Genomic DNA, 72,089 nt, shown 5'->3' on the forward strand with positions numbered 1-72,089 from the left:
AAATGTGACAAAAACAGCAAAACACGACCAAAAAACAACAAAACACGACCGAAAAACAACAAAACACGACCGAAAAATAACAAAACACGACCGAAAAACAACAAAACACGACCAAAAAACAACAAAACACGACCGAAAAATGACAAAACACGACCGAAAAACAACAAAACACGACCGAAAAGCAACAAAACACGACCAAAAAGAAACAAAACACGACTGAAAAGTAACAAAACACGACTGAAAAACAACAAAACACGACCGAAAAACAACAAAACACGACCGAAAAGCAACAAAACACGACCGAAAAACAAAACACGACCGAAAAATAACAAAACACGACCAAAAAATGACAAAACACGACCGAAAAATGACAAAACACGACCGAAAAATAACAAAACACGACCGAAAAACAAAACACGACCAAAAAATAACAAAACACGACCAAAAAATGACAAAACACGACCGAAAAATGACAAAACACGACCGAAAAATAACAAAACACGACCGAAAAACAACAAAACACGACCGAAAAATAACAAAACACGAGCAAAAAGCAACAAAACACGACCGAAAAGAAACAAAACACGACCGAAAAGAAACAAAACACGACCAAAAAAGAAAAAAACACGACCAAAAAACAACAAAACACGACCAAAAAACAACAAAACACGACCAAAAAACAACAAAACACGACCGAAAAACAACAAAACACGACCAAAAAACAACAAAACACGACCAAAAAACAACAAAACACGACCGAAAAATAACAAAACACGACCAAAAAACAACAAAACACGACCGAAAAATAACAAAACACGACCGAAAAATAACAAAACACTAGCAAAAAACAACAAAACACGACCGAAAAATAACAAAACACGACCAAAAAATAACAAAACACGACCGAAAAACAACAAAACACGACCGAAAAATAACAAAACACGAGCAAAAAACAACAAAACACGACCGAAAAATAACAAAACACGACCGAAAAACAACAAAACACGACCGAAAAACAACAAAACACGAGCAAAAAACAACAAAACACGACCAAAAAATAACAAAACACGACGAAAAAATAACAAAACACGACCAAAAAAATAACAAAACACGACCGAAAAGCAACAAAACACGACCGAAAAACAACAAAACACGACTGAAAAATTACAAAACACGACCAAAAACCAACAAAACACGACCAAAAACCAACAAAACACGACCGAAAAATAAAAAAACACGACAACAACAAAAAACTCGACCAAAAAGAAACAAAACACGACCAAAAAATAACAAAACACGACCAAAAAAACAACAAAACTCGACCGAAAAACAACAAAACACGACCGAAAAACAACAAAACACGACCGAAAAACAACAAAACACGACCAAAAACCAACAAAACACGACCGAAAAATAAAAAAACACGACAACAACAAAAAACTCGACCAAAAAGAAACAAAACACGACCAAAAAATAACAAAACACGACCAAAAAATAACAAATCACGACCGAAAAACAACAAAACACGACCGAAAAGCAACAAAACACGACCGAAAAACAACAAAACACGACTGAAAAATTACAAAACACGACCGAAAAATGACAAAACACGACCGAAAAACAACAAAACACGACCGAAAAACAACAAAACACGACCGAAAAATGACAAAACACGACCGAAAAATGACAAAACTCGACCGAAAAACAACAAAACTCGACCGAAAAACAACAAAACACGAGCAAAAAACAACAAAACACGACCAAAAAATAACAAAACACGACCAAAAAATAACAAAACACGACCGAAAAACAACAAAACACGACGAAAAACAACAAAACACGACGAAAAACAACATAACATGACCGAAAAACAACAAAACACGACCGAAAAACGACAAAACACGACCAAAAAATAACAAAACACGACCAAAAAGCAACAAGACACGACCGAAAAACAACAAAACTCGACCGAAAAACAACAAAACACGACCAAAAAATAACAAAACACGACCAAAAAATAACAAAACACGACCGAAAAACAACAAAACACGACGAAAAACAACAAAACACGACGAAAAACAACATAACATGACCGAAAAACAACAAAACACGACCGAAAAACGACAAAACACGACCGAAAAATAACAAAACACGACCGAAAAATAACAAAACACGACCGAAAAATGACAAAACACGACTGAAAAATGACAAAACACGACCGAAAAATAACAAAACACGACCGAAAAATGACAAAACACGACTGAAAAATGACAAAACACGACCGAAAAATGACAAAACACGACCGAAAACAACAAAACACGACCGAAAAACAACAAAACACGACCGAAAAATAACAAAACACGACCGAAAAATGACAAAACACGACCAAAAAACAACAAAACACGACCGAAAAATAACAAAACACGACCGAAAAATGACAAAACACGACCAAAAAACAACAAAACACGACCGAAAAACAACAAAACACGACCGAAAAATAACAAAACACGACCAAAAAATAACAAAACACGACCAAAAAACAACAAAACACGACCGAAAAACAACAAAACACGACCGAAAAATGACAAAACACGACCGAAAAATGACAAAACACGACCGAAAAACACGAGCAAAAAACAACAAAACACGAGCAAAAAACAACAAAACACGACCGAAAAATAACAAAACACGACCGAAAAATAACAAGACACGACCAAAAAGCAACAAAACACGACCGAAAAATAACAAAACACGACCGAAAAACAACAAAACGAGACGTAAATGAGGAGGAAAAGAAGCATCAGGAAAGTGAGAATATAATTATAAAAAAGGAGGAGAAATAAACGTTTCCCGAGGCTCTGGAGACGCCGCTGTTTCTGTGAAGCTCAAACACGTTAAAAAACGACGTTATAATAAAAATAAAACTGACCAAGAGGAAAATTAACTTTTACACTTTTAAGACTTTGAGACTTCGAGACGGTAGTTATTGTAATCACTACAGGAATTGACTGATATTGTTTGCGTTTCTTAGTACTTAAAACCCACCTTTTTACAAAAGCTTATTTTAACAGCTAATGCTTTGGTTTTTCAGTCCTGTCTTTTAATATATGTTGTGTTGTATTTTATAATGTTTTGGTTTTAACTGTGCTGTCCACTGTAGCACTTTGAGATTTGGTGTCAAATGTAAAGTGCATTATAAATAAAATGTATTATTATTATTATTAAAGGAAACTCTGAGCCTCATTAAACCGTTTTCATGTCATTGAAACCGTGAGTTTTGTTTCCCTGAAAAAGAGTCTTTATATTATAAATCAAAAAATACAAAATGTAAAATAAGGAACAATTAAAGACGAAAACACCAGAAATAACGAAGCCTCGTCCGGAACAGATTTCACTTCATCAGAAATAATAAATTCATTTCCCTTTTTTTCCTGCAGCTTTAAATGAAATTCATCTCATTTGACTCAAAACAAGAAAAACCTTCACCATAATCCTTCATTACAATTTGTTTTTTTACTCACATTAAGGAAAATAAATAAATCCAAGTTCCAGCATTTTTTTAAATTTATTTTTCATTTTCAGGTTTTGGGCCAGTTTGGTTTCTTCACATATAAACTCTCACACACCTGATCTTCACCACAACATGTTTAATTATTAGCTTATTTTCTCAAAATGCATTTCTCACATCAGTCACAGACTCTCAATGTAATATCGTTGAAGGTTTTTCCAGAGGGATAATAATAATAAATATAATATAGTATTTAAAGTCAAATATTGAGGCGACTTTTTACATTTTTACTGATTTTTCCACAATTGTTTGAAAACTAGAAAAGCTCAAAATCCATCCTGAAAAGACTTTGAAACAAACATCAGGCTCCGCTGTTACTCAGGTTATTCATTATTCTACATTTTTGGGCTTAAATGATTTATTTTTACATAAAAACATAAAATAACCAAAAAAAACTTCTTTTTTCCCCTCATATTTATGTCATTCATGTTCAAATTCAAATCGATTTCTCTGCATTTAAAAATATTCCTTTAACCGAGTTCCCGCGGCTGGACTGGAGCCAGCGTGACGCCTCATTTGAAAGCTAAGACCTATAAAAACAGATCGACACGGATCTGTTTCCTCGCGTTGTTGCGTCGCTTTTCTCTCACCTCCATCCCTTTTTTCTTCCCTTTTTGCTGCGCGTTTTTATTCCTCATTTCCTTTTACGTTTCGTCACTTTCTTCATTTTTTCTACAAGACGCTTTTAGATTTGGGTAAAGCCAAACAGGAGCGGCTTTAACACAGACGGAATCACCTCCTGCACTTTCACTGCGGCGCATTCCGTCAGGCCGCGAGAGCGCAGACACACACGCGCGCGCCTTTACGCAAAAGACAAAGACATTACAGCTCGTGCGTAAATGTGTCCATGGATTTAGCCGCGGGTTTTGGATCAGCGCGCGTTTTGGCACAATGTTTATTTCAGAGACTTCCGTGAACAGACAGGGAGAATCTGAAATGTCACGGGACAAAAACCAGCGCCGTGATTTCTCTGCTTTTCACCGCGCGCGCCACGTGAGACCCGCGCGTAAAACACGGCCACGCGGCGTCAATTAGAAAAAGCGCAACGTTAACGCGCGAGGGTCAGAATGAACAACGTTTAATCCAAACAAAGTCTCCGCCCAGGGTCACCGCGGGAAATGCGTAATAAATGCGTAATAAATGCGTAATAATAATAATAATCATTCATTGTAATGCGAACAGGCACGCGCTGGAGGTCACGTGGGAATAAACGGCGATGGACGAAGAGTCAAATGAGCCCAGGTCAAAGCTGCGCGCGCGTGTCACTAATGTCTTCATCTGAGGAGGAAGAGGAGGAGGAGGAAACGATCCATATTATAAAGGTTTATTTTGTGCCATTATTTAATTATTGGTTATTTAGTCATTCGTGACGTTTTAATGTTGTTATTTTCCTCCGAAGCGTAAATTGTTTTTATTTTATTTGAATAAAGGACGACGCGTAAAAGACGTTAGACACGTGCTTTACTGTGAACCTCAGACTGTGAACCTCAGACTGTGAACCTCAGACTGTGAACCTCAGACTGTGAACCTCAGACTGTGAACCTCAGACTGTGAACCTCAGACTGTGAAGCTCAGACTGTGAAGCTCAGACTGTGAACCTCAGACTGTGAACCTCAGACTGTGAACCTCAGACTGTGAACCTCAGACTGTGAACCTCAGACTGTGAACCTCAGACTGTGAACCTCAGACTGTGAACCTCAGACTGTGAACCTCAGACTAAATGTTTCAAACGTATTTAAATTAAAAGTACATTAATGGTGATGTTAATATCCTTCTACATTTAGCATGAGTTTGTGCGACATGAACCTGCAGGGGCGACACAGGCAGGTTTATTTTTACTCTAACACGTTTCCTTTATTGTTAAACTCCGTCTGTTTGAATCAAAACAAATGCAGTTATTTTTAACAGAGCGGAGATTTCACTATATTTATTTTTCGAAATTCAAAATGGTGTCTTTAATGTGTCCATGTTCCCCCGTCCTTTCAATACAATTATAATTCATTGTGTCGATGTTTAATGGACTGATGTTTGCACGAGCTCGTGCGTGAATAAAATAAACTTTACTGCAGTAATACATACTTTAATAAACACGGAAATACTAAAGGTGTTAAAAATAAAATATGAAATGTAAAAGCAGAGCCTTCCCCGCGCGCACAGCAGTGTTTATATTTATAACTACATTTACAGCTATTTGTATTTGTGTATTTGTATATTTGTATATTTGTGTATTTGTGTATTTGTATATTTTTGTATTTGTGTATTTGTGTATTTGTGCATTTGTGTATATTTTGTGTATATTTCCTGTATTCGTGTATTCGTGTATTCGTGTATTTGTGTATATTTCGTGTATTCGTGTATTTGTGTATTCGTGTATCCGTGAATTTGTGTATATTTCGTGTACTCGTGTACTCGTGTATTCGTGTATTCGTGTATTCGTGTATTCGTGTATTCGTGTATTTGTGTATATTTTGTGTATATTTTGTGTATTCGTGTATTTGTGTATATTTCGTATATTCGTGTACTCGTGTATTCGTGTATTCGTGTATTCGTGTATTTGTGTATATTTCGTGTACTCGTGTATTCGCACCTGTGAAGCGGTGCGTCAGGTAGCGTCCGCGCAGCAGCCACGAGCTCGGGTAGAAGCCCAGTCCCGCGTGCGTCTGCGGCGGGATCTGCAGCGCGTGCAGCGGCGTGTGCGCGTGTGCCCCGGGCTCCTGCAGCATCACGTCGTGTCCCGAGGGAAAGAGGCGCGCGCCGCCGAACGCTCCCGCCGCGGACACCGCGTGCAGCGCGTCCGTGAAGCGCAGCGCGGTGGGCCGCAGCGGCTCCTCCTGCGCCCGCGCGCCCGGACAGGGGCCCAGACCGGGGACCGGCCCCGGGCACGACTTCCCCACGAGCGCCTCGATGCTGAAGGCCTTCCGCGGGGACGGGAACATGGTCCACGGGGGGGTCGTCCCGAGGAGAGCGAGAGAGTCCGGGGGAGACCGGGGGGAGACCCGCGTTAGTCCGGGGTTAGTCCGGAGCTAGACCGGGGAGAGTCCGGGTTTAGTCCAGCTTTAGTCCGGGGTGAGTCCGGGTGTGAGGGGAGAGACTTGACTTCAGGACTGAGATGTTTAATCCGTGTGAAAAGGTCTCTCCTTCTGTTTAAATGTTAAAATATTTAAATATACTTTAAAGCCTCCCGTAAAAGGTTTAAGGTCAAATATAAAAATAGTCCACTTTGGTCCAGGTCTGTCCCGGAGTCTGCCTCAGACCCATGCCCCCCCCGCGGCCCCGCGCGCCTCTGTGTCCGGGGGATGATGAGCCTCAGCGGTGCGTCCTCGGACTTCAGGCCGGAGAGAGCGCTCTGTGTGCGGGCGGAGCGGCAGCGGGACGAGGCGCAGTCTGAGCCCCGGAGCAGAGCGTCTCTGAGCCGGTACCTGCCCAGGCCCGCCCCCCGGAGCCAGAGGTGCGCCGCGCATGCGCACAACACGGGCCGTGCACAGCGGCGATTAATGTGACGTCATGAGGAGAGAGGAGATCCATGTTAGGAAATAATAATAATAATAATAATAATAATAATAATAATAATAATAATAATAATAATAATAATAATAATAATAAAAAATAAAAAAATAAATAATAATAATAAAAATACAAAAAAATTAATGACAAATATTTAAAGTAAAATAATAAATATAATAATATACAAAATAATAATAAATGAAAAAAAATAAAAGTGAAAATAAATGAATGAATGAAAATATATGACACAAAATAAAATAGAAAAAAATACTTCGTTTTGAGAAAAATGTTCAAATCCACAAAACCTTTAATAAATAAAACTCGACTTCTGCAAAATATTGACAAACAAAACAATAGATCCAACATTTCATTATTTCAGTCGACGCTCGTGTGTTTTATAAATTAAACCCGTGTCAGGTGTAAATAAATGTTTAGCCTAAACATTCAGAAAATGAATATAAACATGTGCAGCAGTAAAAACTTTAAAGTAAAAACAGGGTCACATTTCGACAGTGAATCCAACATTTTGGGAAAAAAAAGTGTGTGTTATGGCCTGTTCCAGTTTCAGCTCCCAGTGAGTCTGTGTCGCCCCCTGCAGGACGCTCTGGGGATAAATACTGCCCTACAGTCCCGGTTTAAAACCTCTTACCAGCCGCCAAAACCAGATGCATTCTCTCCTCTTTGCCTTTGTCGTCACTTTTTGTGTTTTTGTCACTTTTTAGTCTTTTTTTTAGTCTTTTTTTGATGGATTTTTGTCACTTTTTAGCTGGATCAGTCGAGGTTCCTCCGTTCAGTCGAGGTTCTTCCGTTCAGCCGAGGTTCCTCCGTTCAGTCGAGGTTCTTCCGTTCAGTCGAGGTTCTTCCGTTCAGTCGAGGTTCCTCCGTTCAGTCGAGGTTCTTCCGTTCAGCCGAGGTTCCTCCGTTCAGTCGAGGTTCCTCCGTTCAGCCGAGGTTCCTGCGTTCAGACGAGGTTCCTGCGTTCAGACGTGGTTCCTCCGTTCAGTCGAGGTTCTTCCGTTCAGCCGAGGTTCCTCCGTTCAGTCGAGGTTCCTCCGTTCAGCCGTGGTTCCTCCGTTCAGTCGAGGTTCCTGCGTTCAGTCGAGGTTCCTCCGTTCAGTCGAGGTTCCTCCGTTCAGTCGAGGTTCCTCCGTTCAGTCGAGGTTCCTCCGTTCAGTCGAGGTTCTTCCGTTCAGTCGAGGTTCCTGCGTTCAGTCGAGGTTCCTCCGTTCAGTCGAGGTTCCTCCGTTCAGTCGAGGTTCCTCCGTTCAGTCGAGGTTCCTCCGTTCAGTCGAGGTTCTTCCGTTCAGTCGAGGTTCCTCCGTTCAGTCGAGGTTCCTCCGTTCAGCCGTGGTTCCTCCGTTCAGCCGTGGTTCCTCCGTTGAAAATAGTAACATTTTGTATTTATATTACACCGTTTTTAAACAAAAATCACCAAACAAAAAGTGTCTCATCTTTTCCCACTCTTTTTTATTTCATTACATTTCCTAAGGCACATCTTTGTTATTTACAAAACCGTCCATCGCCGTAACAAATGTCAGAGGCAGAGGACACAAACAGGGATAATGAAGTAAAACAACAACAACAACAACAACAACAAAGTCCAAAAATGTGCCAGAGGGTTCTTGAAAACAAAGTTGTCTTTACGCTCATTAACCTCTTACCTCCCGCCAAAACCAAATGCCTTCTCTCCTCTTTGCCATTGTCGTCACTTTTTATTTCCCTTATGTGTTTTTGTCACTTTTTTGTAATTTGTTTTGTAATTTTTTGTAATTTTTTCGTCCATTTTTTTGTAATTTTTTATCACATTTTTGCCATTTTTTTGTCACTTTTTCATCAATTTTTCCTCACTTTTTTGTCAATGTTTTCTCACTTTTTTGTCACATTTCCATCATTGTTTTCGTCTCAGTTTTGTCGCTATTTTCACAGCTTTTTTCCAGAAGCTTTTGGATTGGGGTAAAGCCAAACTGGAGAAAATGTGCTCGGTTCAGGTGGGAGTTAAGGGGTTAAATAAAAAAAAAAAAATGTTTTATGACTTTCAGAGATGCTTCAATGGGCGTCAATTTTCTAACTCGAACGATGATGCATGAAGTCAAATTTGGGATAAATGTTAAATGTTGCAAAATCGCTACAACTTTATTATTTATTACTATTTCGTTTTTATTTTTGCTTCTGACTTTGACAGCGTACTGGACATGTATGTTTGTATTTGTACACTACTATTATTATTTTCTTTATCGTAAACAAAATATCCGTACTTCCGCGTTGTTAACCGGATGGTGCTAACGGCCACTTCCGGCGGCTACAGCGTTAGCTTAACTCGGGTAAACCGGCCGTAACTCGGATTCAAACCGCTTTTATCGCACCGCGGGCTTTTCTTACGGAGCAGAAACTTTACATTTCACACTTTTACCCAGAGCGCAGCCCGAGAGGCGGCGGGTCAGGGCCGTTAGGCGACACAAGGACGACTTCCGTGTTTACACATTAAGGCTTTTGAACGTCATTGGTCGGGAGAGTAACACGTGACCCGGAAATACAACAGTGCCGTTCGCGTGTTACTTTAAAACTTAAATGTGCGCGTTTCTGTGACTTAAATGCGCCGCTGATGCGTGAGCCCGGATGTTTATGTTTATCTCCTCACGCACAGCCACTAAAGCGTCGCAGGTTTAATGTTTGCGTCTGTGTGTGTTTAGCTCCGCGCGTGAGACCGTGAGTGAGGCCGGCCGCGCGGACAGTGACTCCTCACGCTCAGCCTGTCATCAGGCATCGCTTCTCGGCCTTTTGGCTAAGATCAAGTGTAGTATCTGTTCTTATCAGTTTAATATCTGATACGTCCCCTACCCGGGGACCATATATTAAATTGATTTTTGGAACAGGGAGATGGAATAGGGGCTTGCTCCGTCCACTCCACGCATCGACCTGGTATTGCAGTACCTCCAGGAACGGTGCACCCCCCGAACTGTCAAAGGAAAGAACACAACTCTGGTATATAAAGTTCTACTGGGAGCGGACCCGTACGTTTTTACGTAAGCCAGGGATGTCCAAACTTTTTTCATGGGGCCGCATCGTATATATTTCTATGGGCCGCATACTGAAGCAAACTCGGGGTGAAGGGCCACGAAACCTTGGACTAGCGGACGTTTAAACTGTGCCCCACACCTTTATTTCTGCTTAAAACCTTAATGCCAGCTCTGTCCCACAATAAAATATTAGTTGTTTGGTTAGAATTGTGTAGAACTTTTCAAATAAGAAGGACAATCTCTGAGGATGTGTCCCAATTCAGTGACAAGGCTGAGGGCCAACAAATATTGGTCTCTGGGCCGCACTTTGGACACCCCTGACGTAAGCCTTACGCAACAGTTTGAATATAATAAAAGGCACTTTTTATTTAACCCTCCTGCTACCAGTGTTAATTTCTTTGACTAAAATATGTATTCTTAATTTTAGTCAAAGTGATATTTTTGTGACTAAAATTGGACTAAAACTAATTTTAAAGTTTCTCATGAGACTAAAACTGTGACTAAAATGTCCAGATATTTGAGTCGACTAAAATCAGACTAAATAAAAATGAAAAGGAGAGACTAAAATCATCCAAACTTGTATTGAGCGTCTGAAAGAGGGAAAGAAGGGGAAAGAAAAGAAAGTAATTAAAAATTAAAAATGCAGTTTTAACCTCTTAACTCCCGCCTGAACCGAGAGGATCTTTATCCTCACGGCTTTATCCTTTTTCCATCATTTTTTTGTTGGGTATTCAACTCACTTTTTATCACATTTTTGTATTTTTTTGTCAAATTTTTGTCATTTTTTCGTCAATTTTCGGTAATTTTTTTGTCAATTTTTTTTGTCATTTTTTTATTTAATTTTTTGTCATTTTTTGGTCACATTTTTGTCAAATTTTATCAAATTTTTGTAATTTTTTTTTTCAAATTTGTATCATATTTTTGTCATTTTTTTTATACATTTGTCAATTTCTTGTGACATTTTTGCCACTTTTCAGAAATTTTTCGTCATTTTTTTTGCCAATGTTTTCTCATTTTTTCGTCAATTTTTTGTCACTTTTGCGTCAGATTTTTGTCATTTTTTATGTCAAATTTCTGTATTTGTTTGTCAAATTTTTATCACATTTTTGTCATTTTTTTGTCAATGTTTTCGTCACTTTTTTGTCACATTTCCATCATTGTTTTCGTCTCAGTTTTGTTGCTTTTTTCCAGAAGCTTTTGGATTGGGGTAAAGCCAAACTGGAGAAAATGTGCTCGGTTCAGGCGGGAGTTAAGGGGTTAAAGGAACACTTTACTTCACTGAAAACTCCAGTAGGTGGTGCTATTGAGCAACACATACATTAGCTGATGTAGAGGCCGAGTTCTCTCATTTAAACAGGTTTGTATTTGCCGTAGAAAATATAACTGAGTAACTTTTCTTTGGACCCGGAACATCTGGACAAACGACCACACGCACATCTGTCAGTTTTTTATTGAGTCGAAACCGGAGACGTGTGTGAATCCAAAGTGCTTTTTCTCGGTTCAGACACAAAAATACAAATTTGGCAAAGAGAGAAAAAAAAAAAACATATTTACAAACGTTTCTTCTCGCTCGTCCGAAGTTAATCCCAACATCCAGGCACAAAAAAGTCAAAACCGAACCTGAAAAACCTGAACGGGAAGTAAGTCCGAGTCGTGGAACTGGGGCTGGAAAAGAGCTCCCCCTAGCGGCGTAATACTGCACATACAACGCAAAGAAGAAACTATAAAGAGGTAAATGTGCCCTTGATTTGAGGAAGTTCAAACATAGAAGAAAAACATCTGCCAGTGGAAGAAAAACATGTCATCTCAAAATAAAATAAAATACAACTTGAAAAAAATGGAGGGAAAAAAATGGGTCAAATTGGAAAAAAACATTTGGGAAAAAATGTGGAAAAAGTGGAGCGAAAAACAGAAAAAAAAAATAGGGGGGAAATAAATAAAAAAAAATAGGGAAAAGAGTGAAAAAAAATAAAATAAAAATAAAATAAAACTTTAAAAAAATGGAGGGAATTTTTTTTTTTTGGGTCAAATTGGAAAAAAACATTAAAATGAGAAAAAGTGTAAAAATAGGGGGTAAATTAAGGAAAATAAAGAAAAGAGTGAAAAAATAATAATTTAAAAAAAAAGAAAAAAAAAAAGAAAAATTGAAAAAAAAAAAAAAAAAAAAGAGAAATTGGGGTAAAATTGGGGAAAAGTGGAAAAATAGGGGAGAAATCAAGAAAAATTAGGAAAAGAGTGAAAAAAATAAAAAATAAAAAAAAACTTGAAAAAATGGAGGGAAAAAAAAACATTTTGGGTCAAATTGGAAAAAAACATTAAAATGTGAAGAAGTGGAAAAAATAGGGGGTAAATTAAGGAAAATTAAGAAAAGAGTGAAAAAATAATAATTTAAAAAAAATGAAAAAAAAAAAATGAAAAATTGGGAGGGAAAAAACATTTTGGGTCAAACTGGGAAAAAACATTTGGGAAAAATATGGAAAAAGTGGAGAGAAAAACAGAAAAAAATTGGGGGAAAAAAAGAAAAATCGGGGAAAATTGGGGAAAAGTGGAAAAATAGGGGAGAAATCAGGAAAAGAGTGAAAAAAAATAAAAATAAAATAAAACTTGAAAAAATGGAGGGAAAAAAAAACATTTTGGGTCAAACTGGACAAAAAACATTTGGGAAAAATTGTGAAAAAGTGGAGCGAAAAACAGAAAAAAACGTTTGGGGAAAAAAAAAGTAAAATTGGGGTAAAATTGGGGAAAAGTGGAAAAATTGGGAAAAGTAAAAAAAAAAAAAGTGTTAAAAATGCTCCTTTTTGTCGTTTAATAAAGTTTGTTGGTTGTTTCACCTCAAAACAAATGATACAAATGCAAAAGAAATGAAAGAATAATGTCAAATGAACATTATTGATCTGTTTTATGGATCTATATGGCAAATATTTTAGTCTAAGTAAACTTCTGAGTGAAGAGAAAAACATCTCATGACACGAAAACCTGAATTAAAGAATCAATTGAGTTTTCAGGTTTTGGGTGCCTTGGACTGAACAATATTTGGAAGATTTTTTCAGAGGGATTTTTTATTATTTAACCCGTCATTAATCTCTCATAATATGCATTTTTTAAAAGGTGTTTTAAGATATTTACTGCACGTTTGTTCACTTAAATGAGCTGCGTTTGGAGTTTCATTACGTTTAAACGCCCTTCAGCAATTTTCCATCAAAGCTACAAATGTTCCTCTGCTCAAACATAACGGGGGAAAGAAAAAGAAAAGTAATTAAAAATAAAAAATGCAGATTTAACGTCTTAACTCCCGCCTGAACCGAGAGGATCTTTTTCCTCACGTCATCACGATTTTTTTTCCATCATTTTTTTGTTGGGTATTTAACTCATTTTTGGAACTTTTTTTTTTGTCACATTTTTGTCATTTTTTCGTCAATTTCTTATCTAATTTTTGTCATTTTTTTGGTCACATTTTGGTCAAATTTCTGTAATTTTTTGTCAAATTTTTATCACATTTTTTGTCAATTTCTTGTGACGTTTTTGCCACTTTTTCATAAATTTTTCGTCACTTTTTTGCCAATGTTTTATCACTTTTTTGTCACAGTTTTGTAATTTTTTTGTCTAATTTTTGTATTTTTCTATCACATTTTTGTCATTTTTTCATCAATTTTTTTGGTCAAATTTCTGTAATTTTTCGTCAATTTTTTGTCAAATTTGTCATTTTTTCCTCAATTTTTATCAAATTTTGGTCATTTTGTTGTCCCATTTTGGTCATTTTTTCATCAATTTTTTTGGTCAAATTTCTGTAATTTTTTGTCACATTTTCATCATATTTTTGGTCATTTTCTGTCGCATTTTTCATTTTTTCGTCAATTTTTTCTCACATTTCCATCATTGTTTTCGTCTCAGTTTTGTCGCTATTTTCACACCTTTTTTCCAGAAGCTTTTGGATTGGGGTAAAGCCAAACTGGAGAAAATGTGCTCGGTTCAGGCGGGAGTTAAGGGGTTAAAGGAACACTGTACTTCACTAAAACTCCAGTAGGTGGTGCTAGGAGGGATTTTTTAATTGAATCCCTTAAGCCCCATTTATTGAGTTTTGAATGTGAAAAAATGAGGCGAAAATTACATTTTTTTTTTACAAATGTTTCCACTAAAAAACAGCTTATTTTAAAACTGAACAAGAAATCCAAAATCCCCTCTGAGAAAGTCTTGGTAACTCATTTATCAATAAAATGAAATGATAAATTTGAATGTAGCTCTGTCCATTATTCAGATTTCGTCACCAATAAGACGGGAAATTTGGGGCATTTTTAGGCATAAAACACCTTGTTCTTATATGAAAAGATGTATTTTTTTCTCACATTTATTAAAAGTTTCAAATTGATTTTTGTAAATTTAAATTGTTTTACCTGCAGTGCCATAAAACAAGATGACATTTTCTCATTTGTTGAAAAAAAACAAAATTCACAGGCAGATAAATCAAAAATTTAACTCATCAAGATGCGGCTGAAACACTATTTTAAGTTTGATTGTAACAAAAATATGAGTAAACGTCTCAACCTCTGCCTTTACCCAAATCTAAGACCTTCTTTAACAAAATACACGACTACACAGTGATGAAAACGCCACAAAAACAAAAAAAAGTGTTGCCATTTGGACACTTTTTTCAAGAAGCTTTTCGATTTGGGTAAAGCCACCTGCGGCTGTGGCTCAAATACTTGGATTGTTCACTGAAGTTACGCTAAACTTGACCTTATTAGAAACTAAATGGTGTTTTTACAACCTGAATGCAAAAATATAACACATTTTTACCAAAAACGTGGCACTAAAAGGCGAGTTTTGGCTTTTGAAACACTAACCCCCACGCCGGCTCGAGGGGCCGTTCCTGGGATCGTCCTCACCGCCGGGGCCGGGGCCGGGGCCGGGGCCGGGCACCGGGAAACAGAACCAGTCAAATAAAAGTATCGGAAACGGGGACCGAAAGAAATGCAAGATCTTTATGTTCAAGGTTTGATGCAGCCGGTCATCGAAATGTTAAAAGAAAAAAAAAATAATTAAAAAGTGGAAACTTAGGGGAAAAAATAAAAATTTTGGGGAAAATTGGGAAAAGTTGGAAAAATAATAATAAAAAAAAATTAAATAAAAAAAAATAATAATAAAAAATTGGAGGGAAAAAAATTAAATTTTGGGTCACATTTGGGAAAAAATGTGAAAAAAGTGGAAAAATAGGGGGGAAATTAAGAAAAATTAGGAAGAGTGAAAAAAATAAAATAAAATAAAAAATAAAAATAAACTGGAATTTTTTTTTTTATGGGATTAAAAATAAACATTTTAGGTCAAATTGGGAAAAAAAACATTTGGGAAAAATAAAATAAAAAAGTGGAGAGAAAAACAGAAAAAAAATTCGAAAAAAAAAGAAAAATTAAGAAAAATTGGGAAAAGAGTGAAACATAATAATAAAATTAATTTAAATTAAAAAAAAACGTGAAAAAATTGGAGGGAAAAAAAATCAAAATTTTGGGTCAAATTGGAAAAAAAAACACTTGGGAAAAAATGTGAAAAAGTGGAGGAATAGGAGGGAAATTAAGAAAAATTAGGAAGAGTAAAAAAAAAAAAAAAAAAATTATGGGATTAAAAATAAACATTTTGGGTCAAGTTGGAAAAAAACATTTGGGAAAAATTGAAAAAAAAAAGTGTAAAAATTGAAAAAAATAAATCAATATATGGAAAAAGTACAAAAAAGAAAAGAAAATGTGTTAAAAATGCTCTTTTGTCATTTAACGAAGTTTCTTGGTTGTTTCACCTCAAACAAATGATACAAATGCAAAAGAAATGAAAGAATAATGTCAAATGAACATTTTTGATCTGTTTTATGGATCTATATGGCAAATATTTTAGTATAAGTATCGAAAGTATCGTTCAGGTATCGGTATCGAAAACAAAGTATGGTTAAAGTACTGGTATTGATCACATGACCCGTGCCCCTCCCTCTCGACATGTCCCAGACTCCGCCTTTAATCGCAGACGGCTCGCGGTTTTTCCAGTTTGAGGTGAAGCTCCGCCCACGTGAGCAGCAGTCCTGTCTGCGGGGTGGGAGCTTCGTCACCGGGGGGCGATCTCGGGCACCATGGCGGCCAGGTGCATGCTGGGATACGAGTCCCGGTGGCGGATCTTGAAGACGAGCTGCTCCTTCTCCTGCGAGAGGCGCTGGTTGACGTTCAGCTGTCGGTCCAGGGCGAGCTTCAGGTCCTGCTGCTCCTTCGACAGCTGCCTGAGGGGCGAGAGGAAACCAGATGTTTGGGGGACAGGGTTTGTTTTAGAGACGGGGGAACGTCAACCGGAGTTTTCTTACTGAATGAATGTTTTTTTGCTGAATTTTTGTCACTTTTTTGCTGAATTTTTATGATTTTTTTGCTGGATTTTTGTCATTTTTTTGCTGAATTTTTATGACTTTTGCCTTTTTTTTGCTGGATTTTTGTCATTTTACTGTTGGATTTTTGTCATTTTTTTGTTGGATTTTTGTCACTTTTTTTCTGAATTTTTATGATTTTTCTGCTGGATTTTTGACATTTTTTTGTTGGATATTTGTCACTTTTTTTTCTTGATTTTTGTCACTTTTCTGCTGGATTATTGTCATTTTTTTGTTGGATTTTTATGATTTTTTTGCTGGATTTTTGTCTTTTTTGCTGGATTTTTGTCACTTTTTTGCTGGATTTTTGACATTTTTTTGCTGGATTTTTGTCATTTTTTTGCTGGATTTTTGTCTTTTTTTGCTGGATTTTTGTCACTTTTTTGCTGGATTTTTGTCATTTTTTTGCTGGATTTTTGTCATGTTTTTGCTGGATTTTTTTCTTTTTTTGTTGGATTTTTGTCATTTTTTTGCTGGATTTTTGTCTTTTTTTGCTGGATTTTTGTCATTTTTTTGCTGGATTTTTGTCTTTTTTTGCTGGATTTTTGTCACTTTTTTGCTGGATTTTTGTCATTTTTTTGCTGGATTTTTGTCACTTTTTTGCTGGATTTTTGTCATTTTTTGGCTGGATTTTTGTCATTTTTTTGTTGGATTTTTATGATTTTTTTGTTGGATTTTTCTCTTTTTTTGTTGGATTTTTGTCATTTTTCTGCTGGATTTTCTTACTGAATGAGGCTCTGGCAGTTGTCGAAGCGAACCCGGAGGTCCTCGTTCTGCTGCAGCACCTGAACCACCCGCTCCTCCAACGACAGGTTCTTCTGGATCTGCAACGACAAACGTCAGCGTTCAGGACACGCCCACTCCGGCAGGACACGCCCACTCCGGCAGGACACGCCCACTCCGGCAGGACACGCCCACTCTGGCACGGGGTCAGAACTTAACGCTCGTCTCACCAGCTGGTCCATCTGTCGGAGGCGTCTCTTGTGCTCCTCCGTCTGCTCCGCCTTCATCTCGATCACAAACAGCAGAGACTCCTGCTCCGACTCCCAGAATGCACCGGGGCTGCCGTGAGCCTGGGGGAGCGGGAGGAGAAACGCATTTAGGTCGTGTCCAGTTGTCACCATTTAACCTCTTACCACCCGCCGAAACGAAATGCATTCTCTCCTTTTTGCCAATGGCGTCACTTTTTATTTCCCTTATGTGTTTTTGTCACTTTTTTATGGCATTTTTATTGCTTTTTTGCTGCCTTTTTGTCACATTTTGTTTTTGTTTTGTGCTGGATTTTTGTCACTTTTTTCTGGATTTTTGTCAAATTTTTCGTTGGATTTTTATGATTTTTTTGCTGGATTTTTGTCACTTTTTGCTGGATTTGTGTAACTTTTTGCTGGATTTTTGTGATTTTTTTCTGAATTTTTGTCTCTTTTTTGCTGGATATTTGTCACTTTTTTTCTGGATTTTTTTCTTTTCTGGATTTTTGTCATTTTTTTTCTGGATTTTTGTCATTTTTTTGCAATTTTTTTGCTGGATTTTTGTCTCTTTTTGCTGGATTTTAGTCACTTATTTTGTTGGATTTTAGTGATTTTTTGCTGTATTTTTGCATTTTTTTTGCTGTATTTTTGTCAACTTTACTTTCCCCTATTGGAGCTTTAGCTTGTCTTTAGCTTGTCTTTAGTTTGGCTTTAGCTCGGCTTTAGTTCGGCTTTAGCTCGGCTTTAGTTTGTCTTTAGTTTGTCTTTAGTTTGTCTTTAGTTCGTCTTTAGCTTGTCTTTAGCTTGTCTTTAGCTTGTCTTTAGCTTGTCTTTAGCTTGTCTTTAGTTTGGCTTGAGTTTGGCTTGAGTTTGGCTTTAGCTTGTCTTTAGCTTGGCTTTAGTTTGTCTTTAGCTTGGCTTTAGTTTGGCTTGAGTTTGGCTTGAGTTTGGCTTTAGCTTGTCTTTAGCTTCCCTTTAGCTTGGCTTTAGCTTCTCTTTAGCTTCACTTTAGCTTGTCTTTAGTTTGTCTTTAGTTTGGCTTTAGTTTGGCTTTAGTTTGGCTTTAGCTTGTCTTTAGTTTGTCTTTAGCTTCCCTTTAGCTTGGCTTTAGCTTCTCTTTAGCTTCACTTTAGCTTCCCTTTAGCTTGGCTTTAGCTTCCCTTTAGCTTCCCTTTAGCTTCCCTTTAGCTTCCCTTTAGCTTCCCTTTAGCTTCCCTTTAGCTTGGCTTTAGCTTGGCTTTAGCTTCACTTTAGCTTCATTTTAGCTTCACTTTAGCTTCACTTTAGCTTGGCTTTAGCTTCATTTTAGCTTCACTTTAGCTTCACTTTAGCTTCCCTTTAGCTTCCCTTTAGCTTCCCTTTAGCTTCCCTTTAGCTTCCCTTTAGCTTCCCTTTAGCTTCCCTTTAGCTTCCCTTTAGCTTCCCTTTAGCTTGGCTTTAGCTTGGCTTTAGCTTCACTTTAGCTTCATTTTAGCTTCACTTTAGCTTCACTTTAGCTTGGCTTTAGCTTCACTTTAGCTTCATTTTAGCTTCACTTTAGCTTCACTTTAGCTTCCCTTTAGCTTCACGTTAGCTTCGCGTTAGCTTCCCTTTAGCACAGACCTGAATGTTCCTCTGCAGATCCCTCTTAAAGGTCGAGTCTTCCACTCGTTTCTTCAGCTCGTTGTAAACCTGCAGCTCCGACGTCAGAGTCTCCACCTGGCCCTGCGCTCACGTTACACACATGTTACACACACGTTACACACACGTTACACACACGTTACACACACGTAATTTTTTATTGTATGTATTGTCTGATTGTGCAGTACGGCTTTTGTTTTTCACCTTTAGAAGATTTTCGGCTGATTCAAACTTCTCCGTCACTTCACTCATTTGCTGCTCGTGTGTTTTTTGCAGATCTGTTGGAGAATTTCAGAAACACAATCAAAACCACAGGCTCAAAGGTCAAAGGTGGAGCAGATTTGAATTACAGCGCCTTTCATGCTACACGTGGATACCAAACAGGTCGGTATTTGTGAATGAATAAACCTGGGACACAGACACGATGGAGTCACTTCCTGGATAAAAACATCAGAGTAAAAAAAACAAGCAGCTCCTCCTGAATCTGAGGCTCGATTTTAACCGATACCAACAGACTGGAGTGAAAAGTGAAGGGTCGTCTTTACCTCCTGTAAGATCAACACGATGTAGCAGCTCATTCTAACGCCTGTTAACCTCTTAACTCCCACCTGAACATGTTCTCTCCTGTTCTCCAAGTCTAAAAGCTTCTTCAGAACTGCGATAAAAGACCGAGAAGAAAATGAGGATGAAAACGCAACAAAAAAGCGCTAAAAAGTGACAAAAATCCAGCAAAAAAAGAAAAAAATCCAACAAAAAAGTGACAAAAATCCAACAAAAAAGTGACAAAAATCCAGCAAAAAAAATGACAAAAATCCAGCAAAAAAAAGACAAAAATCCAACAAAAAAATGACAAAAATCCAAAAAAAAAGTGACAAAAATCCAGCAAAAAAAAAGACAAAAATCCAGCAAAAAAAAAGACAAAAATCCAGCAAAAAAAAGAAAAATCCAACAAAAAAATAACAAAAATCCAACAAAAAAGTGACAAAAATCCAACAAAAAAGTGACAAAAATCCAACAAAAAAATGACAAAAATCCAACAAAAAAGTGACAAAAATCCAGCAAAAAAGTGACAAAAATCCAGCAAAAAAGTGACAAAAATCCAACAAAAAAATGGAAAAAATCCAACAAAAAAATGACAAAAATCCAACAAAAAAAACCAACAAAAAAGTGACAAAAATCCAGCAAAAAAAATGAAAAAAATCGAGCGAAAAAAGAGACAAAAATCCAGAAAAGTGACAAAATAGCAGCAAAAAAGTAATAAAAAAGTGACAAAAACAAATAAGGGAAATAAAAAGTGACGACAATGTCATAGAGGAGAGAATGCATTTGTTTTTTGCGGGTGGTAAGAGGTTAATAAACTAATAGGAAACATTTAACAAGGATCACTGGACTCTTTCATTGTTTGGCTCCATAATATACACAACTCTCTTAAAGGGATCATTAAAATGTGTTAGATCAGTTATTATTTAACAGCGTTTCATAAACTAAAACATAAATGTCTCCAGCAGAGGTTATTTTAATCATAGTTCTGACAGTTTCTAAGTGACGGACGTTTTTACCTTCGAGTTGTCGGTCGTGCAGCTCTGACGTCGCTTTACTTTTCTGTTCAAACGAAACATTCAGGTCGGCCGTGGTTTCAGTTTTCACCTGCCAACGAGAAAAGGTAAGGATTTCACTCTGCGTTCTCCTCCTTTTGTCCCGTACCTTCTCCCCTCTTCTCCCCCTTTTGTCCCGCACCTTCTCCCCTCTTCTCCCCCTTTTGTCCCGCACCTTCTCCCCTCTTCTCCCCCTTTTGTCCCGTACCTTCTCCCCTCTTCTCCTCCTTTTGTCCCGTACCTTCTCCCCTCTTCTTCCCCTTTTGTCCCGTACCTTCTCCCCTCTTCTCCCCCTTTTATCCCGTACCTTCTCCCCTCTTCTCCCCCTTTTGTCCCGTACCTTCTCCCCTCTTCTCCCCCTTTTGTCCCGCACCTTCTCCCCTCTTCTCCCCCTTTTGTCCCGTACCTTCTCCCCTCTTCTCCCCCTTTTGTCCTGCACCTTCTCCCCTCTTCTCCTCCTTTTATCCCGTACCTTCTCCCCTCTTCTCCTCCTTTTGTCCCGTACCTTCTCCCCTCTTCTTCCCCTTTTGTCCCGTACCTTCCCCCCTCTTCTCCCCCTTTTATCCCGTACCTTCTCCCCTCTTCTCCCCCTTTTGTCCCGTACCTTCTCCCCTCTTCTCCCCCTTTTGTCCCGTACCTTCCCCCCTCTTCTCCCCCTTTTGTCCCGTACCTTCTCCCCTCTTCTCCCCCTTTTGTCCCGTACCTTCTCCCCTCTTCTCTCCCTTTTGTCCCGTACCTTCTCCCCTCTTCTCCTCCTTTTATCCCGTACCTTCTCCCCTCTTCTCCTCCTTTTGTCCCGTACCTTCTCCCCTCTTCTCCTCCTTTTATCCCGTACCTTCTCCCCTCTTCTCCCCCTTTTGTCCCGTACCTTCTCCCCTCGTCTCCTCCTTTTGTCCTGCACCTTCTCCCCTCTTCTCCCCCTTTTGTCTCGAACCTTCTCCCCTCTTCTCCCCCTTTTATCCCGTACCTTCTCCCATCTTCTCCCCCTTTTGTCCCGAACCTTGTCCCCTCTTCTCCCCCTTTTGCCCCGTACCTTCTCCCATCTTCTCCTCCTTTCGTCCCGTACCTTGTCCCCTCTTCTCCCCCTTTTGTCCCGTACCTTCTCCCCCTTTTGTCCCGTACCTTCTCCCCTCTTCTCCCCCTTTTATCCCGTACCTTGTCCCCTCTTCTCCTCCTTTTATCCCGTACCTTCTCCCCTCTTCTTCCCCTTTTGTCCAGTACCTTCTCCCCCTTTTGTCCCGTACCTTCTCCCCCTTTTATCCCGTACCTTCTCCCCTCTTCTCCCCCTTTTGTCCCGTACCTTCTCCCCTCTTCTCCCCCTTTTGTCCCGTACCTTCTCCTCCTTTTGTCCTGTACCTTCTCCACTCTTCTCCCCCCTTTGTCCCGTACCTTCTCCCCTCTTCTCCCCCTTTTGTCCCATACCTTCTCCCCTCTTCTCCCCCTTTTGTCCCGTACCTTCTCCCCTCTTCTCCTCCCTTTGTCCCGTACCTTCTCCCCTCTTCTCCCCCTTTTGTCCCGTACCTTCTCCCCTCTTCTCCCCCTTTTGTCCCATACCTTCTCCCCTCTTCTCCCCCTTTTATCCCGTACCTTCTCCCCTCTTCTCCCCCTTTTGTCCCGTACCTTCTCCCCTCTTCTCCTCCTCTTGTCCCGTACCTTCTCCCCTCTTCTCCTCCTTTTATCCCGTACCTTCGCCCCTCTTCTCCTCCCTTTGTCCCGTACCTTCTCCCCTCTTCTCCCCCTTTTGTCCCATACCTTCTCCCCTCTTCTCCCCCTTTTGTCCCGTACCTTCTCCCCCTTTTGTCCCGTACCTTCTCCCCTCTTCTCCCCCTTTTGTCCCGTACCTTCTCCCCTCTTCTCCCCCTTTTTTCCCGTACCTTCTCCCCTCTTCTCCCCCCTTTTGTCCCGCACCTTCTCCCCTCTTCTCCCCCTTTTGTCCGGTACCTCCTCCCCCTCTTCTCCCCTCTTCTCCCCCGTACCTTCTCCAAGATGCCGTTGACGAGGGCGCACGCCTCCTCGTGGGCGTGGCCTTTCAGGAGCTCCGCCCTCTCCGCGTTCCCATTGGCCGACAGCACTTCCTTGAGCGTGCGCAGCTGCCACTCGAAACGCTCCAGCTGCTTCTCCAGACACAGGCCCGAGCCGCAGCCGGCGTCTGCGCCAACGAGACGGGGTTGGTCACATAAAGATCCATATACACACGTGCTAATGCTAATGCTAATGCTAATGCTAGTGCTAATGCTAATGCTAATGCTAGTGCTAGTGCTAATGCTAATGCTAATGCAAGTCTCAAGTCTGTCCCTGCAGGTCACACTTTCACTCCTGTTTGAGGTCACACAACACTTTTGTAGATCTTGGTCTTCCTCTCCAGTCCAGAAGCTTTTAGATTTGGGTAAAGCCGAACTGGAGACAATGAGCTTGGTTCAGGCGGCGCAGTGGTTAGCGCTCGTGCTTCACAGCGAGAAGGTACTAACTCTCTGCCATTCATTCTCAATGGTAAATATGGATGCAGTACACTTTTTGGCCACCAGCATAAAATTGGGGGCGCTGTTTCACTCCTTAAAGGAGTTATTCTGTCACTCCCTCATTAAAAACATGGCTGAAGTGTTGCCTTGGCACATTCACGTATTTCTGAGTAATCTGTAAAAACTCTGATGGCGGCCATTTTAGGGATAGGTTTGCCTGAGTCCTCCTAGGAACGCCCCCACCTCCTGGAGACGCCTCCGAGCTTTGGTCACCAGCCGAGTAACCAACCACTGCTCCTCAGCAGAACCCCCTCCCCACTGATGCCACAGACAGCGTGTGGAGGGGGCGTGTCTAAAGGCTCAGAGGTTCTTAACCTCTTACCACCCGCCTAAACCAAATACATTCTGTCCTCTTTGGCTCTTATATAGGCCTGTGTAACGCCTCATCTTGGTCACATTTTTGTTGATTTTTTTGTCAGTTTTTGTTGATTTTTTGCCACATTTTTGTTGAATTTTTGTCACATTTTTGTTGAATTTGTGTCACTTTTTTGTTGAATTTTTGTCACTTTTTTGTTGAATTTTTGTCACTTTTTTGTTGAATTTTTGTCACTTTTTTGATGAATTTTTGTCACATTTTTGTTGAATTTTTGTCACTTTTTTGTTGAATTTTTGTCACTTTTTTGTTGAATTTTTGTCACTTTTTTGTTGAATTTTTGTCACTTTTTTGATGAATTTTTGTCACATTTTTGTTGAATTTTTGTCACTTTTTTGTTGAATTTTTGTCACTTTTTTGTTGAATTTTTGTCACTTTTTTTGTTGATTTTTTTGTCACTTTTTTGTTGAATTTTTGTCACTTTTTTGTCGCGTTTACATCCTTGTTTTCTTTTCATATTTTGTGGCCGTTTTGGTGCTTTTTTCCGAAGAAGCTTTTTGATCAGGGTGAAGCCAAACTGGATAAAATGGGTTCTGTTCAGGTGGGAGTTAAGAGGTTCTTAAAGAGACAGAGGCCTATTTCAAGACATTCACTGCAGCCATTTTGAGAGAGACATTTTATACAAGGCAGTTATTCTAATTTACTGCATTTACAGACCAACAGAAGGTTTGGTCATCATTGTAGTGAGATATAGACTGGTGCTATGTGACAGAAAAACAGAATACCCCCACTTTAAGATAAATAACACAATCACAGAGCGTTGTAGCATCAATTTTCCCAGTTTTCCAACTTTCACTGCAATGGTTGTTGACGTCAAGGTGCATGTCAAAAATTGACTTTATTTATAAATGATCTAATATCACATTTTCTTTGAGTTAACAAATGAATGATTTAAAGTCACTGTAGGTGCTGTAGATACAGGTGGTGTTGGTTCACTAAAACTAGGTTCTTTGCCATAGTTAACATTAGTTTTAATGTAGCATGTTATTTGCATAGATAGAATTAAATGCAAATGTGGGCCAAAATAGAAAATGAAGTAACTATTATTATTTGCAGGTATATGTTTTTCATTCTTGACATCGCCACGACCCACTGGCACTTTTTCATTTGAGCTCTCGGCACCCCAGCTACAGAGGAAAGCAGAGCCGTGGGAAGATGTTTTAGTTAGGGGGCGCTGAGGGACAAAATGTACCCCCAAAATACTTTTCTGTGCATAAATCCTATTTATTAACCTCTTAACTCCCGCCTGAACCGAGAGCATTTTCTCCAGTTCAGCTTTACCCAAATCCTGTAGGCCAGTGTAACGCCTCATTTGAAAGCTAAGATCTACAAAACTAAATTGATCTTTTTCCTCACATCACTTTTTTTCCATCACTTTTTTTGTTGGGCAGTCGTCTCATTTTTGTCACTTTTTCGTCAAATTATTCGCATTTTTTTTGTCAATTTTTTGTCACTTTTTCGTCAATGTTTTCTCACTTTTTCTCACATTTCCATCATTGTTTTCGTCTCAGTTCTGTCGCTATTTTCACACCTTTTTTCCAGAAGCTTTTGGATTGGGGTAAAGCCAAACTGGAGACAATGTGCTCGGTTCAGGTGGGAGTTAAGGGGTTGATATTGCCTGCAGTTCACTAACTATCCACCAGGGGGTGCTGCAGCGCCCTCAGCACCCTGGGTTCCCACGGCCTTGGAGGAAAGATCCCACACATAGAGGAAAGTTCCCACACACAGAGGAAAGTTCCCACACATAGAGGTAAAGTTCCCACACATAGAGGAAAGTTCCGTGTGTTTCCAGGTGAGAAAACGGTCCCTAACTTCAGCCCCTTCACTCTCCGTCCCGTGAAGTCGTCCCGTCTCCCTGGGATGAAGTCATGCTTATAAAACATTACAGGCGGCGGGGGTGCGCTGTGATTGGCTGGCGCGCCGACAGTCCCCGGCGGGTGCTGGGCCGCGATTGGCCGGCGGTGACATCATGGGCATGTGCGAACGGGCCCCTGTTTGGGATAAATGTGACTCTGGGACGGGACTGTTCCCCCAGAAACACAGGTTCGACGTGGAAATCCATTCAGAAAAACAAACAGGAAAACTGCAGCAGGAGGATTACAGGAAAACCTCTTCACTGAACGCTTCGGCTTTACCCAAATCTAAAAGCTTCTGGGCTGGAGAGCAACAGTTGATGGGGGGTAGGGTAAAAAGTATAAACAATAAAAATAAACAAGTCAGTATTGGCAGTGCAGGTTTACAGTCATATTGTGGTTTAACCCCTTAACTCCCGCCTGAACCGAGCACATTGTCTCCAGTTTGGCTTTACCCCAATCCAAAAGCTTCTGGAAAAAAGGTGGGAAAATAGCAACAAAACTGAGACGAAAACAATGATGGAAATGTGACAAAAAAGTGAGAAAACATTGACAAAAAGTGATGAAAAATGGATGAAAAAGTAGCAAAAATGGACAAAATAAAAATGATAAAAATTTGATAAAAATTTACGAAAAAATGACAAAAATGTGACAAAAAATGACAAAAAAGAAACAAAAATGAGTTGAATACTCCCGCCTGAACCGAGAGGATCTTTTTCCTCACGTCAGCAGATTTTTTTTTTTTCATCATATTTTTGTTGGGTATTCAACTCATTTTTGTAACTTTTTTGTCACATTTTTGTCACATTTTTGTCACATTTTTTTGTGTCATTTTTTGCCACATTTTTATCACATTTTTTGTCATTTTTTTTGTCATTTTTGTCAAATTTTTATAATTTTTTCATCAATTTTTTGGTATCAAAACAGCTGGATCAGTGCATCTCTAATATCAGACTCAAACTCACATCTGTCGACCTCCAGAAAAAAGCAGAAAAAAGCAAGAGTTAGATATTGAAACGTTGCTAACAATAATCCTGTTAAAGACTGTAAAGTGTGTAAATGAGTGCAGATCTGATGGTTTTGTGATGAGTGGATATTGGGTCACCTGATTTACAACAACAATAATGATGAAATAAGGCCTTTCCGTTGATCTGAGTGAGTTTGTAAAACACACACTACAAAAAGTGAACATCAAGCATTGACTTAAATGACTTGAATTGAGGAAATGTTTCTTGTTTTGAGCGGTTTTCACTCATTTAGACACTTTTCCTGAAGTTTACTTTGCTTGTTTGAGGACATTTCAGACCAGTTCTAGGGTAAATCTCGCTTGAAATAAGAAAGTAAAATTGCCAATGAGATAAGACCAATTTTCTTTCCCCATTGGCAAAGAAAATGACCTGAAATAAGGACGAAATGTATCGAAACGAGTCAGAAACATCTCAGAACAAGTGAAATAATCTATAGGACAAATGACCAACAACTTCTTAACCAGTCAAAACAACTAAAATGTGGATTATTGTGCTCAAATTGAGATGTTTAGATGTTTTGCCACTTTTTTGTCACATTTTCCATCATTGTTTTCGTCTCAGTTTTGTTGCTATTTTCACACCTTTTTTCCAGAAGCTTTTGGATTGGGGTAAAGCCAAACTGGAGGAAATGTGCTCGGTTCAGGCGGGAGTTAAGGGGTTAAACCATAACTCAAGTTCAGGCTCATCTTGTTTCCATTCATTTAAAGCATGAAAATAAAACCAAATTGTGAACTCGATGGGGGTGAAAGTGTGAGTTCCCACAGTTGAAACAGGAAGTGATGTCACAGGAAGTGAGTAACGCACCTCCGTCTCCGCTCGGCCTCTTCTCGCTCCTCTTCCCTTTGCTTTTCTTCTGATAAAACACAAAAGCCACAGTCAGTATCAGGACGTTAAACAAACACACTTTTATAAACATACATCTGTGTTACGCTCGTATATAAGGTGGATTTAGAAGAATTTAGGAACATCCACTGTAGATTTTACTGACATAAATGAGCAAAAACATATTACAAGCTTTGTCATTGTATGTTTTCATATAAAGATAAGGAACTTTATGCATAAAAATGGCCCAAATAGCCCAACTCGTCTACGCTCAGAGACAAATCTCAGTCTGGAAGAACGGTGGCCTGTTACATAAGGGATAATGTATAGAACGCTGGTCATTATCGGGTCTTGTTAAAGCGTTAGAGATTCCACCACATTAGACACAGAGCATTGTTGTCTAGGGCTGCTCGATTATTGAAAAAATAATAATCACGATTATTTTTGTCATAATTGAAATCACGATTATTCAAACGATTATTTGTTGCCTTTAAAAAAAATCCATCAAAAAAGTGACAAAAATCCATCAAAAAAGTGACAAAAATCCAGCAAAAAAATGACAAAAATCCATCAAAAAAATACAAAAATCCATCAAAAAAAATGACAAAAATCCATCAAAAATATACAAAAATCCATCAAAAAAAATGACAAAAATCCAGCAAAAAAATACAAAAATCCAGCAAAAAAATGACAAAAATCCAGCAAAAAAAATGAAAAAAATCCATCAAAAAAAGACAAAAATCCAGCAAATAAATACAAAAATCCATTTAAAAAAAAGACAAAATCCAGCAGAAAAAAGACAAAAATCCATCAAAAAAATACAAAAATCCATTAAAAAAAAGACAAAAATCCAGCAGAAAAAAGACAAAAATCCATCAAAAAAAATGACAAAAATCCATCAAAAAAAGACAAAAATCCATTAAAAAAAAGACAAAAATCCATTAAAAAAATGACAAAAATCCATCAAAAAAATACAAAAATCCATCAAAAAAATGACAAAAATCCATCAAAAAAATGACAAAAATCCATCAAAAAAGTGACAAAAATCCAGCAAAAAAATGACAAAAATCGAGCTAAAAAAGACAAAAATCCATTAAAAAAATGACAAAAATCAATCAAAAAAGTGACAAAAATCCAGCAGAAAAAAGACAAAAATCCATCAAAAAAATACAAAAATCCATCAAAAAAATGACAAAAATCCATCCAAAAAATACAAAAATCCATTTAAAAAAAAAGACTAAAATCCATCAAAAAAAATAATTTGTAATCGTTTACCGTTGTAATCGAAATCGTAATCGAATTTCGATTAATTGCACAGCCCTATTGTCTGTTGTTGATGATTATAAACTCGAGCAATCTGCACTTTTTGACACAAACGGTGAGCAATAACTTTGAAAAGCAAAACCACATTGCTCACAGCTCCTGTTTGAATCCATGTCTGTGTAAAGTATCGTGTGTGAGGAGAGAAGGCTGTGGGAGGAGTGCCGTCCATAAATCGCCGCCGTCTCTTGCGTAAACAGAACGTCGGAGCAGCCGAGTGTTTAAGGTTGGGTAATGTCAGAGTGAGCCGCCGTGTTTACGTCCACGCCTCGCTCCAGAATGTTTACAGCTCCACAGACGCAGGACAATGGGAGAAGCTCACACTGTCCATACTGTGTTTGACATAGTTTCCACTCCCGCACACTGACCTCTGCTTCATATGTAACACACGTCCAGCCCAGAGCTTTATGTTCGGCCGCTGCTGCGAGTTCAGTCGTGCAGCAGGTGTTTCTCTGAGCCGTCACTGATAAAAGCTGCTCCATCTTAAGGAAAACATTCCACGAAACGATAAGACTCTGTTGATCTTTCAGCTCTGGATGTTGTGTCTGAAGTTTGGTGGAAAAAAAGATTCTCACAAATTCTTTGACATTCTTAAGTCAGTAGAGTCAAAGTAGAAATCGCAGACTTGTTAGTGCACGGGTTATGGACATCGATGTAAAAATACTGCTGTGGATATAGTGTGCCAGCTTTGATTAGCTGCCGTTAGCATTAGCATGACGTCCAAATTCACTGAGATTTAATGAAGCTTTAACAAACTTGTAGCTAACCAAGTTTCATCGCGATGTTTCTCGCCTCCCCTGAGACTCGTTTTAAAGCCCTGACGTTGCTCTTTCCTAGGGATACGCTGATACCGATACCAGTATCGGGTATCGGGCCGATACCACATGCTTGTACTCATACTCGTTCTCATTCATGAGGTCCCGATACCAGAAACCGATACCATTTGACGAAGAGAGAGAGGAAGAGAGAAGAAGCAACAAACTGGAGAATTGTTTAGTGTAAATCCAATAATCCACATGGATCTGACTTTATTACAGACAAAAATTCAACAAAAAATGACAAATAACACAAATGTGACACAAATTCAGCAAAAATGTGGCAAAAATTCAACAAAAAATGACAAAAATTCAACAAAAATGGGACAAAAATTCAACAAAAAAGTGGCAAAAATTCAACAAAAAAGTGACAAAAATTCAACAAAAATGGGACAAAAATTCAACAAAAAATGACAAAAATTCAACAAAAAATGACAAAAAATCAACAAAAATGTGGCAAAAATTCAACAAAAATGTGACAAAAATTCAACAAAAATGGGACAAAAATTCAACAAAAAATGACAAAGATTCAACAAAAAATGACAAAAATTCAACAAAAATGGGACAAAAATTCAACAAAAAATGACAAAAATTCAACAAAAATGTGGCAAAAAAATGACAAAAATTCAACAAAAATGTGACAAAAATTCAACAAAAATGTGACAAAAATTCTACAAAAATGACAAATAACAAAAATGTGGCAAAAATTCTACAAAAATGTGACAAAAATTCAACAAAAATGACAAAAATTCAACAAAAATGTGGCAAAAATTCAACAAAAATGTGGCAAAAAAATGACAAAAATTCAACAAAAATGTGGCAAAACCTCACAGGAAACGCAAGGAAAAGATCAGCTTTGTGGGTCTTAGCTTTCAAATGAGGTGTTACACAGGCCTATATAATGGCCAAAGAGGACAGAATGCATTTGGTTTAGGCTGGTGACCAAAGCTCGGAGGCGTCTCCAGGAGGTGGGGGGGCGTTCCTAGGAGGACTCAGGCAAACCTATCCCTAAAATGGCCGCCATCAGAGTTTTTACAGATTACTCAAAAACACGTGAATGTGCCAAGGCAACACTTCAGCCATGTTTTTAATGAGGGAGTGACAGAATAACATGATGGAAAGCTTGAAAAAGTCATTCTAGAACCTGAAAACAAGCAGTTGCATCGAATTGAGGTTTGAGCTGCTGCGGAAACGTAACCTGGCGGAGCTGAGGTTTCTCCTTCCTGCACCTGCACCGTGACAGACGTGTTCAGCAGAATCATAAACAAGCTCCACGTGCACAAGCTGCTCCCACGCCAGAAACAAACGACTGTCGTGACCTGCGGTTCAGGTTGAGTCACTGAGGTTTGGTTTAATTGCGAGTGCCGCTCTGTTTTAGCTGTTCAGTGCCAACAATCCAGACATGATATTTGTCGCACCACAGCGTGTTCTATGTCGTGGCTGTGGACACAGGCTGTGGCTCGCTTCTAAGGTGTGGATCTGAGCTCTCCGTGGGTGAAACGGTTTAATTCTACGTGCCTCGGTTCTTGAGAAATCTAAGCTAAACCGAGGAGAGGTGTGATGAAAAAATCAGATTTATTTCGAGAATCGGAGATAATGAGTGTTTTATGAAACTCTCTTTCTGATTAACTCCTCCTCTCTCTCCTCTACTCTCCAGCTTTACCCCAGTCCAAAAGCTTCTGGAAAAAAGGTGTGAAAAGAGCAACAAAACTGAGACAAAAACAAGAATGAAAATGTGAAAAAAGTGAGTAAAAATTGACGAAAAAGTGCCAAAAAATCGACAAAAAATGTACATAAAAACGACGAAAAAGTGACAAAAAATGGACAAGAAAGTGAGAAAAATTTGACGAAAAAAATTGACAAAATTGACAAAAAAGTAAGAACAATTTGACAAAAAATGGAGGAAAAAGTTGACGAAAAAGTGACAAAAACTGGACAAAAAAGTGATAAGAATTTGACAAAAAAAAATCGAACAAATTATCGAAAAACTGACAAAACATGTACAAAAAATGTCATAAAAACAACAAAAATGGACAACAATTTGACAAAAAAGTGAGAAAAAATGGACCAAAAAGTGATGAGAATTTGACCCCAAAAAAATCAAAAAACTGGACGAAAAAGTGACCAAAAAATTTACAAAAAATGTACATAAAAACGACAAAAATTGACAAAAAATGACAAAAAAGTGAGAAAAATTTGACGAAAAATTGACGAAAAGTGACAAAATTGACAAGAACGTGATAAGAATTTGACCAAAAAAAATTAAAATAATTGACAAAAAAGTGAGAAAAATTTGACGAAAAATTTTGAAAAAATGGACGAAAATGTGACAAAAACTGCAAAAAAAACTGATAAGAAAAAATTGTCGAAAACTGACAAAACATGTACAAAAAATGTACATAAAAACGACAAAAATGGACAACAATTTGACAAAAAAGTGAGAAAAAATTGACCAAAAAGTCACGAAAATTTGACAAAAATGAGACGACTGCCCAACAAAAAAAAGTGATGAAAAAAAATGTGATGATGTGAGGAAAAAGATCAATTTAGTTTTAGATTTGGGTAAAGCTGATGCTCTCGGTTCAGGCGGGAGTTAAGAGGTTAAAGCCGGGGTAAATGTATCTTTGCACTCAGAGTATGTCGTAAACGCAGCAGGAAACAGATGTTTTTTTATTGAGCGATGGAAGGTAGAGTAGAATCTAAGTGAGTCCCTGTGCTTCACTTTGCCTCCGCTCAAATCTGCACACAGGCCTGAAACGTGCAGTTCTTGAACTTTTCGGGAGTGGAAGAGGGATTGTCGCTGTTTATTATGGAAGATTAAAACTAAGAATGTGAGAAACGTGCAGCAGATCCTGGAGAAAACAAAGCCAGATCTGCGTCACGTCTGTTTCCGATCTGAATCTGACCCCGGGCCAGCGATAAACTCCTTTGTTTCGCTGTTGTTAAAGTCGTTAAAGGTTTGACTCCAGTAATCACAGAGTGTGTTTGTAGCTGTCAGTGCGGAGCAGAAACCTGCCCACACACTCATTCATGACAAACATTAATCACATTAATCACATGCCTCTGCAGCGGTGAGGTCACCAACGGCTCCGGGGTTTCAGTCTCAATAACAAGATCTGCACCGCCGTGTTTCTCAATCAGAGGAGACGCGGCAGATCTGCACTGCAAAACGTGTTTAACCAGATCAGTGTAAACATCTCAATTTGAGCACAATAATCCACATTTCAGTTGTTTTGACTGGTTAAGAAGTTGTTGGGCATTTGTCCTGGATTATTTCACTTGTTCTGGAGATGTTTCTGACTCACAAAAAAATGACAAAAATCCAGCAAGAAAGACAAAAATCCAGCAAAAAAATGACAAAAATCCAGCAAAAAAGTGACAAAAATCCAGCAAAGAAAAGACAAAAATCCAACAAAAAAGACAAAAATCCAACAAAATAGTGACAAAAATCCAGCAAAAAAGTGACAAAAATCCAGCAAAAAAATGACAAAAATCCAGCAAAGAAAAGACAAAAATCCAACAAAAAAGTGACAAAAATCCAGCAAAGAAAAGACAAAAATCCAGCAAAAAAGTGGCAAAAATCCAGCCAAAAAGTGACAAAAATCCAGCAAAAAAGACAAAAATCCGGCAAAAAAGACAAAGATCCAGAGAAAAAAAAGACAAAAATCCAGAAAAAAAGTGACAAAAATCCAACAAAAAGTGACAAAAATCCAGCAAAAAAAATGACACAAATCCGAACACAACTGTGACCGAACACGTCTGTGACCCAACACGTCTGTGACCGAACACGTCTGTGACCCAACACGTCTGTGACCCAACACATCTGTGACCGAACACATCTGTGACCGAACACGTCTGTGACCGAACACAACTGTGACCGAACACATCTGTGACCGAACACAACTGTGACCGAACACAACTGTGACCGAACACGTCTGTGACCGAACACACCTGTGACCGAACACACCTGTGACCGAACACAACTGTGACCGAACACAACTGTGACCGAACACGTCTGTGACCGAACACGCCTGTGACCGAACACACCTGTGACCGAACACACCTGTGACCGAACACATCTGTGACCGAACACAACTGTGACCGAACACAACTGTGACCGAACACAACTGTGACCGAACACAACTGTGACCGAACACAACTGTGACCGAACACAACTGTGACCGAACACAACTGTGACCGAACACGTCTGTGACCGAACACGCCTGTGACCGAACACGCCTGTGACCGAACACATCTGTGACCGAACACAACTGTGACCGAACACATCTGTGACCGAACACATCTGTGACCGAACACACCTGTGACCGAACACATCTGTGACCGAACACACCTGTGACCGAACACGCCTGTGACCGAACACGCCTGTGACCGAACACATCTGTGACCGAACATATCTGTGACCGAACACACCTGTGACCGAACACAACTGTGACCGAACACGCCTGTGACCGAACACATCTGTGACCGAACACAACTGTGACCGAACACATCTGTGACCGAACACATCTGTGACCGAACACATCTGTGACCGAACACATCTGTGACCGAACACATCTGTGACCGAACACACCTGTGACCGAACACGCCTGTGACCGAACACGCCTGTGACCGAACACGCCTGTGACCGAACACATCTGTGACCGAACACATCTGTGACCGAACACACCTGTGACCGAACACACCTGTGACCGAACACAACTGTGACCGAACACAACTGTGACCGAACACAACTGTGACCGAACACGTCTGTGACCGAACACGTCTGTGACCGAACACGCCTGTGACCGAACACGCCTGTGACCGAACACATCTGTGACCGAACACAACTGTGACCGAACACATCTGTGACCGAACACACCTGTGACCGAACACACCTGTGACCGAACACACCTGTGACCGAACACGCCTGTGACCGAACACGTCTGTGACCGAACACACCTGTGACCGAACACACCTGTGACCGAACACAACTGTGACCGAACACAACTGTGACCGAACACAACTGTGACCGAACACGTCTGTGACCGAACACGTCTGTGACCGAACACGCCTGTGACCGAACACGCCTGTGACCGAACACGTCTGTGACCGAACACATCTGTGACCGAACACAACTGTGACCGAACACATCTGTGACCGAACACACCTGTGACCGAACACACCTGTGACCGAACACACCTGTGACCGAACACATCTGTGACCGAACACATCTGTGACCGAACACGTCTGTGACCGAACACAACTGTGACCCAACACAACTGTGACCGAACACAACTGTGACCGAACACAACTGTGACCGAACACAACTGTGACCGAACACAACTGTGACCCAACACAACTGTGACCGAACACACCTGTGACCGAACACACCTGTGACCGAACACAACTGTGACCGAACACAACTGTGACCGAACACAACTGTGACCGAACACAACTGTGACCGAACACATCTGTGACCGAACACACCTGTGACCGAACACAACTGTGACCGAACACAACTGTGACCCAACACAACTGTGACCCAACACAACTGTGACCCAACACAACTGTGACCCAACACAACTGTGACCGAACACAACTGTGACCGAACACAACTGTGACCGAACACGCCTGTGACCGAACACGCCTGTGACCGAACACATCTGTGACCGAACACATCTGTGACCGAACAAATCTGTGACCGAACACATCTGTGACCGAACACATCTGTGACCGAACACAACTGTGACCGAACACACCTGTGACCGAACACACCTGTGACCGAACACACCTGTGACCGAACACAACTGTGACCGAACACATCTGTGACCGAACACGCCTGTGACCGAACACACCTGTGACCCAACACAACTGTGACCAAACACGTCTGTGACCGAACACAACTGTGACCGAACACGTCTGTGACCGAACACGTCTGTGACCGAACACGTCTGTGACCGAACACGCCTGTGACCGGACACGCCTGTGACCGAACACAACTGTGACCGAACACGTCTGTGACCGAACACGTCTGTGACCGAACACGTCTGTGACCGAACACGTCTGTGACCGAACACAACTGTGACCGAACACAACTGTGACCGAACACATCTGTGACCGAACACGTCTGTGACCGAACACGTCTGTGACCGAACACATCTGTGACCGAACACGTCTGTGACCGAACACAACTGTGACCGAACACAACTGTGACCGAACACGTCTGTGACCGAACACGTCTGTGACCGAACACGTCTGTGACCGAACACGTCTGTGACCGAACACGTCTGTGACCGAACACGTCTGTGACCGAACACGTCTGTGACCGAACACGTCTGTGACCGAACACATCTGTGACCGAACACAACTGTGACCGAACACATCTGTGACCGAACACATCTGTGACCGAACACAACTGTGACCGAACACATCTGTGACCGAACACATCTGTGACCGAACACATCTGTGACCGAACACATCTGTGACCGAACACAACTGTGACCGAACACAACTGTGACCGAACACAACTGTGACCGAACACAACTGTGACCGAACACAACTGTGACCGAACACAACTGTGACCCAACACGTCTGTGACCCAACACGTCTGTGACCGAACACATCTGTGACCGAACACAACTGTGACCGAACACATCTGTGACCCAACACAACTGTGACCGAACACATCTGTGACCCAACACGTCTGTGACCCAACACGCCTGTGACCGAAAACATCTGTGACCCAACACATCTGTGACCCAACACGTCTGTGACCCAACACGTCTGTGACCGAACACGTCTGTGACCGAACACAACTGTGACCGAACACAACTGTGACCGAACACATCTGTGACCGAACACGACTGTGACCGAACACGACTGTGACCGAACACATCTGTGACCGAACTCATCTGTGACCGAACACAACTGTGACCGAACACAACTGTGACCGAACACAACTGTGACCGAACACGCCTGTGACCGAACACGCCTGTGACCGAACACGCCTGTGACCGAACACGTGTGTGGCGATTGATACGTCCGGAGAATCCAGTCAGTTCGATTGGTCGGACATTTCATCAAACTTTCATTCAGGCCAGACCTCGGACCAGACCTCCGACCTCCGACCTCCGACCTCCGACCTCCGACCTCAGACCTCAGACCTCAGACCTCAGACCTCAGACCTCAGACCTCAGACCTCAGACCTCAGACCTCAGACCTCAGACCTCAGACCTCAGACCTCAGACCTCAGACCTCAGACCTCAGACCTCAGACCTCAGACCTCAGACCTCAGACCTCAGACCTCAGACCTCAGACCTCAGACCTCAGACCTCAGACCTCCGACCTCCGACCTCAGACCTCCGACCTCAGACCTCAGACCTCAGACCTCAGACCTCAGACCTCAGACCTCAGACCTCAGACCTCAGACCTCAGACCTCAGACCTCAGACCTCCGACCTCCGACCTCAGACCTCAGACCTCAGACCTCAGACCTCAGACCTCAGACCTCAGACCTCCGACCTCCGACCTCCGACCTCAGACCTCAGACCTCAGACCTCAGACCTCAGACCTCAGACCTCAGACCTCAGACCTCAGACCTCAGACCTCAGACCTCAGACCTCAGACCTCAGACCTCAGACCTCAGACCTCAGACCTCAGACCTCAGACCTCAGACCTCTGTGCTGTTGTTTTTGCAGAGCACAGTGTTGGCTCATACATCAGATTGTGAAACCTCGCGTTGCCAGACACACTGAGCAGATTTCAGCAGATTACGGCGACGCTGGAAACCATTTCGGAAACGGTTGCTCAAGTATGAAAAGTGCTTAATCTCATTGTTTATTGATGACGTCGCTGCTCAGGAACAGACGGGCGCGTTTGCTTCACGGTGGAAACGAAGAGTGTTTTTTACTGTGTTCAGTGACGAGGAGAGGGTTAAGTTCTCACAGAGTTCAGACACGGAGCTGCCAAATGTCTCACCGCCCGGACACAAACACTTAACTCTTTACAGGATCGAGGGAACCGGAATAAAACCACTGCGGAGGACAAAAAAAGTCAGGAAGCTTTTAGATTTGGGTAAAACTGAACTGGAGGAAATGTGCTTTTCGGTACCGATGCCTTAACAGTACTTTTTTCGATACCTATGTTATTATAATTGAGTTAAATAATGTGCAGGAAAAGTATCGTTCAGGAGGAAGTCCAAAAACAGCACGTCAGAAAACAGGAGCAGCAGCGTCACCTGGAACTTCATGTTTTTCTCAGAATTCCCACTAAAGCCGTGATAAAAAGAGAGTTCGGACATTATTCCCTCCTGAGCTGCAGGAACAGACCAGATCCACATCAGGACCGTTTACTGAAGATAAACTTTTCTAAACTCACTGAGCTGTTCCACAGTGAAAGCTCCTCACACGTCACAGATCTGTTACATAGTGAGAGCGCTCACTCTGTCACTGACAAAGCACCATAACTGTTCCAAACATGGCTAATGCAGAGTGAGCCTCACCTTTTCCACAAACAATCTTTGATCCCAAACGCTCCGGTGCAGCTGGAGTTTAAACAACAGCAGTGACTTCAGGCTCTGCGGCTAAAGCCAAAGCTAAAGCTAAAGGTAAAGGTAAAGGTAAAGCTAAAGCTAAAGGTAAAGGTAAAGCTAAAGGTAAAGCTAAAGGTAAAGGTAAAGGTAAAGGTAAAGCTAAAGGTAAAGCTAAAGCTAAAGGTAAAGGTAAAGGTAAAGGTAAAGCTAAAGGTAAAGCTAAAGCTAAAGGTAAAGCTAAAGGTAAAGCTAAAGGTAAAGCTAAAGCTAAAGGTAAAGCTAAAGGTAAAGCTAAAGGTAAAGCTAAAGGTAAAGGTAAAGCTAAAGCTAAAGGTAAAGGTAAAGGTAAAGCTAAAGGTAAAGCTAAAGGTAAAGCTAAAGCTAAAGCTAAAGGTAAAGGTAAAGCTAAAGGTAAAGCTAAAGGTAAAGCTAAAGCTAAAGGTAAAGCTAAAGGTAAAGCTAAAGGTAAAGGTAAAGCTAAAGGTAAAGCCCATGTGTTTCTCGTTGTCACTGCTTTTCTACTTGTCTAAGAGTCTAGTTTCTTATTCAGTCCAGGTTTATTCCTGTTTTTTAACCAGTTTACTGTAAGTCCTGGTTTAGTCCTGGTTTAGTCCTGGCTCAGTCCTGGTTTAGTCCTGGTTTAGTCCTGGCTCAGTCCTGGTTTAGTCCTGGTTTAGTCCTGGTTTAGTCCTGGTTTAGTCCTGGCTCAGTCCTGGTTTAGTCCTGGTTTAGTCCTGGCTCAGTCCTGGTTTAATCCAGGTTTAGTCCTGGTTTAGTCCTGGTTTAGTCCTGGCTCAGACCGCGGCTCTGCCATCTCTGATAATGACTGAAGTGTGAGTAAGTTACAGCTTCGCTTCTGCATTTGCGCTGAAGCTGCTCATGAGTTCAGGCTTTTTTAGACTCACTGTGGATCATTTATTGACGTTTGGAGAGAAAAATAGCAAATTAGCACCGAAAAAAAAAAAAGTTTTTCGATACCGCCCCCTATAGGAGCTTTTCGGTCGGTACCAAGCCCTACTTATAATGGCTAGTTTTAGTTTAATCTTCTCTTGATCACTTCCTGCCTCCAGCTGATGTCAGCATTTAAAGGGTCTATCAGACGACATCACGCTCATGTTTTCGCACATTGTCACCACTTTTTGACGTTTTTCTGAGAAAATAATTGGACATTAGTTCACATGTGCCGACAGAGGAGATAATGAACTTTGTGACAGTTTTTGTTTCATGTGGATTCCTCCAGTAATGACTGTTTTTTTGCCTCATATCTCAAACACAGTTACCATAGTTACCGTCAGTTGCTCCACCTCAGTGTTAAACTATAGGCTCTTTATAATGTTGTGATGTCACATGAACGCCACCTATTGTTTCAATCAACTAAACATCAGATTTTAGCGGCAAACCTTTTCCCTCGTTCTACATTTAAACGAACGGGCTTCACGCTCGACCGGAAGTGTCAGAACATGGTCCCTCACTATAAAAGTTCCCCTTTAATTTATTTATTTTACAATTTTGCATGCCGTTTTAGAGCGTATAAATGCCGTACGCACATTGTGTTCTGCGTCCTGACTGCTTTGTCGCAGAGTGAGCCCTCGTCTCGCTGCAGAGAGGATCTCTGTGGACACACACCAGTGAACGCAAAATCCGGCAAACTCCGAAATCAGAACGACAACATAATAATTCAGATCAGCTCAGCTTGTCCAAAGCAAATGAATCACAATCTTCCCACTGATTTTCAAACAGAACCTCTTTAACGTGAACAACAACAAAGCGCTGTCCCTTTATCAGATTTTCCACACAGACAGCGAAGGCCACATGAGAGATTTAATTAAAAGTTTCCTGGAGTCATTAGAGCGAGTCAGACGTCTGGGTCTGAGGGCGACTCGCTTCAAAGTTACAGAAAACAAAACTGTGGAAGATGAAGTTTAACTCGTTCATCTCTAACACTGTGACGACGATGGTTTGGTGATTTATGGACATTACAAACACAAAACACTTTAAAAATGAATGAAAATGTCTCTCAGTGCAAACATCTATATGACCTTAAAGCCTCTGGTTGATCCTCGTTCAGTCCTAAACCTCCTGTTGTTTCCATTTGTTGCCGACTCAAACGGACAAATGTGTGAACGCTGAGCTCAGGGGTCAAAGGTCAGAACAACAAACTCCTGCAGCTTTACCAACTCCAGCCGACTTCATCAACTTCACAAACATGTCGTCACTGACGCGATCACTTCACACAGAGTCAGACTGAACGCTTTAAGACCAGCTTGATCATTCTTTAATGACATTTAAGGCCTGTATTATTTAATGACAGATTAAAATGATCACTTTAAAGTTACAGGAAGAGCTTTAAGAATATTGTGAAATTCATTTTGTCATCAACATCGACCCAAACAATTACACAAACTGATTTTTCTTCTTCTCGTAACTTCTGATGCCGAAAATGATGTTTTTTAGGGTGGAGACAAAATATCTGTGGTGAAACTTAGCGGAAACTATGTATTGCAATACTTCTCATACTTCCCAGTTATAGGAAAAAAAGTATATCAATGTTTAAGACCAGATTTAGTGTCGATCGGTTTAAACGAAAGACTTTTAAAATACTTCAGTGTTTAAATCAGACTGATTTATATTTAATTCATACATTCTGGAAGCTCCACCTGCACTTTCTTATTGGGGATCTCCCGATCCGATATTCAGTATCGGCATCGGCGGCCGATCCAGGCACTGTGGGAGCATCTGATTTAATGACTGGGTCTGAAACCAAAGATGGACGAGAATCTGCAGCGGCTCCAGCCTGAGGAGAGTCTGTGAACATAATGGACAGACCTGACCGTTTTGTGAATGGGCTGAAACTACTGTAATATACAATGATTATATAGTACAATGTACTATATAGAAATATATAGTACATTATATAAAAATATAATAATACAAAAAGATTGGATCGGTATGAAGTATGTTGTAAAAGTAGTATTTGTGAAAAAATCTGCCTGATGCCTGAAGACTGTTCGGTCGACCCAAATAGAGGTTCACCTTTGTCACATTTTGACTAAAAAGTATATCTATATTGAACCGGTTCCCCGTTCTCCTGCAGCGCCATGACATTCATGAACTCATCGTGCGAGTCTTTCCTCAGAAGCTTCAGGCAGATGTGGCCGAGTGGAGGTTGGGGGTTAAATGCCTGGAATATTTGCATCATGTGTTCACCACTCCCAACATCACAGTTACATCACAGTTACATCACAGTTACATCACAGCCCAGGTCCAGCCCAGGTCCAGCCCAGGTCCAGATCCAGCCCAGGTCCGGCCCAGGTCCAGATCCAGCCCAGGTCCGGCCCAGGTCCAGATCCAGCCCAGGTCCGGCCCAGGTCCAGCCCAGGTCCAGCCCAGCTCCAGCCCAGGTCCGGCCCAGGTCCAGCCCAGCTCCGGCCCAGGTCCAGCCCAGGTCCAGCAGACACAGGCTGATTTACAGCTGCTGTGCTGGAACAAATATGCCACGAAAGAATTGTGTGTCTGAGTCGGGTATAAATATTGTTTTTCAATCAAGCAGTACTGAAAACTATGAAACAGCAGAGTCCACAATAAGTTACCGAATGATCACAATAAGCCACAACGGGGGTCATTCACCAGCGTGTGCTGTGTGAGTCAGTCATGCTTCGTTTACTCAGGCAGTATTTTCACATTTAATGATGAGATTCAGGTAGGGCTGGGTACCGTTCGTTTTTCTTTCTTCGATAACACTACTAACAATACCTGCTTTTTGGTACCGGTGCCTTAACGGTACTTTTTTCGATACCTGTTATTTTAATTGTGTTAAAATAATGTGCAGGAAAAGTCTGGTTCAGGAGGATGTCCAAACATCAGAAAACAGGAGCAGCAGCGTCACCTGGAACTTCATTTTTTGAGCAGAATTCCCACTAAAGCCGTGATAAAAATAGAGAAAGGACATTATTACCTTCTGCATTTTCTCCAGGTCGGCTTTACCCAAATCTAAAAACTTCTTGACTGGAGGTTACAGTCTATAGTCCTCACTTTAAAGCTACAAAACACATTTAAACAGTCCCTTTTTAAGCACTTTTTCATCACATTTTTGTCCATTTTTTATCACATTTTTGTAAAATATTTTATCACATTATTGTTATTTTTTTACCACATTTTTGTATTTTTTGTGTTATATTTTCATCACTTTTTCCACATTTTCATCCTCGTTTTCGTCTCATTTTTCCTCGCTAGCCTTTTCATGAAGCTTTTAGATTTGGGTAAAGCCAAACTGGAGAAAATGTGCTGTGTTAAGGTGGGGGCTAAGAGGTTAAGCGGCTTCACAATCGCTTTGTAATGTTTTTGTTTTGCGTTTTTGTCGCTTCTTTGTTGCCTTTTGTGCATTTGTCACCATGTCTCATTTTTGTTGCTATTGTGTTGCTTTATTCAAGAAGCTTTTAGACTCGTTTTGATTTGATGAAAAAAATAAAATGCAGCATCTATTCGAGGCCTTTTTAAAATGACCTAAACTGATTTTTAATGCATAAACTAATAATCCATAAACTAACAATAATGACAAACTGATGCCGACTCTTCTTTCGGACCATTTCATGTATTTCTGATGAACTTACGCAGGAGAAATCGATCATTATTTTCAGAGAAACATAAAAGCTGACTCCTTCTGCAGTTGTGGTCAGGCCTGGATCAGCTGTTTGGTCATGTGATCCTGCAGAGCATTATTTTTATATCTGACGCTGAGGCAACCAGTAAACAGAACAACAAACAGGACTCTCTCAGTCACAAACAACCCACAGTAAAAGGAGAAACGGAACAGCCCTAAAGGATCCGGATCCACATACTCACCCAATATCTGATCTTGTAATAATAATGTCAACCGATACCATTTGACGTGCGGCTAACTCTCAGCTGAGGGGAAACGAAGCAACAAACTGGAGAATAGTTTAGTGGAAATACAATAATCCACATAGAGCTGACTTTATTACAGACTGCGCTCTCTAAACCAGAGCCTGAGCTGGATTTAACCAGAGCTTAATGTTGTTAGTGCTGCAGCGTCTGCAGTGTTTACAACATACAGGCTAGCGTTGCTAACTTGCGGCTAGCAGTTTTGTCCATTCTGACGCCGTTTTATGCCCAGCGGTTTATTCATCTGAAAAACTAACCCAGCGACTAAAAAGTCCTCAGAAAATCCAAATGAAAGACATACAGCATGTTTATATTGAGGGAAAATGAGCTGCAGCAGAACAATGAAAACGCTGTAGCTACTCGCTAAGTTACTACAAACACACGAGAAAATCTACAGGAGCTGAAGTAAAGACGAAAAGAGACCATTTAAGGAACATCTCAATACTATTGTTACATAAAAACACATAAATGAATAAAGCACAGGCATTGGGAGCTTTAGGACATGGGCTTTTCTGTCTATGATGGACAGAAATAAAAATTAAAAATTATATTGAATGAAAATAAATAAATAAATGGCTTCAGCACAATTCTAATATAACTGCTCTTAAATGTGTCGCCTACTTTACTTAAAGCCACACCGCGTAGTATTTTACCCAATAAATAAAATTGAAATACAAGCATTTATTTCATGACATGATCTTATTTTATTTCCATCATGGAAAAATACCCCCGCTAAGATATGACTGTGACGAAAGGCAGTAGAATTTGAGATTCAAACAGGTTTTATTACACCCTGCAGTAACGGCATTTTCTGTGTCATTAGGAGCATGTTTTGTTTTGCCGCAACAGTACAGTCCGAAATGTTACGCAGTGTACCTTTAAGGAAATGTACATGAGTAAATTTACTAATTACAAACCAATCTGCCGTGAAAAAAGTCAGAACGTTGAAGAAACTGCCTTGTACTCGTATCGTTATTTGGCATCGGCAAGTACTTAAATCAAAGTAGTCGTACTGGTTTTTAAAAAAGTACTATCAGTGCATCCCAAACAACAACATCGCTCCGCATATTGGGCTGTCACGAAAATTACTTTATCGACTCATCGATCAATAAATAACAGATAAACGATACGATTTTTGGGCTCGATATTGATCGTCTGTACATTTATTAGCATTTCCCCCCATATGTAAATAGAGTTGCATTATATTTCATGTTTATTGCAGCTTGTGTGGTAGTTTAGGATATGATTATGCACTTTTAGAACAACGGTTTACTGTTCATGCCGGAGAGTTCACAGTATCGTTATAGTCAATATTATCGCGATACTTTCCTGCCTCAATATATCGAACTCCACATTTGTTATCGCGACAGGCCAGTTTCCCACGCTTGTTCAACTGAATTAATTCCATTTATCGCCCAGCCCTACATGCAAGTCTCTATCACTCATGGTTCCAGAGATATTGGCCTTTTTATCAGTTATAGAGATTGGCCGATGTTGGAAAAACCCTAATATCAGCACCGATATATCGGCCAGGCCCCAACTAAAGCAAGATAAAGCACAGAAACATTTAAATATGATGAATATTGGGTGTATATTATCGTGACAGTCCCATGTGTTCATTATCATCACTGTCCAGGCTAAACAAACAAAACACAAAGGCAATCATTTGATTTCTACCAATTATTTTTTCACTTATAGCTTATACAAAAAGGAAAACAAGTTCCAAAATCGCCTCAGAAACAAAACTAAACCTTAAATATGCAGAGAGAAAACATGCAATACATTTTTCCTAACATTTATATCAGAAAAATACAGTAATAGTTTCATTTTGGGAGAACCGCGTCGTTGTAAAGGAGGAAGTTCACGCTCCACACTCTGAAGTAATGAAGCTTCGGCCAGAGCCAGGAAGAGGCCGCGCTGGTTTAATGTGCAGCCGGGAGTTGATCCCATGAGATTAGGCGTAGTTAAATGGAGAGGGCTTAGGTAACGCTTACGCAACAGATTTATACCTGAAGGAGACGCCGAGAACCACACCAGGGTGGACAGAGGAGAAGATCCAGCTCACAGACATATGTTAATACGTTTTATTTATGACTTTACATCTGTTTTCGTGCCTTAAGGTCAGCACACACTACACGACTTTTAAACGATTTTATATAGAATGGGGGGTCCACACTACACGACTGGATTCAGTGCGATTATAGAAAGTCTGGGGGTTCACACTTAACGACTGAGAATCGTAAGAGCGACTCACGATTCTGACAAACAGCTGATGTTTTATAACACAGCGCGTCTGTCGTCTCTACGGCTTCAAAACTGACCTCAAATCGGCTAAGACAGGCCTGTGTTTGTGAGCGCGGGACAACGTGTGTGTCCCGATTGGTCAACGGTGTCAACAATGTCACAACACCGCAGTGCTAGCTTACTGCTACTACGGAGCTTCAACTGGGCTATAGTTCTGTCACATGGAGATAAAAGTCGGCGACAGGAAGAAGCGGGACGTGTTTCAGTGGATTTAATAAGAAAAGGAGACGGGCGTCGACCTCAGGATGGAGGAGACAGCGGGGAGGCTAGCCGCCGTTAGCCGCGAGGTGAAGCTAAACAGTTCGTCTCCAAAACTCAGTAAGAGCCGCTAAACTCTGCTCGTGGTTGAAATGTAGCTGGAAAAGGTGGTTGTGGTGAACTTTTGCTGATATAAAGTTGTGCTGTTTCGTGTGTGGGGCTGTGGCCATGAAATGAGTCGTTTGTGCCGCTGGTTTAACACAGAAGTGAAAAAAAGGAGACTCTGCGGTGTTTTCCTGTCTTTATATCACTCTGTCATTCACATTTGGGGTAAAACTACACGGCCCGACTCTGTGTGACCGCCTTCGACCAGACGCGACTCGATTAGACTCGGCACGGCTGAGAATTAGAGCGAAATCGGGCGTAAAAGTCGTGTAGTGTGGGCTGACCTTTAGTCTTCGGTGCCGCCCTGTGAGCAGCTCCTGTGTGATACTGGGCCACACAAAACTATTGATTGATTGATTTCAGTGATTCACTCAGTTTCTGTCCCAGCCCTGATTTGTTGCCGTTGCATTTTTCGAGGCGATCAAGGGAACGGAGGCTAAAACCAACTCATCGACTGAGCTTCAAAATGAGGAGCAGCAGGTCCATATTCACGATGTCACGGTTACCGGTGTTGCGATAAACCCCGGTAAAAATGTTAACGGTAATAATTACCGTCTTGTTTTTGAAAAAATACGCAATCTCGGTTATAGTTATAAAATATATCTTTGCTTTTTTAAGACTCACTGCGGGTCATAAACGTTTGGAGAGAAAGAACCAAAAGTTGGCACCAAAACAATTCAGATTTTTTGATACTGCCTCTGACCGGAGCCTTTCGGTCGTTACCAAGTAGGAACTGTTTAACGGTCCCATCCCTTCACGAAAGTCTTCATCGGACTGAGATCGACACATTTTCATGCAAAAAATGCTCTGAATTTAGACATTTGTAAAAATTAAAAGTTTCAAGTTTTAGTCAAATTAACTTAGTTAAATTCTCGTCTTGTTATCAGAAGTCGACCGAGATATTGACCAAAAATTTGGTACAAAATATCGGCTGAGCATATCGACATCGGCCAATAAAAATCCTCAAATATCGGCATCGAGCTCAGAAAAAGCCAGATCGGTCGACCTACTGATGTCGTCAAGTCACTTTCAATTTGAGTTTAATCAGAACTGAAATGGTTTAGTGACATATTATCAATAATATCGTTACCAATAAGTCGTAACAAAACAAACATGGCGGCTTACGAGAAAGGACAAAAGGGCGACTCAAACTGAAACAGGAGCGGCGCTAAAACCCGTCAACCTGAGGAGGGAGAGGAGGTAAAGCAGAAACATCTCACGCCTGGATCCACTCAGACGTGCGGGAGAAACTTCCGGATCCCACACGCTCCCGCCTCAGAATGTCTGACTCGCAAAATCACCACACAATTAAAACTGAACTCGTGCAATTCCCAGGCCTGTGCAATCAACACAACATGTGCAATATGGAATCTATGACGCAGTGAAACGCCCTGCAGGAACGCACATGAAGGATTGTGAACTGTAGGATTCACTTATCGCCGTTATGGATTACAATATTTACAATTTTTCCCCAAAATATTGAAGGTTTTATTTTCCCGCTGTGGCCAATGTTGAGTTTTTGTCTAGTTTTCTCCTGAGCTTCTTCGTTTTTCCTTCAGCTGCAGCGTCTTTTATCAAGTCCGTGATTATCGTGAACCAAACAAATCTTTCACCGAGTCAATAAAAACCAGCCTGGACTTGATGCCGTGTTGGAGACTTTGTTTCCGACATAGTTTCATCTGAACCTTGAGCTGTGGAGATAGAAACGGATTGAACCTCTTAACCCCCGCCTGCGGTTTGGCTTTACCCAAATCTGAAAAGCAAAATGGGGACGAAAACGAGCGGAACACTAGGATGAAAACGCAACAAAGAAACGTGACAAGAACACATGAAAAAAGCAGGTAAAGAAAAACAGAAAGTGACAAATATGTGAAAATAAAGAAAAATGTGATGAAAACCATGTGGAAAAAAAGTGACGAAAAAGTGACAAAAATATGATGGAAAAAAGTGAGGAAAATGTGACGAAAAAGTGATGAAAAATGGCAAAAATGTGACGAAAATGTGGCACAAATATGACGGAAAAGTGACAAAGATGTAACAAAGAAAAAAATGTGATGAAAAACGTGATGAAAAAAGTGACAAAAACATTTGCAAAAGTGATGAAAAAGAAACGAAAAAGTGACAAAAAAGTAGCAAAAATGTGACAGAAAAGTGATGAAAAAGTGGCAAAAAAGGGAGAAAAATGTGAAAACAGAAAGTTGTGAAAGATGTGACCAAAAAGTAATGAAAATGTGACAAAAAGGTGATGAAAATGAAAAAAAAGTGACGAAAATATGACGGAAAAATTGGCGAAAAAGTAGCAAAAATGTGACAAAAAATTGCAAAAATGATGTAACACAGAAAATGGCATAAATATGATGAAAAATAAAAAAAAACAAAAAGTGACAAAAAATGACCAAAAAAATTGAAAAAGTGACAAAAATGTGACAAAAGTAGCACAAATTGGACGGAAAAAATGGCGAAAAAGTTACAAAAAAGTGATGAAAAAATGGCACAAATGTGACGAAAAAAATGGTGAAAATGTGACGAAAAAGAGACAAAGATGTGACCGAAAAGTGGCAAAAAAACGTGAGAACAAAAAGTTACTTTGTTTTCAAATATGACAAAAAAGTGACGAAAATATGACGGAAAAATTGGAAAAAGTAACGAAAAAGATACAAAAAAAGTGATGACAAGTGGCAAAAAAATGTGACAAAAAGAAGCAAAAATGGCGGAAATGATGTAACAAACAAAATGGCAAAAATATGATGATTTTTTTTTTTTTTAAGTGACAAAAAACGACGAAAAAAATTGAAAAAGTGACAAAAAAGTAGCAAAAATTTGACGAAAAAAAAATGGCGAAAAAGTTACAAAAAAGTGATGAAAAATGACGAAAATGACGCAACAAAGAAAATGGCAAAAATATGATGAAAATTTTGAAAAAAAAGTGACAAAAACATGACGGAAAAGTGATGAAACTTTTTGCCCCTTCAGAAAGTGACTGGTGTCAAAGATGCTGCTCAGTTGTAAGTTTTTAGTGCTTATTTAGTCCTGGTTCAGCCACATTTAGCCCTAATTTGCCACAATTTCTACCCACTTAGCACAGATTTGGCTTCAAGTCGATACTTCCGTTCTTCTCACGCATTTAGTTCCTGATGTGGAGAAAGTTCATCAAGTCCTGGCATATTTTTGGCAACATTGTTTTCACCCACTTCACAACAAAAGAGCATCGCTGAATCCAACCGCTCCGCATCGAACTCCAGGCGCGTTCAGAACAATAAAAATCACTTTAAAGTGTTTGAAAAAGCTCGATGAATGTGGTTTTAAGACAAACAACAAAACAAAGTACAAAGAGCTGGAGGTGTGAGGCGTGGGAACGAGTCCAAATTCAAACCGCAAATCAAAAACAGATGCAAGAAGTCCCACCGAAAACGTGAGAAAACGGACAAAAACGCGACCACGTGGGCTGCTTCGAGCCTAAACCGACGTAAAACTGTGATATTTTGCTTTAATGTTCCGTCAAAAGTGTTCGCGGTCCGCACGTTGCTTCCCACCGGTCACATTCAAATCACGTCGCCGCTCAGAGCAGCTCCCAGCGCGGCCGCAGCCCGGGCTCGCGCCCCGCTGCCGCGAGCCTGGAGGTCTGCGGGGGGGGGGGCTTACCTTACTGTGACTGCAGCCCATGTCGGCGCTCGGTCTGCGGGGAGGAGGAGGCGGTTGCAGGCGGCTCTGGGTGTCGGTCCCGGGCGGTGGGAAGGCTGCTCCGGTAGCGGGGTCCTGGCTGTCGCTCTCCCCGGTGAGAGTGAACTGTTTGTGGGACAAGTTTGAACCGAGGCTCGGGCGGAAGGAGAGCGGCTGGAGGAGGAGCCAGTGTCCGGAAAGTGAGCGCTTCCCCGCGGCTGGGGGAGGGGCTTCGGTCAGGGGGACTGGGGGGGGTCTGGCTGGGGGGGTGGGTATGTTTTGACTTCATTAATGGGTAAAAGCAGAGGTAGAGTAGCCCGTGTTGGGAAAGATACTTTAACCTCTTAACCCCCACCTGAACCGAGCACGTTTTCTCCAGTTTGGCTTTACCCAAATCTAAAAACGTCTTGAACAAAGCGTCAAAACAGCGGCGAAAACGAGGATGAAAATACAACTGAAAATGTGGCGACAAAAACATGATGAAAAAGTGATGAAAACGCAAAAAGACCTGTCACATTTTTGTTGAATTTTTGTCACATTTTTGTTGAGTTTTTGTCACATTTTTGTTGAGTTTTTGTCACATTTTTGTTGAATTTTTGTCACATTTTTGTCACTTTTTTGTTGAATTTTTGTCACATTTTTGTCACATTTTTGTCACATTTTTGTCGCATTTTTGTTGAATTTTTGTCACATTTTTGTCATATTTTTGTCACATTTTTGTTGAGTTTTTGTTGAGTTTTTGTTGAATTTTTGTTGAATTTTTGTCACATTTTTGTTGAATTTCTGTCACATTTTTGTTGAGTTTTTGTCACATTTTTGTTGAATTTTTGTCACATTTTTGTTGAGTTTTTGTCACATTTTTGTTGAGTTTTTGTCACATTTTTGTCACATTTTTGTTGAATTTTTGTCACATTTTTGTCACATTTTTGTTGAATTTTTGTCACATTTTTGTTGAGTTTTTGTTGAATTTTTGTCACATTTTTGTTGAGTTTTTGTCATATTTTTGTCACATTTTTGTCACATTTTTGTCACATTTTTGTTGAATTTTTGTTGAGTTTTTGTTGAATTTTTGTCACATTTTTGTTGAGTTTTTGTCACATTTTTGTTGAATTTTTGTCACATTTTTGTTGAGTTTTTGTTGAATTTTTGTCACATTTTTGTTGAGTTTTTGTCATATTTTTGTCACATTTTTGTCACATTTTTGTCACATTTTTGTTGAATTTTTGTCACATTTTTGTCACATTTTTGTTGAATTTTTGTTGATTTTTTGTTGATTTTTTGTTGAATTTTTGTTTAATTTTTTTTGAATTTTTGTTGAGTTTTTGTTGAGTTTTTGTCACATTTTTGTTGAGTTTTTGTCACATTTTTGTTGAATTTTTGTCACATTTTTGTTGAATTTTTGTCACATTTTTGTTGAATTTTTGTTGAATTTTTGTCACATTTTTGTCACATTTTTGTCACATTTTTGTCACATTTTTGTTGAGTTTTTGTCACATTTTTGTTGAATTTTTGTCACATTTTTGTTGAGTTTTTGTCACATTTTTGTCGCATTTTTGTTGAGTTTTTGTCACATTTTTGTTGAATTTTTGTCACTTTTTTGTTGAATTTTTCATTATTTTTTCTATCATATTTTGTTGTGTTTTTTTGTCCGTGTTTTTCTCATGTTTTCATCTCCTTTTTCTCGCTATTTTGATGCTTTTCTTTTTAGCTTTTAGATTTGGGTAAAGCTTGGTTGAGGCGGGACTGGTGGCCCTTCTGTGCTCTTCCAGAACGGACATATGGCCAGTCCGCCCACACAGGTACGCATCAACTCGTCTAAGCTCAGGGAAGAAGTAGTGAGTAGAAATAGAAGTAGAAAAATCCACAAAGTCATTTTTATAAATCAGGCCACGCCCACTATCATTACCTCCACTCTCTTCCATCATGAGTATGAACAGTGAGTGTCTCAGACTGTGATTACACGTGTGTACTGCAGAGCTGCTCTCGGAGGAATGCAGCGCAGGCAGAGTATTTATAGTAGGAGCAGTTGTTGTTTGAAGTACTTTCCATGTACCACGGCAGCTGCTACTGTTCTAAATACTGTGTTCTCCACCTGAGAGTCACATGACGTCACCGCGAGGCTCACGCTCAGAAAGAGGCTTCGGGGAGTCGTCACAACACTTTCTTTTTTACAGTTTTGAAGGGTGCTTCCTCATCCGGATCATCTTCCTCATGTGACTTTATTTTCACACTTTTATTGCATTTATTTTATCCTCGTGCGGCTGCGGAGCTTCGAGTCATGGGTCATTTCATTTAGCTCCAACTGTGGACATTATGTCTTTCTCAATGTAAATCTAACTTCATTTCATTTATTCATCAGGACAAACTTCCACACTGCAAAAAGTGCCCGACTAAAAACAAGGAAAAAATTCTGCCAATGGGGTCAGTGTTTTTTTCTTGCTAAGAATTCTTATTTCTAGAATATTTTTCTCATCATGAAACAAGAAAGAAACACTAAATTTAAGCAAATAAAGGTAGAATTAGCAAAATGTCCTCAGAAAATGGAATCATTTAAGGAAAACATGAAAACGGGAAAAATTGTGGATATTTTACTTAAATGTTGCTTGATTTACGTAAAATGTTCTAAATTACACACATTTTTGAGCAAAATGTTCTTAATAAATACTAATATTTAAGGAAAGTATTGCCGCGCCCGGAGACATTTCAGACCAGTTCTAGGGTAAATCTCGCTTGAAATAAGAAAATAAAATTGCCAATGAGATAAGACCAATTTTCTTTCCCCATTGGCAAAGAAAATGATCTGAAATAAGGACGAAATGTATCGAAACGAGTCAGAAACATCTCAGAACAAGTGAAATAATCTGGGACAAATGCCCAACAACTTCTTAACTAGTCACAACAACTGAAATGTGGATTATTTTTGCTCAGATTGAGATGTTTATACTGATCTAGTTAATGACTTTTTGCAGTGGCTTTAGTCCTTAAAGGATAAAAGCCAAAGTGCTCATAAGATCAGATAATCCTTTACTAATTTCACAACGGAGAACTTCACTTGTTACATTCGGCCTCAATAAGATCACTCAGAGTGAGCAAAGCAGACGGGAAATGTGCAAAGAGTTAAATAGTAGAAAAAACGAGGGTTCTTATGTACAATAAGTAAAGGCAAACATCTTAAGGGGCGGAGTTATGACAATGATGAAATAAATAGAGAATAGGATAAGAATAACAGAATATAAAGGAGAATATCGAGGTAAAGTTCCTGCCCTCGTGCAGGAGTCAGTCAGCGACTCAGAGATTATTGCACGTGGTAAGCTCTCAGTTTTAGTTCTGCTGGACCTGAGCGACACTGTGGACCACGAGATCTTACTTCACAGGTTAGAAAAGTGGGTGGGAATCTCTGGTACTGCTCTAAACTGGTCTAAGTCCTATCTCGAGGACAGGGCGGACTTTGTTGAAATTGCCAACTGTGTCTCAGACAAAATTTACATGACCTGTGGAGTCCCCCAGGGGTCGATCTTGGGACCCCTCTTATTCTTGTACGTGCTTCTATTGGGTCGGCTAATAAACAGCAACAATGTGTCGTACCACAACTATGGAGACGACACTCAGATCTATGAGTCACTGATACAGGAGAACATGGGCCTGTAGTCTCCTCAGTCTCCTCTGTAGGACCTCAGTCTCCTCTGTAGGACCTCAGTCTCCTCTGTAGGACCTCAGTCTCCTCTGAAGGAACTCAGTCTCCTCTGAAGGACCTCAGTCTCCTCAGGACCTCAGTCTCCTCTGAAGGATCTCAGTCTCCTCAGGACCTCAGTCTCCTCTGAAGGACCTCAGTCTCCTCTGAAGGACCTCAGTCTCCTCTGAAGGACCTCAGTCTCCTCTGAAGGATCTCAGTCTCCTCAGGACCTCAGTCTCCTCTGTAGGACCTCAGTCTCCTCTGAAGGAGACGACACACAATAATCACCAGTTCGCTCCCCGGCCTCCAGGACAGTCTGTTTTTAGCGAACATGACTCTGGAACATGACTCCGTGACCGGGCTCCTCTGGTGCTGCAGGACAAACTCATGATGGTTCTGTGATCTGCTGATGTGCAAACCTCTGTCTCCGGGTCAAAACAAACAAGACAAAAAGCAAAGTCACATCAGAGCCTGGGTGCACTGCAAAAAGTGCCCGACTAAAAACAAGGAAAACAAATCTTAAAATAACACGTTTTGTCTTGTTTTAAGGAAAAAATTCTGCCAATGGGGTCAGTGTTTTTTTCTTGCTAAGAATTCTTATTTCTAGAATATTTTTCTCTTCATAAAACAAGAAAGAAACACTAAATTTAAGCAAATAAAAAGCTAGAATTGAACAAAATGTCCTCAGAAAATGGAATAATTTAAGGAAAACATTCTTATTAAGAGAAAAATTGTGGATATTTTACTTAAATGTTGCTTGATTTAAGCAAAATGTTCTAAATTACTCACATTTTTGAATAAAATGTTGTTAATAAATGCTGATATTTAAGGAAAGTATTGCCGCGCCCGGAGACCCGTCTCCATGATGTGGAGCCAGGCTGATGGTCAGAATCACCTGCTGGAGGATTCACCTATTGTACATGTTTTAGTGGTAGACACGGGGAGAACATGCTCCACACAGAAAGGCCCCGTCCTGGTGGGAATCGAACCCGGGACCTTCGAGCTGTGAAGCTGAGGCTCTAACCGCTGTGCCACCGCTGTGAGAAGCAGTTCTTACATTAAGTATTAAATTCTTATTTTTTCTTATTTTTTTCTTAAAAATAAGAATACTTTGTCTAAAGCTGAAGAAGATTCAAAAAGTTTTTCTTTCTTGTTACAAGAAAAAATATCATGTTTTTAGCAAATTTATCTGAGCAAGAAATGGCTGGATTTTATTTCCTAAAATAAGATTTTTTTTCTCAAGAAAACTTTGCTCCACAAAACATTATTACTTTTTAGGGAAAAAATAAGAACTTATTTCTTAAAGTAAGACATTTTTTACTTGCTTAGAATCCACTTTTTGCAGTGTGTATGTGAACATGTCTCGTCTCTGCTTTTATCTGAGTGTTAAAGTTGCGTAAATGTGCTGTGTTTAGTAGAAGAGGAGTGTGGTGTTATAAAGAAAGCATGAGGCGCCCTCTGCTGGCCACGATGGTGTTTTGCAAAGAACTACAGGTATTTTTCTCACATTGTGTTCCAGCCTCATTACAAAATGGATTAAACTCGTCACCACAGACTGTAAACAGAGAGATGCATCATGGGAAGTCACACGGTGTCACAATGAGGAAGTGTCTCCAGTGATGTGTGTAAGGCTTTTGGTCAATGTTAAATTGTGCACTGTCCCTGTCTAAATAAAAACCACACCATACACATTGGGGCCTCTTAGTAAATGCCCAGTTAGCCCCTTCTCCGTTACGGCCGTGCCAAAAGGTACAATGAAACAAAGCTTTGTGCTTAGTTGAAGGCAGTCAGTCACATGCAGCTCAGGGACATGTTGCATTCATTATATATGAATGATTTTTTCGCACTTCTCATGCTGCTCCACCACTTGGTCCCAAGTCTCTTCAGCTGCATTGAAACCCTTATGGTCTCTGTACAAAACAACTCTTAAGGTCTTTGACAAGAAACCCCGACACTGGCATCACTGTGAAATTATACAGAAGTATACATTCTTAAATTTTGAGAATTTTATTCATTTTAACACTTAAACTGTTTTTTGGAACGCTGTGCCCCCCCACGTTCGAACGGCCCCCACAGTGGAGTGTTTTAAATCTCGTCTCAAGACCCATTTTTATTCTCAGGCTTTTAACACCGCGTGAGTTGTGTGGTCCCCGTGTCTTTTATTTATTTTATCTTGTTGATTTTATTGTTTTATTCAATGTTTTTAATTATTTTATTGTTTTATCTATTTTATTTTTATTAATGTCTTTAACAAACTATTTATTGTTTTATGCAGGTTTTATTTATTTTTATTTTTTATTTATTTTATTTTTTATTTTTTGCGGTAGAGCTAATAAGTATTGTATCTGTTTTTAGGATATCATGTGCAGAACTTTGGAAACATGTTTGTTGGTTAAATGTGCGATACAAATAAAGGGGATTGGATTGGATTTTTAAGTGTCTGAATTCTGACTCACTCCCACATTCAGAATCAGCCGTGCAGATAAACTGTACCAACAGAGCTACAACACGAGGCGTAACCAATGGTAACTGTATTGTTCCAATGTTCAGATCGAGCTTTGGTCTGTCGGCGTCTCAGCTGTCGGAGGCTCTGGAATAATTTACCAAAAGACATAAAACTAAAAACAAACGATACCACATTTAAAGGAATAGGCCACCGTTTTTACATACTGAGATATGCTCTTACCTCACTTTAGCCGAGTTAATATATCCCCGTCTGGTCTATGTCCATGCGCTCTGTCAGGCAAACGCATGTCATACACTACAAAAAGTAAATATCAAGCATTGGCTTAAATGACTTGAATTGAGGAAATGTTTCTTGTTTTGAGCGGTTTTCACTCATTTAGACACTTTTCCTGAAGTTTGCTTTGCTTGTTTGAGGACATTTAAGACCAGTTCTAGGGTAAATCTCGCTTGAAATAAGAAAGTAAAATTGCCAATGAGACAAGACCAATTTTCTTACCCCATTGGCAAAGAAAATGACCTGAAATAAGGACGAAATGTATCGAAACGAGTCAGAAACATCTCAGAACAAGTGAAATAATCTATAGGACAAATGCCCAAGTACTTCTTAACCAGTCAAAACAACTAAAATTTGGATTATTGTGCTCAAATTGAGATGTTTATACTGATCTAGTTAGATACTTTTTGCAGTGTATAGCTCCAAAAAAGCTCACGATAGAAGCTACCAAGCTCTTCCACGTGTTCCCTATTTAAATAAAGTTACGTGAAGTGTTTTCATGCGAAGTATATTTACACAGAAATGTAACATGTCGATTTTATAAGGAGATAAAAAGGGGGACTATATTGTGAGGAGTAATGATACAGGAGTAAAACGTCCGCGCAGTAACTCCTAAAGACTTCCCCCGCTCACTTCCGTCAATAACCTTTAGGAGTTGCACGGTGTGGCTATGCTAGTTCCTCTGACCTGAAGTTGTGAGCGCCAGCACTTCCTGTCTGTGTTCTTTTCCTGGAATATATTGTCTAGATCGAAGCTAAAGGCTAACATGCTATTAAAAAAAACGAATAAAAGGCACTATTTCAAATTGTATAATACATGAAATGAATGTTAGCCTTTAGCTTCAAGACAAACTCACTGATCCTTATAAACATAGACGTCTCCTCTACGGAGATATTTACACTGTACAGCAACTCGTTCACCTGCAGGAAGTGATCGTCTACCAGGAACTCGCTGTCCACCACAGAATCTATAGGAATTACGATGATTCGAACACGTCTAAGCTAATTTTAACGGAAATTAATACGAACAGGAAGTGCTAGCGCCCACAACTTCAGGTTAGAGGAACTAGCGTAGCCACATTGTGCAACAGCTCCTCTACAGTCCCGTGCAGTGGGTGGGAGGTGTCGTCCGTGATGGAGGTGAGCTTGGCTAACACCCTCCTGTCCCTCACCTCCTCCACAGAGTCCAGGGGGGCAGCCCAGGACGGAGCTGGCCCTCCTGACCAGCTTGTTCAGTCTGTTCTTGTCCCGCTCTTTGCTCGTTTGCTCTTTGTCAAATAGCCATGGGATGTGGAGGTACTGCAGCTTCACCTTCATTCCTCCATAGATGGGAGCAACATGTACTTTACTGACCCCCCTTTGGGTGAAAACAGCAGCTCTCGTCCACTGAAATGAACGGGCAGAGATCGGCTTCTAATTTACATAATGAAAAAACGCTTTATTTGTTTTATTTATTTATTGAATGTGTCCCTGTTGCTTCAGATAATTCACACAAAAGACGGTTAACGTTTTTAAACTGAGCTGAACCCACTGTGATCATGACATCAGTGACATTTACTTTAACTTTTGTAATGTCACTACAGTGTCTGCGTTAAAATAAAATCACACAGCCTACGATGTGGTTTTGTAGCTTTTGGTACATGATTCATTCAGCAGCTGATTGACGGCTGCTTACGCTAACGTTTATGTGTGTTTTAAAACCCAGAGAATTTCATGAGTCTGAATATTTACCGATTAAAGACGTCACAAAGGGCATAATGCATGGCCACCAGGGGGAGCTGGTTCATCAGTAAAGAGCCCTGACGGAGAGGAGCCGTCGATAAACCATTTTACACAAAAAATGAAAAATCTTCCAGTCGTCTTCTGACAGTGAGTTGATGACTCCGTGATTAAGAATGGACATTTCCTTGTGGTTCTGACTCTGGTGCGGAATATTTTATCCCCAGAACGAGAAATTATCCTGTTCCCACAAACGCAGCAATGCCATTTTAACTCTTGTTTCATCCAAAGGATTCCCAAAAGTTCCCGGATGTTGCTCCCATCTGCAGTCAGTTGTTCCAGGGTGACTGGCAAAAATGGTCTGACGCGCCACATGAAATTAAAAATGCAGGCTGACAAAAAGGATTTCAAAAATGATGATTACAGAAATTAGAGATGCACATATACAAATTTAAGCAATAATTGGGAATGACTTGATTAAACAAAGATTAGCTAAGGCAGCAGTGCAGTAGTGGAGGTCGACTATGTCTTCCTGCTGCAGCCACGCCTCATGCAGACATCCATTGCCCTTTATGGTTTCCCATCTTCGAAGCGCCAACTTCAAAGTGCCCACTAGATGGCGGCAAATATGGCCCAACTCAAACATCTTGGAAAATGTACGATCAAGTCCTTTTCTGGCTCCTACAATTAATATCATTTCCAAGTTCCTCTGGATAAGTGTTAGTTTTCCATTCATTATTATCATCAGTGTGAGTGGGGACACTCAGACAGAAGAGAGACAGAGTATGAATGTTTATCAAGAAGTTTATTGAATTTTCATTAAAGAAAATAGGAATTCAATTCAATTCAATTCATCTTTTTTATTTGAGCATCTGAGCTCCACAAAGTTCTTCATAGGAACAGAGTTCAGCACAGTAATCAAGCAAAAGAAAGATACATGTGTCGGTGAATAGCCAAATAGATAAATAAATAACGTGGATGTGATGCTCAAAAGGAGTAGGCAGAAGCTTCAGCTTGTTAGAGCCTCCCCCCTTTCGTACTTAACAAACAGATACATTCATTAACTATGCACAAAGAAGATATGACATATAGTCATTTTATCATATTCCAGTGACTTTACAATAATCAATATTTATGTTACAACATTCTGCTGGTTCCAAGACAGGGAAAGAAAACTCAATAATTACAAATACCTATCACTGCCAATAACAACGAGTCACCAATCTTAAGTTGAACATTTGTTCCTTGTTGTTTTTTGTTTTCAGTTAAGTACTTTTAATGGACACAATATTATTGATTATGTTATTTACGACCAAATTATATGATTGATTATCATTATTGGTTAATGTATTATACTATTATTTCATTATTATTGTTGCTATTAATTCATAATCAGTCACTTCATTGTCACCATCTACAGCAGACTATGTGACAGTGAGAGCCCTATTCTGTGAGAATAAAAAGGACATTTCAAAAACTACACAAAGCTTTTATAGAGTTGCTCAGTGCTCACTTCAGAAAACCATTGATTCATTTTAGATAACGAGTGCAAAAACAGCAGCCTTTCAGAGCTATCTTTATTTTTCATGCATTTAAAAAGTGCCTGCCTTGTCTTTGTGGCAAGACAATTCTCACCTCATATGGTACATTTTATATTTAAGTCATAACAACCACAGTGGGAGGAAAAAGTAAGAAGCTACAGTAGCAAATGATCCAAGTGGCTTAAGTTTCATGAAAGCAAAAACACAAACTGTCTTCATTTCATCCGTTTCCTGAGTTTCCTCTTTAACGCACTGACATGTGACTGAGCTGTGGAGACGACAACATGGATGTGTTTCTTGGAGACAAAAATCATAGAGTTAAAGTTCCCGCTATATATAGATTTCAAAGTTGAAATAAATCATCATATTTTGGGCTTAAATGTGTAAAAACTGTAAGACTGTGAGCACATCTTTTAACCAGATTATGTTGGTTAACCTCATAATGCTCGTTTTTTTCATTTGGATCTGGACTAAACATCTGCAAAGATCTGCGTGAGAACCAGCAGAATCAATGTAAACATAGACATGGAAAGCGCTGTGCAATGAAGCCTCTGTCCAGAAGATTCTGAGAAAAGAAAGAGAGACAAAGGTTAATATTAACCTGGAAAATCATATCAAATAAAAAAGTAATCTGAGGTACGTACGAAGAGAGACGCTGCCGTTTATGTAATTCAACAACATGGAGTTACTGAGTCCCCCTTCCAACTCTGTGACTGCAGTGGGTAGGTCCGGAACAACAGTTTGGTTTTCGTACACGAGGGTCGTATTCACCACAACCGAGCCAGCCCTACAACAGTTACAACGTTCACCATGGTCATTGGTAAAAATGTCAATTGCACAAAGTACATCATGCACTTCCTTACCTGAAGGACTGGGTAATGCAGCGTTTAAACCTTCCCGGCCAAACACTATTGCCAATTTTGTTGACCTACAAGGAAAATTATGTTTTATAAATACATTTTATGGAAGTAAGACGGATGGAAAAGTCTTCTTACCTCACTGTTGCAGGTGTTTGCTAAGTCTTGAAAGGACTGTGAGTTTGAATCTGACAGTGCTGACACGAAATCTCGGTTCAGAGAAAACTGACAAAAAAGAATTCCCTCACTGGTCGTTGGAGGAGCAGTATTGGCTGCTGTAGTTGTAGTTGTAGTGGTTGGAGCAGCTGTTGTTGTAGTTGGAGCGGCTGTTGTTGTTGTAGTAGCGGTTGTTGTAGTAGCGGTTGTTGTTGTAGTTGGAGCTGCTGTTGTTGTAGTTGTAGTGGTTGGAGCAGCTGTTGTAGTTGTAGTGGTTGGAGCAGCTGTTGTTGTAGTTGTAGTGGTTGGAGCAGCTGTTGTAGTTGTAGTGGTTGGAGCAGCTGTTGTTGTAGTTGTAGTGGTTGGAGCAGCTGTTGTTGTAGTTGTAGTGGTTGGAGCAGCTGTTGTAGTTGTAGTTGGAGCAGCTGTAGTTGTTGTAGTTGTAGTGGTTGGAGCAGCTGTTGTAGTTGTAGTTGGAGCAGCTGTTGTTGTAGTTGTAGTTGGAGCGGCTGTTGTTGTAGTTGTAGTTGCAGCTGTTGTTGTTGTAGTTGTAGTTGCAGTGGTGGTTGTTGTAGTTGTAGTTGGAGCGGCTGTTGTTGTAGTTGTAGTTGCAGCTGTTGTTGTTGTAGTTGTAGTTGCAGCGGCTGTTGTTGTAGTTGGAGCGGCTGTTGTTGTAGTTGGAGCGGCTGTTGTTGTAGTTTCAGTTGCTGTGAAAAATTACCATGGAAAACATGAACCATTTGAACATTCAAACGAGTCTAAAATGACAATGTGAGTCAAAGGGCATTAACCTGATCCGTGTAAATCATGATCATTTGGCCGGATTCATTTTAATTCTTACTTTGCTCTGTAGAAAGCCTTAATTGATTATTTTTTCAAGGACAAGAAAGTTAGCAAAGCAAGTTACGCAAAGTTTACTTTGAGAGTAATGCAAATACAGTGAGAAAAATATGTTTACGTACACTTCATAAAAATACATATTTGCATTTGTTTCTCACTGTCTGACACGAAACCAGAATCAACTTTTATTTTTCTTAGGTCAATTAGAATTTTAACAATTATTTCTATTTCTCAAACTCCAGAAAAATGGGAGATTTTTCGACACAAATTTGTATTAGTTTTTACAAGACGGCGGGTTCTGTGTCCCAGAGATGAACGTGTGCTGTTGCGCACACTTTTACAGTTTTGAGATGTGTTTTCAAACACATGTCAGATTAAGTTTGTCCCTGTATTTGTTGCCGTAGTAACAGTGTAGGGTGACGGTGAGGCCCACTGAGCTTTCGCAGGTTCAGTGTACAAGCATCTCAGGTCATAATATATTCGGATCGGGCTGTGACAGAGGGATTCACTTACCTGTCGCTGTTACCGATGATGGGTCAATATTTAAACCTGAAACGGCTGGATCGTTCGTTTCAACAGCGGTTCTCACAGTGTTTTCATCAGCTGCTGCATTTATGGCAGTCCCTTGTTCATAAAGTGTGTGAGTAGTTGACAAAACTGAACCGGATCTGTGAAAGAAACACATTGTTTACACAACCACCTATTGAAAAAGAAATCAGAATTAAAATCACAAAACTTTACCTGAATTGTACGACTATGACGCGAAGAAAGCCTGGGTTATTCCTTAAAACATTTGTGAACTACAAAAACAAAGATATTAACGTCAGGAGTTTGCTTTTCATGAGTGCATTTCATTCAAAGATCAGAAGATGTAAAGATTTCTCTTACCGATTGTATAACCTCTTGTTCTAAATCTTTATATGCTTGTGAAGTGGGGTTGTTGAGGTCAGCTATGAATTGACGATTCATCTTTGTATTAAGGACAACTGTAGGAAAAGTGTTTGTGCCGGCTGTTGTAGATGGAATGACTGTTGTAGTTGGAGCTGCTGTTGTTGTAGTTGGAGCTGCTGTTGTTGTAGTTGTAGTTGGAGCTGCTGTTGTTGTAGTTGTAGTTGGAGCTGCTGTTGTAGTTGAAGCTGCTGTTGTTGTAGTTGGAGCAGCTGTTGTAGTTGGAGCTGCTGTTGTTGTAGATGGAGCAGCTGTTGTAGTTGTAGTTGGAGCAGCTGTTGTTGAAGTTGGAACGGTTGTTGAAGTTGGAACAGTTGTTGAAGTTGGAACGGTTGTTGAAGTTGGAATGGTTGTTGAAGTTGGAACGGTTGTTGAAGATGGAACGGTTGTTGAAGTTGGAACGGTTGTTGAAGATGGAACGGTTGTTGAAGTTGGAACGGTTGTTGTAGTTGGAACGGTTGTTGAAGTTGGAACGGTCGTTGAAGTTGGAACGGTTGTTGAAGATGGAACGGTTGTTGAAGTTGGAACGGTTGTTGAAGTTGGAACGGTTGTTGAAGTTGGAACGGTTGTTGAAGTTGGAACGGTTGTTGAAGTTGGAACGGTTGTTGAAGATGGAACGGTTGTTGAAGTTGGAACGGTTGTTGAAGTTGGAACGGTTGTTGAAGGTGGAACGGTTGTTGAAGTTGGAACGGTTGTTGAAGTTGGAACGGTTGTTGAAGGTGGAACGGTTGTTGTAGTTGCAACGGTTGTTGAAGGTGGAACGGTTGTTGAAGTTGGAACGGTTGTTGAAGTTAGAACGGTTGTTGAAGTTAGAACGGTTGTTGAAGTTGGAATGGTTGTTGAAGTTGGAACGGTTGTTGAAGATGGAACGGTTGTTGAAGTTGGAACGGTTGTTGAAGATGGAACGGTTGTTGAAGTTGGAACGGTTGTTGTAGTTGGAACGGTTGTTGAAGTTGGAACGGTCGTTGAAGTTGGAACGGTTGTTGAAGATGGAACGGTTGTTGAAGTTGGAACGGTTGTTGAAGTTGGAACGGTTGTTGAAGTTGGAACGGTTGTTGAAGTTGGAACGGTTGTTGAAGTTGGAACGGTTGTTGAAGATGGAACGGTTGTTGAAGTTGGAACGGTTGTTGAAGTTGGAACGGTTGTTGAAGTTGGAGCGGTTGTTGAAGTTGGAACGGTTGTTGAAGTTGGAACGGTTGTTGAAGATGGAACGGTTGTTGAAGTTGGAACGGTTGTTGAAGATGGAACGGTTGTTGAAGTTGGAACGGTTGTTGAAGTTGGAACGGTTGTTGAAGTTGGAACGGTTGTTGAAGATGGAACGGTTGTTGTAGTTGGAACGGTTGTTGAAGTTGGAACGGTCGTTGAAGTTGGAACGGTTGTTGAAGATGGAACGGTTGTTGAAGTTGGAACGGTTGTTGAAGTTGGAACGGTTGTTGAAGTTGGAACGGTTGTTGAAGTTGGAACGGTTGTTGAAGTTGGAACGGTTGTTGAAGATGGAACGGTTGTTGAAGTTGGAACGGTTGTTGAAGTTGGAACGGTTGTTGAAGGTGGAACGGTTGTTGAAGTTGGAACGGTTGTTGAAGTTGGAACGGTTGTTGTAGTTGGAACGGTTGTTGAAGTTGGAACAGTTGTTGAAGTTGGAACGGTTGTTGAAGATGGAACGGTTGTTGAAGTTGGAACGGTTGTTGAAGTTGGAACGGTTGTTGAAGATGGAACGGTTGTTGAAGTTGGAACGGTTGTTGAAGGTGGAACGGTTGTTGAAGTTGGAACGGTTGTTGAAGATGGAAAGGTTGTTGTAGTTGGAACGGTTGTTGAAGTTGGAACGGTCGTTGAAGTTGGAACGGTTGTTGAAGATGGAACGGTTGTTGAAGTTGGAACGGTTGTTGAAGTTGGAACGGTTGTTGAAGTTGGAACGGTTGTTGAAGTTGGAACGGTTGTTGAAGTTGGAACGGTTGTTGAAGATGGAACGGTTGTTGAAGTTGGAACGGTTGTTGAAGTTGGAACAGTTGTTGAAGATGGAACGGTTGTTGAAGTTGGAACGGTTGTTGAAGTTGGAACGGTTGTTGAAGATGGAACGGTTGTTGAAGTTGGAACGGTTGTTGAAGGTGGAACGGTTGTTGAAGTTGGAACGGTTGTTGAAGTTGGAACGGTTGTTGTAGTTGGAACGGTTGTTGAAGGTGGAACGGTTGTTGAAGTTGCAACAGCTGTTGAAGTTGGAACGGTTGTTGAAGTTGCAACAGCTGTTGAAGTTGGAACGGTTGTTGAAGTTGCAACAGTTGTTGAAGTTGGAACGGTTGTTGAAGTTGGAACAGTTGTTGAAGGTGGAACGGTTGTTGAAGTTGGAACGGTTGTTGAAGTTGGAACAGTTGTTGAAGGTGGAACGGTTGTTGAAGATGGAACAGTTGTTGAAGTTGGAACGGTTGTTGAAGTTGGAACAGTTGTTGAAGGTGGAACGGTTGTTGAAGTTGCAACAGCTGTTGAAGTTGGAACGGTTGTTGAAGTTGGAACGGTTGTTGAAGGTGGAACGGTTGTTGAAGTTGGAACAGCTGTTGAAGTTGGAACGGTTGTTGAAGATGGAACGGTTGTTGAAGATGGAACAGTTGTTGAAGTTGGAACAGCTGTTGAAGTTGGAACGGTTGTTGAAGTTGGAACAGTTGTTGAAGGTGGAACGGTTGTTGAAGTTGCAACAGCTGTTGAAGTTGGAACGGTTGTTGAAGTTGGAACGGTTGTTGAAGGTGGAACGGTTGTTGAAGTTGCAACAGTTGTTGAAGTTGGAACGGTTGTTGAAGATGGAACGGTTGTTGAAGGTGGAACGGTTGTTAAAGTTGCAACAGTTGTTGAAGTTGGAATGGTTGTTGAAGTTGGAACGGTTGTTGAAGTTGGAACGGTTGTTGAAGTTAGAACGGTTGTTGAAGTTGGAACGGTTGTTGAAGGTGGAACGGTTGTTGAAGATGGAACGGTTGTTGAAGATGGAACGGTTGTTGAAGATGGAACGGTTGTTGAAGATGGAACGGTTGTTGAAGTTGGAACGGTTGTTGAAGTTGCAACAGTTGTTGAAGATGGAATGGTTGTTGAAGTTGCAACAGTTGTTGAAGATGGAACGGTTGTTGAAGTTGCAACAGTTGTTGAAGATGGAACGGTTGTTGAAGTTGGAACGGTTGTTGAAGATGGAACTGTTGTTGAAGATGGAACGGTTGTTGAAGATGGAACGGTTGTTGAAGATGGAACGGTTGTTGAAGATGGAACGGTTGTTGAAGTTGCAACAGTTGTTGAAGATGGAACGGTTGTTGAAGTTGCAACAGTTGTTGAAGATGGAACGGTTGTTGAAGTTGCAACAGTTGTTGTAGATGGAACGGTTGTTGAAGTTGCAACAGTTGTTGAAGTTGGAACGGTTGTTGAAGTTGCAACAGTTGTTGAAGTTGGAACGGTTGTTGAAGATGGAACGGTTGTTGAAGATGGAACGGTTGTTGAAGATGGAACGGTTGTTGAAGATGGAACGGTTGTTGAAGATGGAACGGTTGTTGAAGTTGCAACAGTTGTTGAAGATGGAACGGTTGTTGAAGTTGCAACAGTTGTTGAAGATGGAACGGTTGTTGAAGTTGCAACAGTTGTTGAAGGTGGAACGGTTGTTGAAGTTGCAACAGTTGTTGAAGTTGCAACAGTTGTTGAAGTTGGAACGGTTGTTGAAGTTGCAAAAGTTGTTGAAGATGGAACGGTTGTTGAAGTTGCAACAGTTGTTGAAGATGGAACGGTTGTTGAAGTTGCAACAGTTGTTGAAGATGGAACGGTTGTTGAAGGTGGAACGGTTGTTGAAGATGGAACGGTTGTTGAAGGTGGAACGGTTGTTGAAGATGGAACAGTTGTTGAAGGTGGAACGGTTGTTGAAGATGGAACGGTTGTTGAAGTTGGAACGGTTGTTGAAGATGGAAAGGTTGTTGAAGTTGGAACGGTTGTTGAAGATGGAACGGTTGTTGTAGTTGGAACAGCTGTTGAAGTTGGAACGGTTGTTGAAGTTGCAACAGCTGTTGAAGTTGGAACGGTTGTTGAAGGTGGAACGGTTGTTGAAGTTGCAACAGCTATTGAAGTTGGAACGGTTGTTGAAGTTGGAACGGTTGTTGAAGGTGGAACGGTTGTTGAAGTTGCAACAGTTGTTGAAGGTGGAACGGTTGTTGAAGTTGCAACAGCTGTTGAAGTTGGAACGGTTGTTGAAGTTGGAATGGTTGTTGAAGTTGGAACGGTTGTTGAAGTTGGAACGGTTGTTGAAGTTGGAACGGTTGTTGAAGGTGGAACGGTTGTTGAAGTTGCAACAGTTGTTGAAGGTGGAACGGTTGTTGAAGTTAAAACGGTTGTTGAAGTTGGAACGGTTGTTGAAGTTAGAACGGTTGTTGAAGTTGGAACGGTTGTTGAAGTTGCAACAGTTGTTGAAGATGGAACGGTTGTTGAAGATGGAACAGTTGTTGAAGATGGAACGGTTGTTGAAGTTGCAACAGTTGATGAAGTTGGAATGGTTGTTGAAGTTGCAACAGTTGTTGAAGTTGGAACAGTTGGAGCAGCTGTTGTAGTTGTAGTTGGAGCAGCTGTTGTTGTAGTTGTAGTTGGAGCGGCTGTTGTTGTAGTTGTAGTTGCAGCTGTTGTTGTTGTAGTTGTAGTTGCAGTGGTGGTTGTTGTAGTTGTAGTTGGAGCGGCTGTTGTTGTAGTTTCAGTTGCTGTGAAAAATTACCATGGAAAACATTAACCATTTGAACATTCAAAAGAGTCTAAAATGACAGTGTGAGTCAAAGGGCATTAACCTGATCCGTGTAAATCATGATCATTTGGCCGGATTCATTTTAATTCTTACTTTGCTCTGTAGAAAGCCTTAATTGATTATTTTTTCAAGGACAAGAAAGTTAGCAAAGCAAGTTACGCAAAGTTTACTTTGAGAGTAATGCAAATACAGTGAGAAAAATATGTTTACGTACACTTCATAAAAATACATATTTGCATTTGTTTCTCACTGTCTGACAGGAAACGAGAATCAACTTTTATTTTTCTTAGGTCAATTAGAATTTTAACAATTATTTCTATTTCTCAAACTCCAGAAAAATGGGAGATTTTTCGACACAAATTTGTATTAGTTTTTACAAGACAGCGGGTTCTGTGTCCCAGAGATGAACGTGTGCTGTTGCGCACACTTTTACAGTTTTGAGATGTGTTTTCAAACACATGTCAGATTAAGTTTGTCCCTGTATTTGTTGCCGTAGGAACAGTGTAGGGTGACGGCGAGGCCCACTGAGCTTTCGCAGGTTCAGTGTACAAGCATCTCAGGTCATAATATGTGCGGATCGGGCTGTGACAGAGGGATTCACTTACCTGTCGCTGATACTGATGATGGGTCAATATTTAAACCTGAAACGGCTGCATCGTTCGTTTCAACAGCAGTTCTCACAGTGTTTTCATCAGCTGCTGCATTTATGGCAGTCCCTTGTTCATAAAGTGTGTGAGTAGTTGACAAAACTGAACCGGATCTGTGAAAGAAACACATTGTTTACACAACCACCTATTGAAAAAGAAATCAGAATTAAAATCACAAAACTTTACCTGAATTCTACGACTATGACGCGAATAAAGCCTGGGTTATTCCTTAAAACATTTGTGAACTACAAAAACAAAGATATTAACGTCACGAGTTTGCTTTTCATGAGTGCATTTCATTCAAAGATCAGAAGATGTAAAGATTTCTCTTACCGATTGTATAACCTCTTGTTCTAAATCTTTATATGCTTGTGAAGTGGGGTCGTTGAGGTCAGCTGTGAATTGACGATTCATCTTTGTATTAAGGACAACTGTAGGAAAAGTGTTTGTGCCGGCTGTTGTAGGTGGAATGACTGTTACAGTTGGAGCGGCTGTTGTTGTAGTTGCAGCTGTTGTTGTAGTTGGAGCTGCTGTTGTTGTAGTTGTAGTTGCTGTTGTTGTAGTTGGAGCTGCTGTTGTTGTAGTTGGAGCTGCTGTTGTTGTAGTTGTAGTTGCTGTTGTTGTAGTTGGAGCTGCTGTTGTTGTAGTTGGAGCTGCTGTTGTTGTAGTTGTAGTTGGAGCTGCTGTTGTTGTAGTTGTAGTTGCTGTTGTTGTAGTTGGAGCTGCTGTTGTTGTAGTTGGAGCGGCTGTTGTTGTAGTTGTAGTTGGAGCTGCTGTTGTAGTTGAAGCTGCTGTTGTAGTTGTAGTTGAAGCTGCTGTTGTAGTTGTAGTTGGAGCAGCTGTTGTTGAAGTTGGAACGGTTGTTGAAGTTGGAACAGTTGTTGAAGTTGCAACGGTTGTTGAAGGTGGAACGGTTGTTGTAGTTGCAACGGTTGTTGAAGGTGGAACGGTTGTTGAAGTTGCAACAGCTGTTGAAGTTGGCACGGTTGTTGAAGTTGCAACAGCTGTTGAAGTTGGAACGGTTGTTGAAGTTGGAACGGTTGTTGAAGTTGGAACAGTTGTTGAAGTTGGAACGGTTGTTGAAGGTGCAACGGTTGTTGAAGTTGGAACGGTTGTTGAAGTTGGAACGGTTGTTGAAGTTGGAACGGTTGTTGAAGGTGCAACGGTTGTTGAAGTTAGAACGGTTGTTGAAGATGGAACGGTTGTTGAAGTTGGAACGGTTGTTGAAGATGGAACGGTTGTCGAAGTTGGAACGGTTGTTGAAGATGGAACGGTTGTCGAAGTTGGAACGGTTGTTGAAGTTGGAACGGTTGTTGAAGGTGGAACGGTTGTTGAAGTTGGAACGGTTGTTGAAGGTGCAACGGTTGTTGAAGTTAGAACGGTTGTTGAAGATGGAACGGTTGTTGAAGTTGGAACGGTTGTTGAAGATGGAACGGTTGTCGAAGTTGGAACGGTTGTTGAAGTTGGAACGGTTGTTGAAGGTGGAACGGTTGTTGAAGTTGGAACGGTTGTTGAAGTTGGAACGGTTGTTGAAGATGGAACGGTTGTTGAAGTTGGAACGGTTGTTGAAGTCGCAACAGTTGTTGAAGTTGCAACAGTTGTTGAAGTTAGAATGGTTGTTGAAGTTGCAACAGCTGTTGAAGTTGGAACGGTTGTTGAAGTTGCAAAAGTTGTTGAAGATGGAACGGTTGTTGAAGTTGGAACGGTTGTTGAAGTTGCAACAGTTGTTGAAGTTGGAACGGTTGTTGAAGTTGCAACAGTTGCTGAAGTTGGAACGGTTGTTGAAGATGGAACGGTTGTTGAAGATGGAACGGTTGTTGAAGATGGAACGGTTGTTGAAGGTGGAACGGTTGTTGAAGTTGGAACGGTTGTTGAAGTTGGAGCGGTTGTTGAAGTTGGAACGGTTGTTGAAGTTGGAACGGTTGTTGAAGTTGGAGCGGTTGTTGAAGTTGGAACGGTTGTTGAAGTTGGAACGGTTGTTGAAGTTAGAACGGTTGTTGAAGGTGGAACGGTTGTTGAAGTTGGAGCGGTTGTTGAAGTTGGAACGGTTGTTGAAGGTGGAACGGTTGTTGAAGTTGGAACGGTTGTTGAAGGTGGAACATTTGTTGAAGTTGGAACGGTTGTTGAAGATGGAACGGTTGTTGAAGGTGGAACGGTTGTTGAAGTTGGAACGGTTGTTGAAGTTGGAGCGGTTGTTGAAGTTGGAACGGTTGTTGAAGTTGGAACGGTTGTTGAAGTTGGAGCGGTTGTTGAAGTTGGAACGGTTGTTGAAGTTGGAACGGTTGTTGAAGTTAGAACGGTTGTTGAAGGTGGAACGGTTGTTGAAGTTGGAGCGGTTGTTGAAGTTGGAACGGTTGTTGAAGGTGGAACGGTTGTTGAAGGTGGAACGGTTGTTGAAGGTGGAACGGTTGTTGAAGGTGGAACGGTTGTTGAAGTTAGAACGGTTGTTGAAGTTGCAACAGTTGTTGAAGGTGGAACGGTTGTTGAAGTTGCAACAGTTGTTGAAGGTGGAACGGTTGTTGAAGTTGGAGCGGTTGTTGAAGTCGCAACAGTTGTTGAAGTTGGAACAGTTGTTGAAGATGGAACGGTTGTTGAAGATGGAACGGTTGTTGAAGTTGGAACGGTTGTTGAAGGTGGAACGGTTGTTGAAGTTGGAACAGTTGTTGAAGATGGAACGGTTGTTGAAGTTGGAACGGCTGTTGAAGTTGGAACGGTTGTTGAAGGTGGAACGGTTGTTGAAGTTAGAACGGTTGTTGAAGTTGGAACGGTTGTTGAAGTTGGAGCGGTTGTTGGAGTCGCAACAGTTGTTGAAGATGGAACGGTTGTTGAAGATGGAACGGTTGTTGAAGATGGAACGGTTGTTGAAGTTGCAACAGTTGTTGAAGTTGGAACGGTTGTTGAAGTTGGAACGGTTGTTGAAGTTGGAACGGTTGTTGAAGTTGGAACGGTTGTTGAAGTTGGAACGGTTGTTGAAGGTGGAACGGTTGTTGAAGTTGGAACGGTTGTTGAAGTTGGAACGGTTGTTGAAGTTGGAACGGTTGTTGAAGTTGGAACGGTTGTTGAAGTTGGAACGGTTGTTGAAGTTGGAACATTTGTTGAAGTTGGAACGGTTGTTGAAGATGGAACGGTTGTTGAAGGTGGAACGGTTGTTGAAGTTGGAACGGTTGTTGAAGTTGGAGCGGTTGTTGAAGTTGGAACGGTTGTTGAAGTTGGAACGGTTGTTGAAGTTGGAACGGTTGTTGAAGTTGGAGCGGTTGTTGAAGTTGGAACGGTTGTTGAAGGTGGAACGGTTGTTGAAGGTGGAACGGTTGTTGAAGGTGGAACGGTTGTTGAAGGTGGAACGGTTGTTGAAGTTAGAACGGTTGTTGAAGTTGCAACAGTTGTTGAAGGTGGAACGGTTGTTGAAGTTGGAACGGTTGTTGAAGGTGGAACGGTTGTTGAAGTTGCAACAGTTGTTGAAGGTGGAACGGTTGTTGAAGTTGGAACGGTTGTTGAAGGTGGAACGGTTGTTGAAGTTGCAACAGTTGTTGAAGGTGGAACGGTTGTTGAAGGTGGAACGGTTGTTGAAGTTAGAACGGTTGTTGAAGTTGCAACAGTTGTTGAAGGTGGAACGGTTGTTGAAGTTGGAACGGTTGTTGAAGGTGGAACGGTTGTTGAAGTTGGAACGGTTGTTGAAGTTGGAACGGTTGTTGAAGTTGGAACGGTTGTTGAAGTTGGAACGGTTGTTGAAGTTGGAACGGTTGTTGAAGTTGGAACATTTGTTGAAGTTGGAACGGTTGTTGAAGATGGAACGGTTGTTGAAGTTGGAGCGGTTGTTGAAGTTGGAACGGTTGTTGAAGTTGGAACGGTTGTTGAAGTTGGAGCGGTTGTTGAAGTTGGAACGGTTGTTGAAGGTGGAACGGTTGTTGAAGGTGGAACGGTTGTTGAAGGTGGAACGGTTGTTGAAGGTGGAACGGTTGTTGAAGTTAGAACGGTTGTTGAAGTTGCAACAGTTGTTGAAGGTGGAACGGTTGTTGAAGTTGGAACGGTTGTTGAAGGTGGAACGGTTGTTGAAGTTGCAACAGTTGTTGAAGGTGGAACGGTTGTTGAAGGTGGAACGGTTGTTGAAGTTAGAACGGTTGTTGAAGTTGCAACAGTTGTTGAAGGTGGAACGGTTGTTGAAGTTGGAACGGTTGTTGAAGGTGGAACGGTTGTTGAAGTTGCAACAGTTGTTGAAGGTGGAACGGTTGTTGAAGGTGGAACGGTTGTTGAAGTTAGAACGGTTGTTGAAGTTGCAACAGTTGTTGAAGGTGGAACGGTTGTTGAAGTTGGAACGGTTGTTGAAGTTGGAACGGTTGTTGAAGGTGGAACGGTTGTTGAAGTTAGAACAGTTGTTGAAGTTGGAACAGTTGTTGAAGTTGGAACAGTTGTTGAAGGTGGAACGGTTGTTGAAGTTGGAACGGTTGTTGAAGGTGGAACGGTTGTTGAAGTTAGAACAGTTGTTGAAGTTGGAACATTTGTTGAAGTTGGAACGGTTGTTGAAGGTGGAACGGTTGTTGAAGTTGCAACAGTTGTTGAAGGTGGAACGGTTGTTGAAGTTGGAACAGTTGTTGAAGTTGGAACGGTTGTTGAAGGTGGAACGGTTGTTGAAGTTGGAACGGTTGTTGAAGTTGGAACGGTTGTTGAAGTTGGAACATTTGTTGAAGTTGGAACGGTTGTTGAAGGTGGAACGGTTGTTGAAGTTGCAACAGTTGTTGAAGGTGGAACGGTTGTTGAAGTTGGAACAGTTGTTGAAGTTAGAACGGTTGTTGAAGGTGGAACGGTTGTTGAAGTTGGAACGGTTGTTGTAGTTGGAACGGTTGTTGAAGTTGGAACGGTTGTTGAAGTTGGAACAGTTGTTGAAGGTGGAACGGTTGTTGAAGTTGGAACGGTTGTTGAAGTTGGAACAGTTGTTGAAGGTGGAACGGTTGTTGAAGTTGGAACAGTTGTTGAAGGTGGAACAGTTGTTGAAGTTGGAACGGTTGTTGAAGGTGGAACGGTTGTTGAAGTTGGAACGGTTGTTGAAGGTGGAACGGTTGTTGTAGTTGGAACG

General features: G+C 40.6%; 2 protein-coding genes across 3 annotated transcripts in view; both read right to left on the minus strand.

The window, feature by feature from the left end:
- emx3 (empty spiracles homeobox 3) overlaps positions 1-6,646 on the minus strand; it is a 24,166-nt gene extending 17,520 nt beyond the window's left edge. The window contains exon 1 of the mRNA XM_079582293.1: positions 6,156-6,646. Within this exon, the coding sequence (XP_079438419.1) occupies positions 6,156-6,504 (349 nt within the window). The 5' untranslated portion in view covers positions 6,505-6,646. The remainder of the gene's footprint in view (positions 1-6,155) is intronic.
- A 9,501-nt stretch (positions 6,647-16,147) lies between these two features.
- ccdc69 (coiled-coil domain containing 69) lies at positions 16,148-49,291 on the minus strand. Of its 2 annotated transcripts, none has more exons than XM_079582502.1 (9): positions 49,134-49,291; positions 27,241-27,286; positions 22,640-22,812; positions 20,628-20,715; positions 19,273-19,346; positions 19,051-19,152; positions 17,434-17,553; positions 17,207-17,304; positions 16,148-16,342 (listed from the first exon to the last, which is right to left on the minus strand). In XM_079582502.1, the coding sequence occupies exons 1-9, from the start codon at positions 49,152-49,154 to the stop codon at positions 16,174-16,176; spliced, it is 891 nt and encodes a 296-aa protein (XP_079438628.1). In that variant the 5' UTR covers positions 49,155-49,291; the 3' UTR covers positions 16,148-16,173. The 2 variants fall into 2 exon arrangements, with proteins under 2 accessions (XP_079438628.1, XP_079438627.1); XM_079582501.1 differs by having other exon boundaries at positions 27,241-27,289.
- Between the last annotated feature and the right edge of the window lie 22,798 nt (positions 49,292-72,089).

Source organism: Gobius niger, assembly GCF_951799975.1.
Source record: "Gobius niger genome assembly, chromosome: 24".
NCBI lineage: Eukaryota > Metazoa > Chordata > Actinopteri > Gobiiformes > Gobiidae > Gobius > Gobius niger.

What these genes read in the sequence shown, in the direction of transcription:
- ccdc69 (XM_079582501.1), bottom strand. Translation starts at nt 49,154, where the DNA reads ATGGGCTGCAGTCACAGTAAG. An exon ending in GAGGCCGAGCGGAGACGGAG is followed by an intron (nt 22,813 to 27,240) that starts GTGCGTTACTCA and finishes TCGTTGGCGCAG; the next exon opens with ACGCCGGCTGCGGCTCGGGC. An exon ending in AACTGCCAGAGCCTCATTCA is followed by an intron (nt 16,343 to 17,206) that starts GTAAGAAAATCC and finishes CTCGCCCCTCAG; the next exon opens with GCAGCTGTCGAAGGAGCAGC.